A 72,089-nucleotide genomic window follows, 5' to 3' on the forward strand; every position below is an offset into this window, starting at 1 on the left:
CCCGGAGATGAGGTTGGGCTTTCTGTTCCACCTGTACATAGAAACAGTCCATGTCTATCAGTGCAACCACACGCTCCGTAACACGCTCCATCTCCATCACACCGGCCTGGCAAACACAAAGACATGGATCAGCAACAGCACCCCTCACCGTGACACCCCCTCCCCCACCAACTCCACCACCCCCCCTCACAGCCCCCCCTCACCCCCCCTCCCTCACAGCCCCCCCCTCACAGCCCCCCCCTCACAGCCCCCCCTTCACATCCCCCTCCCTCACCCCTCCTTCACATCCCCCTCCCTCACCCCCTCCCCCCCTCCCTCACCCCCCCTCCCTCCCCTCCCTCACCCCCCCTCCCTCCCTCCCCTCCCTCATCCCCCCTTCACATCCCCCTCCCTCACCCCCCCTCCCTCACCCCCCCTTCACATCCCCCTCCCTCACCCCTCCCTCACAGCCCCCCCTCACCCCCCTTCAGAGACCCCTCCCTCACCCCCCTCTCCCCATCCGTTTCCCTCCCTCAATCCCCAAACCCCCTACCTCCCGCCACCAACTCCCCCCCCCCACCTCCTCCCCCATGCACCCTCCCTCCCCCCCCCCCCCCCCACACCTCCCCCCCCCCCCCCACCACACTTCCCCCCCCCCACACCTCCCCCCCATGCACCCCCCTCCTCCCCCCCCCCCACACCTCCCCCCCCCCCCCCACACCTCCCCCCCCCCCCCCCCACACCCCCCCCCCCCCACACCTCCCCCCCCCCCCCCCCACACCTCCCCCCCCCCCCCACACCTCCCCCCCCCACACCTCCTCCCCCCCACACCTCCCCCCACACCTCCCCCCCATGCACCCCCCTCCTCCCCCCCCCCCCCCCACACCTCCCCCCCCCCCCCCCACACCTCCCCCCCCCCCCCCCCACACCTCCCCCCCCCCCCCCCCCACACCTCCCCCCCCCCCCCCCCCCCACCACACCTCCCCCCCCCCCCCCCCCCCACACCTCCCCCCCCCCCCCACACCTCCCCCCCCCCCCCACACCTCCCCCCCCCCCCACACCTCCCCCCCCCCCCCACACCTCCCCCCCCCCCCCACACCTCCCCCCCCCCCCCCCACACCTCCCCCCCCCCCCCACACCTCCCCCCCCCCCCCCCCCCCCACACCTCCCCCCCCCCCCACACCTCCCCCCCCCCCCCCCCCCCACACCTCCCCCCCCCCCCCCCCCCACACCTCCCCCCCCCCCCACCTCCCCCCCCCCCCCCCCCCCCCCCACACCTCCCCCCCCCCCCCCCCCCCCCCACACCTCCCCCCCCCCCCCCCCCCACACCTCCCCCCCCCCCCCCCACCTCCCCCCCCTCCTCCCCCCCACACCTCCCCCCCACACCTCCCCCCCATGCACCCCCCTCCTCCCCCCCCCCCCACACCTCCCCCCCCCCCCCCTCCCCCCCCCCCACACCTCCTCCCCCATGCACCCTCCCTCCTCCCCTCACTCTGGTCCTGGGGGTGATTTTTGGCGCTGCCATTTTCGAGCTGCGGCGTTCCGTCTGACGTCATTACAATTACAAGATACCCGCTTCGCCCATTGGCCGAGGAGAGAGAGAACCCTCCCCCCGCACCGCCCCAGTGTCTGGGAGGAGTAACTGCAATCTCGCCCTGCAGCGACACCAAGTGTCTGGGAGGAGTAACTGCAATCTCGCCCTGCAGCGACACCAAGTGTCTGGGAGGAGTAACTGCAATCTCTCCCTTCAGCAACACCCAGTGTCTGGGAAGAATAACTGAAATCTCTCCCTGCACTGCTCCCCTTGTCGGGGAGGAGTAACTGCAATCTCGCCCTGCACCGCCCCCAGTGTCTGGGAGGAGTAACTGCAATCTCTCCCTGCAGCGACACCAAGTGTCTGGGAGGAGTAACTGCAATCTCGCCCTGCAGCGACACCCAGTGTCTGGGAGAAGTAACTGCAATCTCTCCCTGCACCGCCCCCAGTGTCTGGGAGGAGTAACTGCAATCTCTGCTTGCACCGCCCCCAGTGTCTGGGAGGAGTAACTGCAATCTCTGCTTGCACCGCCCCCAAAGTCTGGGACGAATAACTACAATCTCTCCCTGCACCGCCCACAGTGTCTGGGAGGAGTAACTGGAATCTCTCCCTGCACCGCCCCCAGTGTCTGGGAGGAGTAACTGCAATCTCTCACTGTAGTGACACCAGTATCTGGGAGAAGTAACTGGAATCTCTCCCTGCAGTGGGGCGGCACGGTAGCACAGTGGTTAGCACTGCTGCTTCACAGCTCCAGGGACCTGGGTTCGATTCCCGGCTCGGATCACTGTCTGTGTGGAGTTTGCACATTCTCCACGTGTCTGCATGGGTTTCCTCCGGGTGCTCCGGTTTCCTCCCACACTCCAAAGATGTGCGGGCTAGGTTGATTGGCCATTCTAAATTGCCCCTTAGTGTCCCGGGATGCATAGGTTAGAGGGGTTAGTGGGTAAATATATAGGGATATGTGGATAGGACCTGGGTGGGATTGTGGTCGGTGCAGACTTGATGGGCCGAATGGCCTCTTTCTGCACTGTAGGATTCTATGACAGTAAGAAGTCTCACAACACCAGGTTAAAGTCCAACAGGTTTATTTGGTAGCAAATACCATAAGCTTTCGGAGCACAGCTCCTTCGTCAGATGGAGTGGAAATCTGCTCTCAAACAGTGTAAACAGACACAGAAATCAAGTTACAGAATACTAATTAGAATGCAAATCTCTACAGCCAGCCAGGTCTTAAAGATACAGACAATGTGGGTGGGGGGAGCATTCAACACAGGTTAAAGAGATGTGTATTGTCTCCAGACAGAACAGCTAGTGAAATTCTGCAAGTCCAGGAGGCAAGCTGTGGGGGTTACTGATAATGTGACATAAATCCAAGATCCCGGTTGAGACCGTCCTCATGTGTGCGGAACTTGGCTATCAGTTTCTGCTCAGCGACTCTGCGCTGTCGTGTGTCGTGAAGGCCGCCTTGGAGAACGCTTACCTGAAGATCCAAGGCTGAATGCCCGTGACTGCTGAAGTGCCCCCCCACAGGAAGAGAACAGTCTTGCCTGGTGATTGTCGAGCGGTGTTCATTCATCCGTTGTCGTAGCGTCTGCAGGGTTTCCCCAATGTACCATGCCTCGGGACATCACAGAGTCACTGAGCAGAAACTGATAGCCAAGTTCCGCACACATGAGGACGGCCTAAACCGGGATCTTGGGTTTATGACACATTATCAGTAACCCCCACAGCTTGCCTCCTGGACTTGTAGAATCTCACTAGCTGTTCTGTCTGGAGACAATACACATCTCTTTAACCTGTGTTGAATGCTCCCTCCACCCACATTGTCTGTACATTTAAGACCTGGCTGGCTGTAGAGATTTGCATTCTAATCAGTATTCTGTAACTTGATTTCTGTGTCTGTTTGCACTGTTTGAGAACAGATTTCCACTCCATCTGACGAAGGAGCAGTGCTCCGAAAGCTTATGGTATTTGCTACCAGATAAACCTGTTGGATTTTAACCTGGTGTTGTTAAACTTCTTACTGTGTTTACCCCAGTCCAACACCGGCATCTCCACATCGGATTCTATGACTCCAGTATCTGAGTGGAGTAACTGCAATCTCTCCGCAGTGCAACAAAGCTTTGGGAGGAGTAACTGCAATTTCTCCCTGCAGCGACCCCCAGCATCTGGGAGGAGTAACTGCAGTCTCTCTCTCTCTCTCTCTGCAGCACCCCCAGTGTCTAGGAGGAGTAACTGCAATCTCTCCCTGCAGCACCCCACAGTGTCTGGGAGGAGTCATATTGACTGATTCCTTGGCTAAAGGAGTTGTTTAATGAGTAAAGTTTGGACAGGCTAAGCCTGGAGTTTAGGGGAATGAGGGGTAATCCTGAGGGGAATGAGGGGTAATCCTGAGGGGACTTGATCAGGTGGCTGCTGAGAAGACCCTTGCAAGGAATTTGAGAAATTTGGGCACAGTTTAAAAGTCCTGATCCTGCATTTGGAACTGAGAAGAGGAGAAATTATTTTCTCAGAGTTATTAGTCTCTGGTATTCTCTCCCACAGAGAACAGTGCGGCTGCGTCATAAAATAGATCTGATTTGATTTGATTTGATTTATTATTGTCACATGTATTAAAATAGTGAAAAGTATTGTTTCTTGCACGCTATACAGACAAAGCATACCATTCATAGGGAAGGAAATGAGAGGGGGCAGAATGTAGTGTTACAGTCATAGCTAGGGTGTAGAGAAAGATCAACTTACTGCGAGATGGGTCCTTTCAAAAGTCTGACTGAGTTAGATTTTTAATTAACACAACGTAGAGTTATTTGGCAGACAGGAAAATGGAGTTCAGATCAGAAATGATCTTGTTGAATGATGGAGCCATGAGGGGCTGAATAGTTTCTAATTACAGTGCTTTTCAGTTGTGCTATCAAATACCTTCTGCAAATCTGAGTATTCCAGATCTACCGGTTCCCTTTCACCCTTCTTACACCCTCAGAAACCTCAAGTTAATTAGTCAAACACGATTTCCCTTTTGTAAAACCACATTGGCTTTGTCTCAACATATTATCATTTTTTAAGTGTATATTTAAGATTTCCTTCATGATAATTTGGAGCATTTTCCCAATGACTGATGACAGGCTAACTAACATTTTTATTAATGACCTGGATGAGGGCGTGGAAGGATGGGTTAGTAAATTTGCGGATGACACTAAAGTCGGTGGAGTTGTAGACAGTGCGGAGGGAAGTGGCAGGTTACAGAGGGACATAGATAAGCTGCAGAGCTGGGCTGAGAGGTGGCAAATGGAGTTTAATGCAGAAAAGTGTGAGGTGATTCACTTTGGAAGGAGTAACAGGAATACAGAGTACTGAGCTAATGGTAAGATACTTGGTAGTGTGTGGATGAACAGAGGGATCTCGGTGTCCATGTGCATAGATCCCTGAAAGTTGGCACCCAGGTTGATAGGGTTGTTAAGAAGGCGTACGGTGTGTTAGCTTTTATTGGTAGAGGGATTGAGTTTCGGAGCCAGGAGGTCATGCTGCAACTGTACAAAACTCTGGTGCGGCCGCATTTGGAGTATTGCGTACAGTTCTGGTCGCCGTATTATAGGAAAGATGTGGAAGTGTTGGAAAGGGTGCAGAGGAGATTTACCAGGATGTTGCCTGGTATGGTGGGAAAATCGTATGAGGAAAGGCTGAGGGGCTTGAGGTTGTTTTCGTTAGAGTGAAGAAGGATAAGAGGTGACTTAATAGAGGCATACAAGATGATCAGAGGATTAGATAGGGTGGATAGTGAGAGCCTTTTTTCTCGGATGGTGTTGGCTAGCACGAGGGGACATAGCTTTAAATTGAGGGGTGAGAGATATAGGACAGATGTTGGAGGTAGGTTCTTTACTCAGAGAGTAGTAAGGGCGTGGAATGCCCTGCCTGCAGCAGTGGTGGACTCGTCAACGTTGAGAGCGTTCAAGTTCTCATAAACATATGGATGATATTGGAATAGTGTAGGTTAGAGGGGCTTTAGATTGGTTTCACTGGTCGGCGCAACATCGAGGGCCGAAGGGCCTGTACTGTGCTGTAATGTTCTATGTTCTAACCCGTAGTTTTCTCTTTTCTCTACCCCTCCTTTCTTGATTAGTTAACTTCCACTGGGAGTATTTCAGAATCATAGGAATTTTGGAAAATCATAATTTGCCGATCCACACTTGCTGTAGGCACCTCCTTTAGGATCCTGGGATTTGTCAGATTTTAGTCCCCTAAGTTTCTCCAACATTTTATCTCCACTGATATTAAGATTTTAATTTCCCCACTGTTATCAGCCCATCATGTAGCCTCTGTTTCTGATCGCTAACCTCGGTGCTCCACTGTAAACACTGCCACAAATATCTGCCATTTTCTGACTTCCCATGATAATGTATCCTGTCTCTGCCTCAAAGGGGCTAATGTTCACTTTAGCTACTCTCTTCCTATTTACATACCGGCAGAAGCTCTTACGTCTGTTCTACATTCCTGGCTTGTTTATTTTCATAATTGATTTTTTTTGTCCTTTTTACTAACTTTTCTGGTGGTTCCTTGCTGGTGTCTAAAACACGCCATTCCTCTGGCTTGCTTCTATTATTTTCATGTTTTAAGCATCTCCTTTGAATCAATAACTTCTTTACTAAGTCACAGATGGGTCATTCAGGCTGAATTTTGTCTTTTAATGGAATGTAATTTTGTTGTACATCTTGAGTTTTGATTTCATTTGATTTATTATTGTCACATGTATTAACATACAGTGAAAAGTATTGTTTCTTGCGCGCTATACAGACAAAGCATACCGTTCATAGAGAAGGAAAGGAGAGAGTGCAGAATGTAGTGTTACAGTCATAGCTAGGGTGTAGAGAAAAATCAACTTAATGCGAGGTAAGTCCATTTAAAAGTCTGACAGCAGCAGGGAAGAAGCTGTTCTTGAGTCGGTTGGTACGTGATCTCAGACTTTTGTATCTTTTTCCCGAAGGAAGAAGGTGGAAGAGAGAATGTCCGGGGTGCGTGGGGTCCTTAATTATGCTGGTTGCTTTGCCGAGGCAGCGGGAAGTGTAGACAGAGTCAATGGATGGGAGGCTGGTTTGCGTGATGGATTGGGCTACATTCACAACCTTTTGTAGTTTCTTGTGGTCTTGGGCAGAGCAGGAGCCCCATACCAAGCTGTGATACAACCAGAAAGAATGCTTTCTATGGTGCATCTGTAAAAGTTAATGAGAGTTGTAGCTGACATGCCAAATTTCCTTAGTCTTCTGAGAAAGTAGAGGCGTTGGTGGGGCTTTCTTAACTATAGTGTCGGCATGGGGGGGACCAGGACAGGTTGTTGGTGATCTGGACACCTAAAAACTTGAAGCTCTCGACCCTTTCTACTTCATCCCTGTTCACGTAGACAGGATGTGGAGATGCCGGCGTTGGACTGGGGTAAACACAGTAAGAAGTTTAACAACACCAGGTTAAAGTCCAACAGGTTTATTTGGTAGCAAAAGCCACACAAGCTTTCGGAGCCCCAAGCCCCTTCTTCAGGTGAGTGGGAATTCTGTTCACAAACAGAGCTTATAAAGACACAGACTCAATTTACATGAATAATGGTTGGAATGTGAATACTTACAACTAATCAAGTCTTTAAGAAACAAAACAATGTGAGTGGAGAGAGCATCAAGACAGGCTAAAAAGATGTGTATTGTCTCCAGACAAGACAGCCAGTGAAACTCTGCAGGTCCACGCAACTGTGGGAGTTACAAATAGTGTGACATGAACCCAATATCCCGGTTGAGGCCGTCCTCGTGTGTGCGGAACTTGGCTATCAGTTTCTGCTCAGCGACTCTGCGCTGTCGTGTGTTGCGAAGGCCGCCTTGGAGAACGCTTACCCGAATATCAGAGGCCGAATGCCCGTGACCGCTGAAGTGCTCCACAACAGGAAGAGAACAGTCTTGCCTGGTGATTGTCGAGCGGTGTTCATTCATCCGTTGTTGCAGCGTCTGCATAGTTTCCCCAATGTACCATGCCTCGGGACATCCTTTCTTGCAGCGTATCAGGTAGACAACGTTGGCCGAATTGCAAGAGTAGGTACCGTGTACCTGGTAGATGGTGTTCTCACGTGAGATGATGGCATCCGTGTCGATGATCCGGCACGTCTTGCAGAGGTTGCTGTGGCAGGGTTGTGTGGTGTCGTGGTCACTGTTCTCCTGAAGGCTGGGTAGTTTGCTGCGGACAATGGTCTGTTTGAGGTTATGCGGTTGTTTGAAGGCAAGAAGTGGGGGTGTGGGGATGGCCTTGGCGAGATGTTCGTCTTCATCAATGACATGTTGAAGGCTCCGGAGGAGATGGCGTAGCTTCTCCGCTCCGGGGAAGTACTGGACGACGAAGGGTACTCTGTCCACCGTGTCCCGTGTTTGTCTTCTGAGGAGGTCGGTGCGGTTTTTCGCTGTGGCGCGTCGGAACTGTCGATCAATGAGTCGAGCGCCACATCCTGTTCTTGTGAGGGCATCTTTCAGCGTCTGGAGGTGTCTGTTGCGATCCTCCTCATCCGAGCAGATCCTGTGTATTCGGAGGGCTTGTCCGTAGGGGATGGCTTCTTTAACGTGTTTAGGGTGGAAGCTGGAGAAGTGGAGCATCGTGAGGTTATCCGTGGGCTTGCGGTACAGTGAGGTGCTGAGGTGACAGTCCTTAATGGAGATGCGTGTGTCCAAGAATGCAACCGATTCCGGAGAGTAGTCTATGGTGAGTCTGATGGTGGGATGGAACTTGTTGATGTCATCATAGAGTTGTTTCAGTGATTGTTCACCATGAGTCCAAAGGAAGAAAATGTCATCGCTGTATCTAGTGTATAGCATCGGTTGAAGGTCCCGTGCAGTGAAGAAGTCTTGTTCGAACCTGTGCATGAAGATGTTGGCATATTGAGGTGCGAATTTGGTCCCCATGGCTGTTCCGTGTGTCTGGATGAAGAACTGATTGTTGAAGGTGAAGATATTGTGGTCCAGGATGAAGCGGATGAGATGTAAAATTGCATCTGGAAACTGGCAGTTGTTGGCGCTGAGTACTGAGGCAGTTGCAGCAATGCCATCATCGTGGGGGATGCTGGTGTAGAGTGCCGAGACATCCATTGTGATGAGGAGTGCTCCTGGTTCAACTGCTCCATGTGTGCTGAGTTTCTGTAGGAAGTCCGTCGTGTCGCGACAAAAGCTGGGGGTTCTTTGTACAATGGGTTTCAGGATGCCCTCGACATAGCCGGAGAGGTTCTCACACAGGGTCCCATTGCCCGATACGATGGGACGGCCGGGTGTGTTTGCCTTGTGTATCTTCGGGAGGCAGTAGAGATCTCCAACGCGGGGAGTACGTGGGATGAGAGCACGGAGTGTGCTCTGAAGGTCCGGGTCAAAGGTCTTGATCAGAGTGTTGAGTTGACGGGTGTGTTCTTTGGTCGGATCTGCAGGTAACTGTCTGTAGTGTTCCTCGTTGTTGAGTTGTCGGTACACTTCTTTGCAGTAATCCGTTCTGTTCAGTATGACGATGGCCCCTCCTGGAGCACTTCAGTGGTCACGGGCATTCGGCCTCTGATATTCGGGTAAGCGTTCTCCAAGGCGGCCTTCGCAACACACGACAGCGCAGAGTCGCTGAGCAGAAACTGATAGCCAAGTTCCGCACACACGAGGACGGCCTCAACCGGGATATTGGGTTCATGTCACACTATTTGTAACTCCCACAGTTGCGTGGACCTGCAGAGTTTCACTGGCTGTCTTGTCTGGAGACAATACACATCTTTTTAGCCTGTCTTGATGCTCTCTCCACTCACATTGTTTTGTTTCTTAAAGACTTGATTAGTTGTAAGTATTCGCATTCCAACCATTATTCATGTAAATTGAGTCTGTGTCTTTATAAGTTCTGTTTGTGAACAGAATTCCCACTCACCTGAAGAAGGGGCTTGGGGCTCCGAAAGCTTGTGTGGCTTTTGCTACCAAGTAAACCTGTTGGACTTTAACCTGGTGTTGTTAAACTTCTTACCATGTAGACAGGAGCATGTTCTTCTTTATGCTTCCTGAAGTCGATGACAATCTCCCTCGTTTTGTTGACATTGAGGGAGAGATTATTGTTGCCGCACCAGTTCACCAGATTCTCTATCTCATTCCTGTACTCTGTCTCATCATTTAGAAAGGAATAAACTCATTAACGATAGTCAACATGGTTTTGTGAGAGGGAGGTCATGCCTCACGAACCTGGTGGTGTTTTTTGAAGAAGTGACCAGAATGGTTGACGAAGGAAGGGCCGTGGATGTTATCTATATGGACTTTAGTAAAGCGTTTGACAAAGTCCCTCATGGTAGGCTAGTGAAAAAGGTTGGAGCCCATGGGATAAAGGGGGAGGTGGCTAGATGGGTGGAGAACTGGCTTGGTCATAGAAGACAGAGGGTGGTAGTGGAAGGGTCTTTTTCCGGCTGGACTTGCAGACAGTGAGGAACATTGTCAGAGGCTACAGAAGGATATAGATAGGCTGGAAATTTGGGCAAGGAAATGGCAGATGGAGTTCAATCCTGATAAATGCGAAGTGATGCATTTTGGTGGGAATAATGTAGGGAGGAGCTACACGATAAATGGAAGAACCATAAAGGGTGTAGAGACGCAGAGGGACCTGGGTGTGCAAGTCCACAGATCTTTGAAGGTGACGTCACAGGTGGAGAAGGTGGTGAAGAAGGCATATGGCATGCTTGCCTTTATAGGACGGGGCATAGAGTATAAAAGTTGGGGTCTGATGTTGCAGATGTATAGAACGTTGGTTCGGCCGCATTTGGAATACTGCGTCCAGTTCTGGTCGCCACACTACCAGAAGGACGTGGAGGCTTTGGAGAGAGTGCAGAGGAGGTTTACCAGGATGTTGCCTGGTATGGAGGGGCTTGGTTATGAGGAGAGATTGGGGAAACTGGGGTTGTTCTCCCTGGAAAGACGGAGGATGAGGGGAGACTTAATAGAGGTGTATAAAATTATGAAAGGCATGGATAGGGTGAATGGTGGGAAGCTTTTCCCCGGGTCGGTGGTGACGTTCACGAGGGGTCATAGGTTCAAGGTGAAGGGGGGGAGGTTTAACACAGATATCAGAAGGACATATTTCACACAGAGGGTCGTGGGGGCCTGGAATGTGTTGCCGAGCAAGGTGGTGGAGGCGGACACACTGGGAACGTTTAAGACTTATCTAGACAGCTATATGAACGGAGTGGGAATGGAGGGATACAAAAGAGTGGTCTAGTTTGGACCAGGGAGCGGCGCGGGCTAATTGTTCCTTGTTTCTCGTTTCAAGGCTTCATTCTATGATCATCTTGCTGGTGCCAGTACAGAGCGAGACTGCGGATAGTTGGGAACCTGTCTCGGGGGCAGGGAATTCATATGGTGTTCGTGGAAGTGGAAATGACTAGGGTTGGGAAGCATTTTCCGATCAGGGCCATTGTGATCTCCTGGACTCGTTTCGATCGCCTCAGGGGGTCGGAGAGGAATTTCCCAGATTTTTTTTTCTCCCCATATTGGCCCTGGGGTTTTTCACTCTGGGTTTTCGCCTCTCCCTGGAGATCACATGGTCTGGAATGGGGGGGGTAGGGGTGAGTTAATAGGTTGTAATGAACAAAGCATCGTAGCTGTGAGGGACAGCTCGGTGGATAGGATATTGGTATGTAGATAGGCTGGAAAATTGGGCGGGGATCCTGGATTCAGGATTCAATCCTGGACCGGGGAGCGGCGCGGACTTGGAGGGCCGAAGGGCCTGTTCCTGTGCTGTATTGTTCTTTGTTCTTTGTTCGAGATCCGACCCACTACGGTGGTGTCATCAGCAAACTTGAAAATGGAATTGGAGGGGAATTAGGCCGCACAGTCATAGGTGTATAAGGAGTATAGCAGGGGGCTGAGAACACAGCCTTGTGGGGCACCGGTGTTGAGGATGATCGTGGAGGAGGTGTTGTTGACTATCATTACTGATTGCTTCTTTAAGTTGTTTCGTTATGCATTTTCCACAGTTTACTTACCTGCATCAGTTTTATTTCATTGACCCTAGCGACATTAGCCCGCTCTTCCTACACCAATAGTCATTGTTTAAGTTTAAGGTTCTTCTTTGTGATTGGAGTATGTCATTTTCAAACTTTGGACAAGATTTTCCATGCCCCCCTGCCAGAGGCAGCCTGCCATTGGCCTATGGTGGGATTTTCCAGTCCCACTGCTGTCAACAGAGTTTCCTGTTGCTCGCACTCTCTGCTGCCAAGGAACCCACAATGATGGCATGCTGTCAGCTGGAATGGAAGATCCAGGAATGGCTGGAAAATCCCACCGTTAAAATGGAATTCAATTGTATTATGATCAAGATTTCCCAGCAAATCCTTTACTATAAGATTACCATGTTATTGTCAAATCATGAAAAGTTTAACTGTTAGTTTTTTCCAAGATTCGTTTTGTCGATTATTAATGATATTAGGTTTCCACAAGAAAGTACATGAGCTGGAAAATTGGGAGTGACACAAGGAGGCAGCTGTTTGGATTCAATAACTTTATTCTTGGCAGTTGAGTCACAGACTGGTTTAAGATCTCTCCTTACTGGGACAGGGTCCTCTTTCGCAGTACTCTCTTCCTTCTCTCCCGTGTTCCTGTGTTGCTCACACCCTCTCTCCCCAAAACCCTCGTGCTGTCATTCCCACCAGGCCACTCCTTCAACTGAAACCTCAACAATGGTCGCATGTATGTGAGAGTGAGAGAGAGAGTGAGAGAGAGAGAGAGAGAGAGAGAGAATGTGAGAGTGTGTGAATGTGGCCTGTGTAAAGGAGAGCAGAGAGTTCAGAGAGATGGGTGACACTCTGAGCTCCTCAATGCACACATACAGAAGAGATCAAACACTCTTCTCCTCGGAGTCAGGAGATTGTGACTGGTGCACTGAGTGTGGAAGCTGACACACACGGATACAAACTCCTCTGTAAATGTGAGTTTGTATACTCACACTTCCAAACATAACTGTAAATTTACACACCCACCTCGGTGCTTGTGAGTGTGCGCAAACCTATCAATGTGAACATGGAAATCTGGACATGAGTCTGCAAATGCATGTGGCTCAGTTTAAGACGGTGTAAACTCCCACTGTGAATCTGCAAGGACTGTCACTGAGAGGGGGCAGGGAGGGGATTGAAGACATGGACCCATCCCACCACCTCAGTGACAGGCTCAACTAACACACACACACACACACACAGCCAGGGGGTAAACTGGGCTGAAAAGACGCAGAGTGGGGGCAAATTCAGCAAAGGCTGGGACATCACAGAATAACTTGATAAACTGCTGGGAATCCAGCCAGACTGATGCACAGTAGAAATCCGGCCATGTGGAATATGGAAGCTGATACCTTCTCCAAGGGGCCAGGCAGACACCTCCAATCTGCTCCTCCGTGCCCACCCTCTCACAGAGAATTAGCCTAGCAAGGAAGGAAAACATTATCAGTCAGGGTGCTAGGAGGGTTAAAGACTGTGGGAGAATCCTAATCACCCAGAGATCAAAGCCCATCGAAGGAGCCATGTTCCAAACACATCCATCCTGATAACGTTAGCAATGCAGGTTCCTTCCAGAGTAAACTGACACGAGGGTCACGGTGCAGCTAATGCTCACTGAAGCCCCATCAGAGCGGGCTTTTCCCCAGATGGGAATGGTTCCTGGATCCAGGACAAAAGACCAAATCCGTGTTTGTTCAGAACTATCACACAACAATCAAACCCGTACCCCAGAGTCAGTGTGTGTGGAACCCGTACCCCAGTGAGAGTCAGTGTGTGTGGGACCCGTACCCCAGTGAGAGTCAGTGTGTGTGGGACCCATACCCTAGTGAGAGTCAGTTTGTGTGGGACCCGTACCCCAGTGAGAGTCAGTGTGTGTGGAACCCGTACCCCAGTGAGAGTCAGTGTGTGTGGAACCCGTACCCCAGTGAGAGTCAGTGTGTGTGGGACCCATACCCTAGTGAGAGTCAGTTTGTGTGGGACCCGTACCCCAGTGAGAGTCAGTGTGTGTGGAACCCGTACCCCAGTGAGAGTCAGTGTGTGTGGAACCGGTACCCCAGTGAGAGTCAGTGTGTGTGGGACCCGTACCCCAGTGAGAGTCAGTGTGTGTGGGACCCGTTCCCCAGTGAGAGTCAGTGTGTGTGGGGCCCGTATCCCAGTGAGAGTCAGTGTGTGAGGAACCCGTACCCCAGTGAGAGTCAGTGTGTGTGGGACCTGTACCCCAGTGAGAGTCAGTGTGTGTGAAACCCGTACCCCAGTGAGAGTCAGTGTGTGTGGGACCCGTACCCCAGTGAGAGTCAGTGTGTGTGGAACTGTACCCCAGTGAGAGTCAGTGTGTGTGGGGCCCGTACCCCAGTGAGAGTCAGTGTGTGTGGGACCCGTACCCCAGTGAGAGTCAGTGTGTGTGGGACCCGTACCCCAGTGAGAGTCAGTGTGTGTGGGACCCGTACCCCAGAGTCAGAGTGTGTGGGACCCGTACCCCAGTGAGAGTCAGTGTGTGTGGGACCCGTACCCCAGTGAGAGTCAGTGTGTGTGGGACCCGTACCCCAGTGAGAGTCAGTGTGTGTGGAACTGTACCCCAGTGAGAGTCAGTGTGTGTGGGACCCGTACCCGAGTGAGAGTCAGTGTGTGTGGGGCCCGTACCCCAGAGTCAGAGTGTGTGGGACCCGTACCCCAGTGAGAGTCAGTGTGTGTGGAACCCGTACCCCAGAGTCAGTGTGTGTGGAACCCGTACTCCAGTGAAAGTCAGTGTGTGTGGGACCCGTACCCCAGTGAGAGTCAGTGTGTGTGGAACCCGTACCCAGTGAGAGTCAGTGTGTGTGGAACCCGTACCCCAGTGAGAGTCAGTGTGTGTGGAACCCGTACCCCAGTGAGAGTCAGTGTGTGTGGAACCCGTACCCCAGTGAGAGTCAGTGTGTGTGGGACCCGTACCCCAGTGAGTGTCAGTGTGTGTGGAACCCGTACCCAGTGAGAGTCAGTGTGTGTGGAACCCATGCCCCAATGAGAGTCAGTGTGTGAGGAACCCGTACCCCAGTGAGAGTCAGTGTGTGTGGAACCCGTACCCCAGTGAGAGTCAGTGTGTGTGGAACCCGTACCCCAGTGAGAGTCAGTGTGTGTGGGACCCGTACCCCAGTGAGAGTCAGTGTGTGTGGGACCCGTACCCCAGTGAGAGTCAGTGTGTGTGGGACCCGTACCCCAGTGAGAGTCAGTGTGTGTGGGACCCGTACCCCAGTGAGAGTCAGTGTGTGTGGGACCCGTACCCCAGTGAGAGTCAGTGTGTGTGAAACCCGTACCCCAGTGAGAGTCAGTGTGTGTGGGACCCGTACCCCAGTGAGAGTCAGTGTGTGTGGGACCCGTACCCCAGTGAGAGTCAGAGTGTGTGGGACCCGTACCCCAGTGAGAGTCAGTGTGTGTGGGACCCGTACCCCAGTGAGAGTCAGTGTGTGTGGGACCCGTACCCCAGTGAGAGTCAGTGTGTGTGAAACCCATACCCCAGTGAGAGTCAGTGTGTGTGGGACCCGTACCCCAGTGAGAGTCAGTGTGTGTGAAACCCGTACCCCAGTGAGAGTCTGTGTGTGTGAAACCCGTACCCCAGTGAGAGTCAGTGTGTGTGGAACCCGTACCCCAGTGAGAGTCAGTGTGTGTGAAACCCGTACCCCAGTGAGAGTCAGTGTGTGTGGGACCCGTACCCCAGTGAGAGTCAGTGTGTGTGAAACCCGTACCCCAGTGAGAGTCAGTGTGTGTGGAACCCGTACCCCAGTGAGAGTCAGTGTGTGTGGAACCCGTACCCCAGTGAGAGTCAGTGTGTGTGGGACCCGTACCCCAGTGAACATAGAACATAGAACATTACAGCGCAGAACAGGCCCTTCGGCCCACGATGTTGCACCGACCAGTTAAAAAAAAACTGTGACCCTCCAACCTAAACCAATTTCTTTTCGTCCATGAACCTATCTACGGATCTCTTAAACGCCCCCAAACTAGGCGCATTTACTACTGATGCTGGCAGGGCATTCCAATCCCTCACCACCCTCTGGGTAAAGAACCTACCCCTGACATCGGTTCTATAACTACCCCCCCTCAATTTAAAGCCATGCCCCCTCGTGCTGGATTTCTCCATCAGAGGAAAAAGGCTATCACTATCCACCCTATCTAAACCTCTAATCATCTTATATGTTTCAATAAGATCCCCTCTTAGCCGCCGCCTTTCCAGCGAAAACAATCCCAAATCCCTCAGCCTCTCCTCATAGGATCTCCCCTCCATACCAGGCAACATCCTGGTAAACCTCCTCTGCACCCTCTCCAAAGCCTCCACATCCTTCCTGTAATGTGGGGACCAGAACTGCACACAGTACTCCAAGTGCGGCCGCACCAGAGTTGTGTACAGTTGCAACATAACGCTACGACTCCTAAATTCAATCCCCCTACCAATAAACGCCAAGACACCATATGCCTTCTTAACAACCTTATCTACTTGATTCCCAACTTTCAGGGATCTATGCACACATACACCTAGATCCCTCTGCTCCTCCACACTATTCAAAGTCCTCCCGTTAGCCCTATACTCAACACATCTGTTATTCCTACCAAAGTGAATTACCTCACACTTCTCCGCATTAAACTCCATCCGCCACCTCTCGGCCCAACTTTGCAACCTGTCTAAGTCTTCCTGCAAACTACGACACCCTTCCTCACTGTCTACCACACCACCGACTTTGGTGTCATCAGCAAATTTGCTAATCCACCCAACTATACCCTCATCCAGATCATTAATAAATATTACAAACAGCAGTGGCCCCAAAACAGATCCCTGAGGTACACCACTTGTAACCGCACTCCATGATGAATATTTACTATCAACCACCACCCTCTGTTTCCTATCCGCTAGCCAATTCCTGATCCAATTTCCTAGATCACCCCCAATCCCATACATCTGCATTTTCTGCAGAAGCCTACCATGGTGAACCTTATCAAACGCCTTACTAAAATCCATATATACCACGTCCACTGCCTTGCCCCCATCCACCTCCTTGGTCACTTTCTCAAAAAACTCAATAAGGTTAGTAAGGCACGACCTACCTGCCACAAAACCATGCTGACTATCACCTATCAATTCATTACTCTCCAAATAACTATAAATCCTATCCCTTATAATTTTTTCCAACATCTTGCCGACAACAGAAGTGAGACTCACCGGTCTATAATTCCCGGGGAAGTCTCTGTTCCCCTTCTTAAACAATGGGACAACATTCGCTAACCTCCAATCTTCTGGTACTATACCAGAGGCCAACGACGACCTGAAGATCAGAGCCAGAGGCTCTGCAATCACTTCTCTTGCCTCCCAGAGAATCCTTGGATAAATCCCATCCGGACCAGGGGATTTATCTATTTTCAGACCCTCCAGAATATCCTGCACATCCTCCTTATCAACTGTAATACTGTCTATTCTACTCCCTTGCAACCCAGTGTCCTCCTCAGCTATATTCATGTCCCCTTGCGTGAACACCGAAGAGAAATATTGGTTCAATGCTTCACCAATCTCCTCCGGTTCCACACATAACTTCCCTCTGCCATCTATAACTGGCCCTAAACTTGCCCTAACCAACCTTCTGTTCTTGACATACCTATAGAACGCCTTAGGATTCTCTTTAACCCTATCCGCCAAAGTCTTCTCATGTCCCCTTTTAGTGAGAGTCAGGGTGTGTGGGACCCGTACCCCAGTGAGAGTCAGTGTGTGTGGAACCCGTACCCCAGTGAGAGTCAGTGTGTGTGGAACCCGTACTCCAGTGAAAGTCAGTGTGTGTGGGACCCGTACCCCAGTGAGAGTCAGTGTGTGTGAAACCCGTACCCCAGTGAGAGTCAGTGTGTGTGAAACCCGTACCCCAGTGAGAGTCAGTGTGTGTGGAACCCGTACCCCTGTGAGAGTCAGTGTGTGTGGAACCCGTACCCCTGTGAGAGTCAGTGTGTGTGGAACCCGTACCCCTGTGAGAGTCAGTGTGTGTGGGACCCGTACCCCTGTGAGAGTCAGTGTGTGTGGGACCCGTACCCCAGTGAGAGTCAGTGTGTGTGGAACCCGTACCCCAGTGAGAGTCAGTGTGTGTGGAACCCGTATCCCAGTGAGAGTCAGTGTGTGTGAAACCCGTACCCCAGTGAGAGTCAGTGTGTGTGGGACCCGTACCCCAGTGAGAGTCAGTGTGTGTGGAACCCGTACCCCAGTGGGAGTCAGTGTGTGTGGAACCCGTACCACAGTGAGAGTCAGTGTGTGTGGAGCCTGTACCCCAGTGAGAGTCAGTGTGTGTGGAACCCGGACCCCAGTGAGAGTCAGTGTGTGTGGAACCCGTACCCCAGTGAGAGTCAGTGTGTGTGGAACCCGTATCCCAGTGAGAGTCAGTGTGTGTGGGGCCTATATCCCAGTGAGAGTCAGTGTGTATGGAGCCCGTACCCCAGTGAGAGTCAGTGTGTGTGGGGCCTATATCCCAGTGGGAGTCAGTGTGTGTGGAGCCTGTACCCCAGTGAGAGTCAGTGTGTGTGGGACCCGTACCCCAGTGAGAGTCATAGAACATAGAACATAGAAAGCCACAGCACAAACAGGCCCTTCGGCCCACAAGTTGCGCTGATCATATCCCTACCTCTAGGCCTATCTATAGCCCTAAATCCCATTAAATCCCATGTACTCATCCAGAAGTCTCTTAAAAGACCCCAACGAGTTTGCCTCCACCACCACCGACGTCAGCCGATTCCACTCACCCACCACCCTCTGAGTGAAAAACTTACCCCTGACATCTCCTCTGTACCTACCCCCCAGCACCTTAAACCTGTGTCCTCTCGTAGCAACCATTTCAGCCCTTGGAAATAGCCTCTGAGAGTCTACCCTATCCAGACCTCTCAACATCTTGTAAACCTCTATCAGGTCACCTCTCATCCTTCGTCTCTCCAGGGAGAAGAGACCAAGCTCCCTCAACCTATCCTCATAAGGCATGCCCCCCAATCCAGGCAACATCCTTGTAAATCTCCTCTGCACCCTTTCAATGGCTTCAACATCTTTCCTGTAATGAGGTGACCAGAACTGCGCGCAGTACTCCAAGTGGGGTCTAACCAGGGTCCTATAAAGCTGCAGCATTATCTCCCGACTCCTAAACTCAATCCCTCGATTAATGAAGGCTAGTACGCCGTACGCCTTCTTGACCGCATCCTCCACCTGCGAGGCCGATTTAAGAGTCCTATGGACCCGGACCCCAAGGTCCTTCTGATCCTCTACACTGCTAAGAATGGTACCCTTCATATTATACTGCTGCTTCATCCCATTGGATCTGCCAAAATGGATCACCACACACTTATCCGGGTTGAAGTCCATCTGCCACTTCTCCGCCCAGTCTTGCATTCTATCTATGTCTCGCTGCAACTTCTGACATCCCTCCAAACTATCCACAACACCACCTACCTTGGTGTCGTCAGCAAACTTACCAACCCATCCCTCTACTTCCTCATCCAGGTCATTTATGAAAATGACAAACAGCAAGGGTCCCAGAACAGATCCCTGGGGCACTCCACTGGTCACTGACCTCCATGCAGAGAAAGACCCCTCCACAGCCACTCTCTGCCTTCTGCAGGCAAGCCAGTTCTGGATCCACAAGGCAACAGCCCCTTGGATCCCATGCCCTCTCACTTTCTCAAGAAGTCTTGCATGGGGGACTTTATCGAACGCCTTGCTGAAGTCCATATAGACCACATCCACCGCTCTTCCTTCGTCAATGTGTTTGGTCACATTTTCAAAGAACTCAACCAGGCTCGTAAGGCACGACCTGCCCTTGACAAAGCCGTGCTGACTACTTTTGATCATACTAAACTTCTCTAGATGATCATAAATCCTGTCTCTCAGGATCCTCTCCATCAACTTACCAACCACTGAGGTTAGACTCACCGGTCGGTAATTTCCCGGGCTGTCCCTGTTCCCTTTCTTGAATATAGGGACCACATCTGCAATCCTCCAATCCTCCGGAACCTCTCCCGTCTCCATCGACGATGCAAAGATCATCGCCAAAGGCTCCGCAATCTCCTCCCTCGCCTCCCACAGTAACCTGGGGTACATCCCATCCGGTCCCGACGACTTACCAACCTTGATGCCATTCAATAGTTCCAACACATCCTCTTTCTTTATGTCCACATGCTCGATCCTTTCTGTCCACCGCAAACCAGCAGTACAACCACCCAGATCCCTTTCCACCGTGAATACCGAGGTAAAGTATTCATTAAGCACCTCCGCCATTTCTAACGGTTCCGCACAAACTTTTCCCCCTTCACCTTTTAAGGGTCCTATGCCTTCACATCTCATCCTTTTACTCTTGACATATTTGTAGAAAGCCTTGGGATTCTCCTTAATCTTACCCGCCAAGGTCTTCTCATGACCCCTTCTCGCTCTCCTAATTTCCTTCTTAAGCTCCTTCCTACATCCCGTATACTCCTCTAAATCCTTAACACCTCCTAGCTCTCTGAACCTTCTGTACGCCTCTCTTTTCTTATTCACCAGGTTCATCACAACCTTCGTGCACCATGGTTCCCATACCCTACCAACACCCCCCTGTCTCATCGGAACGTTGTCATGCAGAGCTCCAGACAAACATTCCTTGAAAATCCTCCACTTTCCTTCGGTACTTTTCCCCAAGAATGCCTCCTTCCAATTTACCCGTCTAATTTCCTCGCTGATGACACTGTATTTCCCTTTACTCCAGAGAAACACTTTCCTAGCCTGCCTGATCCTATCTCTTTCCAATGCTATCGTGAAGGAGATAGTCAGTGTGTGTGTGACCCGTACCCCAGTGAGAGTCAGTGTGTGTGGAACCCGTACCCCAGAGAGAGTCAGTGTGTGTGGAGCCCGTACCCCAGTGAGAGTCAGTGTGTGTGGGACCCGTACCCCAGTGAGTGTCAGTGTGTGTGGGACCCGTACCCCAGTGAGAGTCAGTGTGTGTGGGACCCGTACCCCAGTGAGAGTCAGTGTGTGTGTGACCCTTACCCCAGTGAGAGTCAGTGTGTGTGGAACCCGTATCCCAGTGAGGGTCAGTGTGTGTGGAACCCGTACCCCAGAGAGAGTCAGTGTGTGTGGAGCCCGTACCCCAGTGAGAGTCAGTGTGTGTGGGACCCGTACCCCAGTGAGAGTCAGTGTGTGTGGGACCCGTACCTCAGTGAGAGTCAGTGTGTGTGGGACCCGTACCCCAGTGAGAGTCAGTGTGTGTGGGACCCGTACCCCAGTGAGAGTCAGTGTGTGTGGGACCCGTACCCCAGTGAGAGTCAGTGTGTGTGGGACCCGTACCCCAGTGAGAGTCAGTGTGTGTGGGACCCGTACCCCAGTGAGGGTCAGTGTGTGTGGGACCCGTACCCCAGTGAGAGTCAGTGTGTGTGGGACCCGTACCCCAGTGAGAGTCAGTGTGTGTGGGACCCGTACCCCAGTGAGAGTCAGTGTGTGTGGGACCCGTACCCCAGTGAGAGTCAGTGTGTGTGGGACCCGTACCCCAGTGAGAGTCAGTGTGTGTGGGACCCGTACCCCAGTGAGAGTCAGTGTGTGTGGGACCCGTACCCCAGTGAGAGTCAGTGTGTGTGGGACCCGTACCCCAGTGAGAGTCAGTGTGTGTGGGTCCCGTACCCCAGTGAGAGTCAGTGTGTGTGGGACCCGTACCCCAGTGAGAGTCAGTGTGTGTGGGACCCGTACCCCAGTGAGAGTCAGTGTGTGTGGGACCCGTACCCCAGTGAGAGTCAGTGTGTGTGTGACCCGTACCCCAGTGAGAGTCAGTGTGTGTGGGACCCGTACCCCAGTGAGAGTCAGTGTGTGTGGGACCCGTACCACAGTGAGAGTCAGTGTGTGTGAAACCCGTACCCCAGTGAGAATCAGTGTGTGTGAAACCCGTACCCCAGTGAGAGTCAGTGTGTGTGTGGAACCCGTACCCCAGTGAGGGTCAGTGTGTGTGGGACCCGTACCCCAGTGAGAGTCAGTGTGTGTGGGACCCGTACCCCAGTGAGAGTCAGTGTGTGTGGGACCCGTACCCCAGTGAGAGTCAGTGTGTGTGGAACCCGTACCCCAGTGAGAGTCTGTGTGTGTGGGACCCGTACCCCAGTGAGAGTCTGTGTGTGTGGGACCCGTACCCCAGTGAGAGTCAGTGCGTGTGGGACCCGTACCCCAGTGAGAGTCAGTGTGTGTGGGACCCGTACCCCAGTGAGAGTCAGTGTGTGTGGGACCCGTACCCCAGTGAGAGTCAGTGTGTGTGGGACCCGTACCCCAGTGAGAGTCAGTGTGTGTGGGACCCGTACCCCAGTGAGAGTCAGTGTGTGTGGGACCCGTACCCCAGTGAGAGTCAGTGTGTGTGTGACCCGTACCCCAGTGAGAGTCAGTGTGTGTGGGACCCGTACCCCAGTGAGAGTCAGTGTGAGTGGGACCCGTACCCCAGTGAGAGTCAGTGTGTGTGAAACCCGTACCCCAGTGAGAGTCAGTGTGTGTGGGACCCGTACCCCAGTGAGGGTCAGTGTGTGTGGGACCCGTACCCCAGTGAGAGTCAGTGTGTGTGGGACCCGTACCCCAGTGAGAGTCAGTGTGTGTGGGACCCGTACCCCAGTGAGAGTCAGTGTGTGTGGGACCCGTACCCCAGTGAGAGTCAGTGTGTGTGGGACCCGTACCCCAGTGAGAGTCAGTGTGTGTGGGACCCGTACCCCAGTGAGAGTCAGTGTGTGTGGGACCCGTACCCCAGTGAGAGTCAGTGTGTGTGGGACCCGTACCCCAGTGAGAGTCAGTGTGTGTGGGACCCGTACCCCAGTGAGAGTCAGTGTGTGTGGGACCCGTACCCCAGTGAGAGTCAGTGTGAGTGGGACCCGTACCCCAGTGAGAGTCAGTGTGTGTGGGACCCGTACCCCAGTGAGAGTCAGTGTGTGTGGGACCCGTACCCCAGTGAGGGTCAGTGTGTGTGGAACCCGTACCCCAGTGAGGGTCAGTGTGTGTGGGACCCGTACCCCAGTGAGGGTCAGTGTGTGTGGGACCCGTACCCCAGTGAGAGTCAGTGTGTGTGGAACCCGTACCCCAGTGAGTGTCAGTGTGTGTGGGACCCGTACCCCAGTGAGAGTCAGTGTGTGTGGGACCCGTACCCCAGTGAGAGTCAGTGTGTGTGTGACCCGTACCCCAGTGAGAGTCAGTGTGTGTGGAACCCGTATCCCAGTGAGGGTCAGTGTGTGTGGAACCCGTACCCCAGAGAGAGTCAGTGTGTGTGGAGCCCGTACCCCAGTGAGAGTCAGTGTGTGTGGGACCCGTACCCCAGTGAGAGTCAGTGTGTGTGGCACCCGTACCCCAGTGAGAGTCAGTGTGTGTGGGACCCGTACCCCAGTGAGAGTCAGTGTGTGTGGGACCCGTACCCCAGTGAGAGTCAGTGTGTGTGGGACCCGTACCCCAGTGAGAGTCAGTGTGTGTGGGACCCGTACCCCAGTGAGAGTCAGTGTGTGTGGGACCCGTACCCCAGTGAGGGTCAGTGTGTGTGGGACCCGTACCCCAGTGAGAGTCAGTGTGTGTGGGACCCGTACCCCAGTGAGAGTCAGTGTGTGTGGGACCCGTACCCCAGTGAGAGTCAGTGTGTGTGGGACCCGTACCCCAGTGAGAGTCAGTGTGTGTGGGACCCGTACCCCAGTGAGAGTCAGTGTGTGTGGGACCCGTACCCCAGTGAGAGTCAGTGTGTGTGGGACCCGTACCCCAGTGAGAGTCAGTGTGTGTGGGACCCGTACCCCAGTGAGAGTCAGTGTGTGTGGGTCCCGTACCCCAGTGAGAGTCAGTGTGTGTGGGACCCGTACCCCAGTGAGAGTCAGTGTGTGTGGGACCCGTACCCCAGTGAGAGTCAGTGTGTGTGGGACCCGTACCCCAGTGAGAGTCAGTGTGTGTGTGACCCGTACCCCAGTGAGAGTCAGTGTGTGTGGGACCCGTACCCCAGTGAGAGTCAGTGTGTGTGGGACCCGTACCACAGTGAGAGTCAGTGTGTGTGAAACCCGTACCCCAGTGAGAGTCAGTGTGTGTGAAACCCGTACCCCAGTGAGAGTCAGTGTGTGTGTGGAACCCGTACCCCAGTGAGGGTCAGTGTGTGTGGGACCCGTACCCCAGTGAGAGTCAGTGTGTGTGGGACCCGTACCCCAGTGAGAGTCAGTGTGTGTGGGACCCGTACCCCAGTGAGAGTCAGTGTGTGTGGAACCCGTACCCCAGTGAGAGTCTGTGTGTGTGGGACCCGTACCCCAGTGAGAGTCTGTGTGTGTGGGACCCGTACCCCAGTGAGAGTCAGTGCGTGTGGGACCCGTACCCCAGTGAGAGTCAGTGTGTGTGGGACCCGTACCCCAGTGAGAGTCAGTGTGTGTGGGACCCGTACCCCAGTGAGAGTCAGTGTGTGTGGGACCCGTACCCCAGTGAGAGTCAGTGTGTGTGGGACCCGTACCCCAGTGAGAGTCAGTGTGTGTGGGACCCGTACCCCAGTGAGAGTCAGTGTGTGTGTGACCCGTACCCCAGTGAGAGTCAGTGTGTGTGGGACCCGTACCCCAGTGAGAGTCAGTGTGAGTGGGACCCGTACCCCAGTGAGAGTCAGTGTGTGTGAAACCCGTACCCCAGTGAGAGTCAGTGTGTGTGGGACCCGTACCCCAGTGAGGGTCAGTGTGTGTGGGACCCGTACCCCAGTGAGAGTCAGTGTGTGTGGGACCCGTACCCCAGTGAGAGTCAGTGTGTGTGGGACCCGTACCCCAGTGAGAGTCAGTGTGTGTGGGACCCGTACCCCAGTGAGAGTCAGTGTGTGTGGGACCCGTACCCCAGTGAGAGTCAGTGTGTGTGGGACCCGTACCCCAGTGAGAGTCAGTGTGTGTGGGACCCGTACCCCAGTGAGAGTCAGTGTGTGTGGGACCCGTACCCCAGTGAGAGTCAGTGTGTGTGGGACCCGTACCCCAGTGAGAGTCAGTGTGAGTGGGACCCGTACCCCAGTGAGAGTCAGTGTGTGTGGGACCCGTACCCCAGTGAGAGTCAGTGTGTGTGGGACCCGTACCCCAGTGAGGGTCAGTGTGTGTGGAACCCGTACCCCAGTGAGGGTCAGTGTGTGTGGGACCCGTACCCCAGTGAGGGTCAGTGTGTGTGGGACCCGTACCCCAGTGAGAGTCAGTGTGTGTGGAACCCGTACCCCAGTGAGAGTCAGTGTGTGTGGGACCCGTACCCCAGTGAGAGTCAGTGTGTGTGGAACCCGTACCCCAGTGAGAGTCAGTGTGTGTGGGACCCGTACCCCAGTGAGAGTCAGTGTGTGTGGGACCCGTACCCCAGTGAGAGTCAGTGTGTGGGACCCGTACCCCAGTGAGAGTCAGTGTGTGTGGGACCCGTACCCCAGTGAGAGTCAGTGTGTGTGGAACCCGTACCCCAGTGAGAGTCAGTGTGTGTGAAACCCGTACCCCAGTGAGAGTCAGTGTGTGTGGGACCCGTACCCCAGTGAGAGTCAGTGTGTGTGGAACCCGTACCCCAGTGAGAGTCAGTGTGTGTGGGACCCGTACCCCAGTGAGAGTCAGTGTGTGTGGGACCCGTACCCCAGTGAGAGTCAGTGTGTGTGGAACCCGTACCCCAGTGAGAGTCTGTGTGTGTGGGACCCGTACCCCAGTGAGAGTCTGTGTGTGTGGGACCCGTACCCCAGTGAGAGTCAGTGTGTGTGGGACCCGTACCCCAGTGAGAGTCAGTGTGTGTGGGACCCGTACCCCAGTGAGAGTCAGTGTGTGTGGGACCCGTACCCCAGTGAGAGTCAGTGTGTGTGGGACCCGTACCCCAGTGAGAGTCAGTGTGTGTGGGACCCGTACCCCAGTGAGAGTCAGTGTGTGTGGGACCCGTACCCCAGTGAGAGTCAGTGTGTGTGGGACCCGTACCCCAGTGAGAGTCAGTGTGTGTGGGACCCGTACCCCAGTGAGAGTCAGTGTGAGTGGGACCCGTACCCCAGTGAGAGTCAGTGTGTGTGGGACCCGTACCCCAGTGAGAGTCAGTGTGTGTGGGACCCGTACCCCAGTGAGGGTCAGTGTGTGTGGAACCCGTACCCCAGTGAGGGTCAGTGTGTGTGGGACCCGTACCCCAGTGAGGGTCAGTGTGTGTGGGACCCGTACCCCAGTGAGAGTCAGTGTGTGTGGAACCCGTACCCCAGTGAGAGTCAGTGTGTGTGGGACCCGTACCCCAGTGAGAGTCAGTGTGTGTGGAACCCGTACCCCAGTGAGAGTCAGTGTGTGTGGGACCCGTACCCCAGTGAGAGTCAGTGTGTGTGGGACCCGTACCCCAGTGAGAGTCAGTGTGTGGGACCCGTACCCCAGTGAGAGTCAGTGTGTGTGGGACCCGTACCCCAGTGAGAGTCAGTGTGTGTGAAACCCGTACCCCAGTGAGAGTCAGTGTGTGTGGGACCCGTACCCCAGTGAGAGTCAGTGTGTGTGGAACCCATACCCCAGTGAGAGTCAGTGTGTGTGGAACCCGTACCCCAGTGAGAGTCAGGGTGTGTGGGACCCGTACCCCAGTGAGAGTCAGTGTGTGTGTGACCCGTACCCCAGTGAGAGTCAGTGTGTGTGGAACCCATACCCCAGTGAGAGTCAGTGTGTGTGGGACCCGTACCCCAGTGAGAGTCAGTGTGTGTGGGACCCGTTCCCCAGTGAGAGTCAGTGTGTGTGGGACCCGTACCCCAGTGAGAGTCAGTGTGTGTGGAACCCGTATCCTAGTGAGAGTCAGTGTGTGTGGAACCCGTACCCCAGTGAGAGTCAGTGTGTGTGGAACCCGTACCCCAGTGAGAGTCAGTGTGTGTGGGACCCGTACCCCAGTGAGAGTCAGTGTGTGTGGGACCCGTTCCCCAGTGAGAGTCAGTGTGTGTGGGACCCGTACCCCAGTGAGAGTCAGTGTGTGTGGAACCCGTATCCCAGTGAGAGTCTGTGTGTGTGGAACCCGTACCCCAGTGAGAGTCAGTGTGTGTGGAACCCGTACCCCAGTGAGAGTCAGTGTGTGTGGGACCCGTACCCCAGTGAGGGTCAGTGTGTGTGGGACCCGTACCCCAGTGAGAGTCAGTGTGTGTGGGACCCGTACCCCAGTGAGAGTCAGTGTGTGTGGGACCCGTACCCCAGTGAGGGTCAGTGTGTGTGGGACCCGTACCCCAGTGAGAGTCAGTGTGTGTGGGACCCGTACCCCAGTGAGAGTCAGTGTGTGTGGGACCCGTACCCCAGTGAGAGTCAGTGTGTGTGAAACCCGTACCCCAGTGAGAGTCAGTGTGTGTGGAACCCGTACCCCAGTGAGAGTCAGTGTGTGTGGGACCCGTACCCCAGTGAGAGTCAGTGTGTGTGGGACCCGTACCCCAGTGAGAGTCAGTGTGTGTGGGACCCGTACCCCAGTGAGGGTCAGTGTGTGGGGGACCCATACCCCAGTGAGAGTCAGTGTGTGTGGGACCCGTACCCCAGTGAGAGTCAGTGTGTGTGGGACCCGTACCCCAGTGAGAGTCAGTGTGTGTGGGACCCGTACCCCAGTGAGGGTCAGTGTGTGGGGGACCCGTACTCCAGTGAGAGTCAGTGTGTGTGGGACCCGTACCCCAGTGAGAGTCAGTGTGTGTGGGACCCGTACCCCAGTGAGAGTCAGTGTGTGGGGGACCCGTACCCCAGTGAGAGTCAGTGTGTGTGGGACCCGTACCCCAGTGAGAGTCAGTGTGTGTGGAACCCGTACCCCAGTGAGAGTCAGTGTGTGTGGGACCCGTACCCCAGTGAGAGTCAGTGTGTGTGGGACCCGTACCCCAATGAGAGTCAGTGTGTGGGGGACCCGTACCCCAGTGAGAGTCAGAGTGGTGCCATTGTTTTCTCGACCAGTAACTATAGTAACCGTTTATGTGGCTTTGGCAACTTTGGTTCTCTTCATCCTCTTTCTCCTCATCAAGTTGACTTTTGGAGTCTTTAGGCCCACTAATAAGAGGAGAAGTCGTGGCCGCGACTTTGTCAGCCAGCTTCTGAGAAACGTGCCTCTTGGGAACCTGTTTGGAGGAAATGAAATGCAGTGAGATTCGATGGCGAGGGTTGGTGACATGGGCAGCCATTTCAGAGTGAATGGAATTGGCCTCATTCCTCACACCTTCTGCCTCGATTTACTCCTGTCTCCATCAAGACACCGCTCACTACAGATCTTTCTGCCTACTCCTTTCCCACTGCACACTGAATTCACCAGAGACCTCAGCGAGAGTGGAAACTGGCAGCAAACCCGTTCTACCGCAGAGAACTCCGAATATCAGAGCAAACTCTTAAGAAATGCAAGATTGTATTTGTCAGAGTTTCAATGATAAAATCACATCGGTAATGTTGAGAAATAGCGAAGGAGAACATGGAAATGGCAGATATGTTTGTGTGTGTGATATTTAAAACATCTTCCACAGAATGTGAATGTTGCTAGCAAGGTTAGCATTCCAACTGGCTCTGGAACGGAGTGCCCCGCTCAGCCATTTCATAATCTGTGACTCTGGAGTCACATGTAGGCCAGTTAGAACATAGAACAGTACAGCACAGAACAGGCCCTTCGGCCCACCATGTTATGCCGAGCTTTATCTGAAACCAAGATCATGCTATCCCACTCCCTATCATCCTGGTGTGCTCCATGTGCCTATCCAATAACCGCTTAAATGTTCCTAAAGTGTCTGACTCCACTATCACTGCAGGCAGTCCATTCCACACCCCAACCACTCTCTGCGTAAAGAACCTACCTCTGATATCCTTCCTGTATCTCCCACCACGAACCCTATAGTTATGCCCCTTTGTAATAGCTCCATCCACCCGAGATGGCAGATTTCCTTCCCTAAAGGACATTAGTGAACCAGATGGGTTTTTCCGACAATCGACAATGGTTTCATGGTCATCAGTAGATTCTTAATTCCAGATTTTTAAAAATTGAATTCAAATTCTACCGTCTGCTGTGGCGGGATTCGAACCCAGGTCCCCGGATGATTAGCTGAGTTTCAGGATTAACTAACTCGCGATAATACCACTCGGCCATCGCCTTCCCAGGGTATTGGTGAGACCACGCCCAGAGCAGTGTGCACAGTTCTGGACACCGAGTGACAAAAGTTCACGAGACTGTTCCCTGGGGTGAAGAGGGTTGTCCGATGATGACCGGCTGAGCAAATTGGATCTCGATTCTCTGGACTTTAGAAGAATGAGCGATGATCTCAGTGAAAGCTACAGGATTCTGAGGGGATTTGATGGGGTAGACGCTGAGAGATTGTTTCTGCTGGGGGGAATCTAAAACACGGGGGCACAGTCTCAGGATAAGGGGCCAATCATTACGGACTGAGATGGGGAGAAATCTCTTCACTCAGAGGATTGTGAAACTTCGGAATTCTCCATCCCAGAGGGCAGTGGATGCTCCATCATGGAATAGATTCACATCTGGGACAGGATCGTGGGATAGGATAGCAAAGTAAAGTTGAGGTAGAAGGTCAGCCATGACCTACTGAGTACTAGACCAGGCTCGAGGGGCTGAATGGCCACCCCTGCCCCTGTTTATGTTCTTATGCAACATCACCGAGTGATATCACTCAATGACATTGCTATTTTCCTCATTCCCACCCCCACCCCCACTCCCTCCCCTCCCCCCTCCCTCCCCCACTCCCTCTCCTCCCCCACTCTTCCACCTCACTCCTCCCCTCCCTCAATCCTCCACCCCTCCCTCTACCTTCCCCTCCCTCATTCCTCCCTCCGTCACTCCCCCTCCTCCATTCCCTCTATCCTCTCCTCCCTATCTTTTCCTTTCTTAAAGGTTACTGAGAGAGACAAGAGATGAAATTGCTGGGCCTCTAACAGAAATCTTTGTTTCTTCATTGGACACAGGTGAGGTCCCAGAGGATCGGAGGATAGCAAATGTGGTCCCGTTATTTAAGAAGGGTAGCAAGGATAACCTGGGTAATTATTGGACAGTGAGCTTGACGTCCGTGGTAAGGAAATTGTTGGAGAAGATTCTTAGAGATAGGATATATGTGCATTTAGAACTGAATAATCTCATTCGCGATAGACAGCATGGTTTTGTATGAGGGAGGTCATGCCTCACAAATTTGGTTGAGGTTTTTGAGGAGGTGACAAAGGGATTGACGAGGGAAGGGCCGTGGATGTCGTCTACATGGATTTTAGTAAAGCGTTTGACAAGGTCCCTCATGGCAGGCTGGTGCAAAAGGTTAAATCTCACGGGATCAAAGGTGAACTATCTAGATGGGTACAGAACTGGCTTGGCCATAGAAGACAGAGGGTAGCAGTGGAGGGGTCTTTTTCTGATTGGAGGTCTGTGACTAGTGGTGTTCCGCAGGGCTCTGTACTGGGACCTCTGCTGTTTGTGATATATACAAATGATTTGGAAGAAGATGTAGCTGGTGTGATCAGTAAGTTTGCGGACGACACAAAGATTGCTGGAGTTGAGAATAGTGATGAACATTGTCAGAGAATACAGCAGGATATTGAAGATTGGCTGTCTAACAGAAAACAGAGAGTAGGTATAAATGGGTGCTTTTCTGGTTGGCAATCCGTGACTAGTGGCGTGCCGCAGGGATCGGTGCTGGGGCCTCAACTATTTACCATATACATAGACGATCTGGAGGAGGGGACCGAGTGTAGGGTAACAAAGTTTGCGGATGATACAAAGATGAGTGGGAAAGCAAATTGCGTGGAGGACACAGAGAGTCTGCAGAGAGATTTGGATAGGCTAAGTGAGTGGGCAAGGATCTGGCAGATGGAGTATAACGTTGACAAGTGTGAGGTTATCCACTTTGGAAGGAATAATAGGAAAAGGGACAATTATTTAAATGGTGAAAAATTACAACATGCTACTGTGCAGAGGGACCTGGGGGTCCTTGTGCATGAATCACAAAAACTCAGTTTGCAGGTGCAGCAGGTGATCAAGAAGGCGAATGGAATGTTGGCCTTTATCGCGAGAGGGATGGAGTATAAAAGCAGGGAGGTCATGCTGCAACTGTACAGGGTACTGGTGAGGCCGCACCTCGAGTACTGTGTACAATTTTGGTCCCCTTATTTAAGAAAGGATATATTAGCTTTGGAGGGGGTACAGAGAAGGTTCACCAGGTTGATTCCGGAGATGAGGGGGTTAGCTTATGAGGAGAGATTGAGTAGACTGGGCCTGTACTCGTTGGAGTTCAGAAGGTTGAGGGGAGATCTTATAGAGACATATAAGACAATGAAGGGGCTCGACAGGGGAGAAGCAGCGAGATTGTTTCCACTTACAATGGAAACAAGAACTAGGGGGCATAGCCTCAAAATACAGGGGAGTCAATTTAGAACAGAGTTGAGGAGGAACTTCTTCTCCCAGAGGGTAGGGAATCTTTGGAATTCTCTGCCCAATGAAGCAGTAGAGGCTACCTCGTTAAATGTGTTTAAGTCACAGTAGATAGATTTTTAACCATTAAGGGAATTAAGGGTTATGGGGAGCGGGCGGGTAAGTGGAACTGAACCCACTATCAGATCAGCCATGATCTTATTGAATGGCGGAGCAGGCTTGAGGGGCCAGATGGCCTACTCCTGCTCCTATTTCTTATGTTCTTATATAGATAGGCTGGAAAATTGGGTGGAGAAATGGCAGATGGAATTTAATCCAGATAAATGCGAAGTGATGCATTTCGGTAGATCTAATGCAGGGGGGAGCTATACAATAAATGGCAGAACCATCAGGAGTATAGACACACAGAGGGACCTGGGTGTACAAGTCCACAGATCCTTAAAGGTGGCAACACAGGTGGAAAAGGTGGTCAAGAAGGCATATGGCATGCTTACCTTTATTGGATGGGGCACAGAGTATAAAAGTTGGCAGTTATATAGAACGTTGGTTAGGCCACATTTGGAATACTGCGTCCAGTTCTGGTCGCCGCACTACCAGAAGGACGTGGAGGCGTTAGAGAGAGTGCAGAGGAGGTTTACCAGGATGTTGCCTGGTATGGAGGGTATTAGCTATGAGGAGAGATTGAGTAAACTAGGGTTGTTCTCCCTGGAAAGATGGAGGTTGAGGGGCGACCTAATAGAAGTTTATAAAATTATGAAGGGGATAGATAGGGTGAACAGTTGGAAGCTTTTTCCCAGGTCAGAAATGACAAACACAAGGGGTCACAAGTTCAAGGTGAGGGGGGCAAGGTTCAACACAGATATGTGGGGGGCGTATTTTACACAGAGGGTGGTGGGGGCCTGGAATGCACTACCAAGCAAGGTGGTTGAGGCAGACACGCTAGGATCATTTAAGACTTATCCAGATAGCCACATGAACAGACTGGGAATAGAGGGATACAAACGGATGGTCTAGTTAGGAACACATGATCGGTGCAGGCTTGGAGGGCCGAAGGGCCTGTTCCTGTGCTGTATTGTTCTTTGTTCTATCCTTCCCCTCCCTCCTCATCATTATTTATCCTCAACTTCCCTCATCTCCTCCTCACTGCTCCCTCAGTTTCTCCCAGAGACCTCTATCGAAAAGGCTCTTTCTCCTCCTTTATCCTCCCTCTTACCCCTAACCCCGACCTACAACTCTTCATCCTCAACGTCCCTCATCCTCTTCCACTCCCCTTCTCTCCAATGTCCTCCCCTTACCCTCACACAACTCCTTTCCTCCCTCTCCCTCCATCTTCCCATTCCAGTATTAGAGCCAATCCTCTTTCTCTCTCTCTCTGTCTCTCTCTCTCTCTTTCCATCTATGTCTCTGTCTCTCTCTCTGTGTCTCTGCCTCCTCTGTACCTCTCTCTTCCCCTTCTCTCTCTCTCCCCCTCTGTCTCTCTCTCTCTCCCCCCATCCCCCTCTCTGTCTCTCCCTCTCCCCCTCTCTCTCTCTCTCTGACTCTGTAGTGTAGGTTAGATGGGCTTTAGATTGGTTTCACTGGTCGGTGCAACATCGAGGGCCGAAGGGCCTGTACTGCGCTGTAATGTTCTATGTTCTATATCCCTCTCTCTCTGACTGTCTCTCTCTCCCCTCTCTGTCTCTCTCTCTCTCTGTCTCTCTCTCTCTCTCTTTCTCTCTCTCTATCTGTCTCTCTCTCTATCTGTCTCTCTCTCTATCTGTCTCTCTCTCTAGTCAAACTGAACATTCCAGATGCTGAAAACAAACTAAATAAAAGGCCAGTTTACCAGCTGCCTGGAATAACAAACCAGTGATTAACTGGTGAGTTCTGGTGTTAACTAGTGCTGGGATGGCCTTCTCTGTGCTGGTTGTTGCTGGGTTTAATATGGAGAGTCAGACAGACCCCATCTCTCCCACACCTCCCTCCATCATCTCACTGATCCAACACACACTCCATTCATCCCTTGTTATTTGGACATGAAATGTGGGTGTCCTTGGCAAGAGGAGGTGGTGTTGAGCTGCCTTCTGGAATGCAATGAAGATGCGTTGCCCAAGGAAGCTTGGTGAATTGCTGCAGTGCATCTTGTAGATAGTAAGAACATAAGAACATAAGAAATAGGAGCAGGAGTAGGCCATCTAGCCCCTCGAGCCTGCCCCGCCATTCAATAAGATCATGGCTGATCTGACGTGGATCAGTACCACTTACCCGCCTGATCCCCATAACCCTTAATTCCCTTACCAATCAGGAATCCATCCATCCGCGCTTTAAACATATTCAGCGAGGTAGCCTCCACCACCTCAGTGGGCAGAGAATTCCAGAGATTCACCACCCTCTGGGAGAAGAAGTTCCTCCTCAACTCTGTCTTAAACCGACCCCCCTTTATTTTGAGGCTGTGTCCTCTAGTTTTAACTTCCTTACTAAGTGGAAAGAATCTCTCCGCCTCCACCCTATCCAGCCCCCGCATTATCTTATAAGTCTCCATAAGATCCCCCCTCATCCTTCTAAACTCCAACGAGTACAAACCCAATCTCCTCAGCCTCTCCTCATAATCCAAACCCCTCATCTCCGGTATCAACCTGGTGAACCTTCTCTGCACTCCCTCCAATGCCAATATATGGTACACATGCTGTGACTGAGCGTCGGTGGAGGAGGGAGTGAATGTTTGTGGATGAGGTGCCAATCAAGCGGCTGCTTTGTTCTGGATGGTGTCGAGCTTCTTGTGTTGGAGCCGCACCATCCAGGCAAGTGGGGAGTATTCCATCACACTCCTGACTTGTGTCCTTGTAGATGGTGGACAGGCTTTGGGGAGTCAGGAGGTGAGTTACTCACCGCAGGATTCCCAGCCTCTGACCTGCTCTTGTAGCCACTGTGTTTCTGTGGCTGGTCCAGTTCAGTTTCAGATCAGGGTGTTAAGTGGGGTATTCAGCAATAGTAACACCATTGACTGGGAGATAGGTTCTTTCCCTCAGGTCCAGTGGGGATGGTCTAGTGGGGATGGTCTAGTGGGGATGGTCCGGTGGGGATGGTCCGGTGGGGATGGTCCGGTGGGGATGGTCCGGTGGGGATGGTCCGGTGGGGATGGTCCGGTGGGGATGGTCCAGTGGGGATGGGGGGGGGGGGGGGAGGGGATGGTCCCTGGGGTGGTGGGGGGGGCTCTGGGGGGAGGCGACGATCCGGGGGGGGACGGTCCGCTGGGGATGGTCCGAGTGGGATGGTCCAGGGGGGTGGGGATGGTCTGGTGGGGGGAGGGGATGGTCCGTGGGGGTGGGGGGGTGGGAGGGGATGGTCCCTGGGGGTGGGGGGGGGGGGGGGGGGGGGCTCTGGGGGGAGGTGACGATCCGGGAGGGGGGGAATGGTCTGCTGGGGATGGTTCGAGTGGGATGGTCCGGGGGGTGGGGGGGGGGTTGGGGGGTGGGGGGCCGGTGGAGGGGTGGATGGTCTGCCAGGGATGGTCTGGAGGAGATGGTCCGGGGGGGAGGCGGGTGGATGGTCTGCCGGAGATGGTCAGCTGAGGATGGTCTGGAGGAGATGGTCTGCTGGGGATGGTCTGGAGGAGATGGTCTTCTGGGGATGGTCTGCTGGGGATGGTCTGGAGGAGATGGTCTGCTGGGGATGGTCTGGAGGAGATGGTCTGCTGGGGATGGTCTGGAGGAGATGGTCTGGAGGAGATGGTCTGGAGGAGATGGTCTGCTGGGGATGGTCTGGAGGAGATGGTCTGCTGGGGATGGTCTGGAGGAGATGGTCTGGAGGAGATGGTCTGGAGGAGATGGTCTGGAGGAGATGGTCTGGAGGAGATGGTCTGGAGGAGATGGTCTGGAGGAGATGGTCTGGAGGAGATGGTCTGGAGGAGATGGTCTGGAGGAGATGGTCTGGAGGAGATGGTCTGGAGGAGATGGTCTGGAGGAGATGGTCTGGAGGAGATGGTCTGGAGGAGATGGTCTGGAGGAGATGGTCTGGAGGAGATGGTCTGGAGGAGATGGTCTGGAGGAGATGGTCTGGAGGAGATGGTCTGGAGGAGATGGTCTGGAGGAGATGGTCTGGAGGAGATGGTCTGGAGGAGATGGTCTGGAGGAGATGGTCTGGAGGAGATGGTCTGGAGGAGATGGTCTGGAGGAGATGGTCTGGAGGGGATGGTCTGGAGGGGATGGTCTGCTGGGGATGGTCTGCTGGGGATGGTCTGCTGGGGATGGTCTGCTGGGGATGGTCTGCTGGGGATGGTCTGCTGGGGATGGTCTGCTGGGGATGGTCTGCTGGGGATGGTCTGCTGGGGATGGTCTGCTGGGGATGGTCTGCTGGGGATGGTCTGCTGGGGATGGTCTGCTGGGGATGGTCTGCTGGGGATGGTCTGCTGGGGATGGTCTGCTGGGGATGGTCTGCTGGGGATGGTCTGGAGGAGATGGTCTGGAGGAGATGGTCTGCTGGGGATGGTCTGCTGGGGATGGTCTGGAGGAGATGGTCTGCTGGGGATGGTCTGCTGGGGATGGTCTGGAGGAGATGGTCTGCTGGGGATGGTCTGGAGGAGATGGTCTGCTGGGGATGGTCTGGAGGAGATGGTCTGCTGGGGATGGTCTGGAGGAGATGGTCTGCTGGAGATGGTCTGGAGGAGATGGTCTGGAGGAGATGGTCTGGAGGAGATGGTCTGGAGGAGATGGTCTGGAGGAGATGGTCTGGAGGAGATGGTCTGGAGGAGATGGTCTGGAGGAGATGGTCTGGAGGAGATGGTCTGGAGGAGATGGTCTGGAGGAGATGGTCTGGAGGAGATGGTCTGGAGGAGATGGTCTGGAGGAGATGGTCTGGAGGAGATGGTCTGGAGGAGATGGTCTGGAGGAGATGGTCTGGAGGAGATGGTCTGGAGGAGATGGTCTGGAGGAGATGGTCTGGAGGAGATGGTCTGGAGGAGATGGTCTGGAGGAGATGGTCTGGAGGAGATGGTCTGGAGGAGATGGTCTGGAGGAGATGGTCTGGAGGAGATGGTCTGGAGGAGATGGTCTGGAGGAGATGGTCTGGAGGAGATGGTCTGGAGGAGATGGTCTGGAGGAGATGGTCTGGAGGAGATGGTCTGGAGGAGATGGTCTGGAGGAGATGGTCTGGAGGAGATGGTCTGGAGGAGATGGTCTGGAGGAGATGGTCTGGAGGAGATGGTCTGGAGGAGATGGTCTGGAGGAGATGGTCTGGAGGAGATGGTCTGGAGGAGATGGTCTGGAGGAGATGGTCTGGAGGAGATGGTCTGGAGGAGATGGTCTGGAGGAGATGGTCTGGAGGAGATGGTCTGGAGGAGATGGTCTGGAGGAGATGGTCTGGAGGAGATGGTCTGGAGGAGATGGTCTGGAGGAGATGGTCTGGAGGAGATGGTCTGGAGGAGATGGTCTGGAGGAGATGGTCTGCTGGGGATGGTCTGCTGGGGATGGTCTGCTGGGGATGGTCTGCTGGGGATGGTCTGCTGGGGATGGTCTGCTGGGGATGGTCTGCTGGGGATGGTCTGCTGGGGATGGTCTGCTGGGGATGGTCTGCTGGGGATGGTCTGCTGGGGATGGTCTGCTGGGGATGGTCTGGAGGAGATGGTCTGCTGGGGATGGTCTGCTGGGGATGGTCTGGAGGAGATGGTCTGCTGGGGATGGTCTGGAGGAGATGGTCTGCTGGGGATGGTCTGGAGGAGATGGTCTGCTGGGGATGGTCTGGAGGAGATGGTCTGCTGGGGATGGTCTGGAGGAGATGGTCTGCTGGGGATGGTCTGGAGGAGATGGTCTGCTGGGGATGGTCTGGAGGAGATGGTCTGCTGTGACTGTTCCTTGCCACTTCACTGATGATCAAGAGCAAACTGATGGGCAATGATTGGCTGAGATGCTGGGGACCTCCGGAGGAGGCGGAGATGGAGCATCCACTCGGCACTTCTGGCTGAAGATCGCTGTGAATACTTCAGCCTCATCTTTTTCTCTGATGTGCTGGGCTCCTCCATCACTGAGGATGGGGATATTTGTGGAGTTTCCTCCTCCAGTGAGCTGTTTAATTGTCCACCACCTTTCTCGACTGGATGTGGCAGGACTGCAGAGCTTAGATCTGATCCGTTGGTTGTGGGATCGCTCAGCTCTGCCTGTCACTTGTTTAGCCTGCAAGTATTCCTGTGTTGTAGCTTCACCAGGTTGACACCTCATTTTTAGGTGTGCCTGGTGCTGCTCCTGGCATGTCCTCCTGCACTCTCCATTGAACCAGGGTTGATCCCCGGGCTTGATGGTATTGGTTGAGTGGGGGATATACCAGGCCGTGAGGTTGCAGGTTGCGGTTGAGTACATTCTGTTGTTGCTGATGGCCTGGTAAATCTTCGCTGTACTCCCTCTATAGCAAGGACATCCTTCCTCAGATAAGGAGACCAAAACTGCACATAATACTCCAGGTGTGGCCTCACCAACGCCCTGTACAATTGCAGCAAAACATCCCTATCCCTATGAAGGCCAACATACTGTTTGCCTTCTTTACTGCCTGCTGCACCTGCGTGCTTACTCTCAGCGACTGATGCACGAGGACCCCAAGGTCTCGCTGAGTATCCACCTCTCTCAATTTACACCCATTCCAGTAATAATCTGTCTTCCTATTATTGCTCCCAAAGTGGATAACCTCACATTTATCCACATTATCCTGCATCTGCCATGCAGATGTCCATTCACTTAGCCCATAAATGTGAGGTCATCCATTTTGGTTGGAATAACAGCAAAATGGACTATTATTTAAATGGTAAAAAATTGCAGCATGCTGCTGTGCAGAGGGACCTGGGTGTCCTTGTGCAGGAATCTCAAGGAGTTGGTTTGCAGGTGCAGCAGGTAATTAAGAAGGCAAATGGAATTTTGTCCTTCATTGCTAGAGGGATGGAGTTTAAAAACAGTGAGGTTATGTTGCAGCTGTATAAGGTGCTGGTGAGGCCACACCTGGAGTACTGTGTACAGTTTTGGTCTAGAAGCAGGGATAGAAGCAGGGAAGTAGTTTCCACTGGCAGGTGAAACTAGAACTAGGGGGCATGGCCTCAAAATAAGGGGAAGCAGATTTAGGACTGAGTTGAGGAGGAACTTCTTCACACAAAGGGTTGTGAATCTGTGGAATTCCCTGCCCAGTGAAGCAGTTGAGGCTCCCTCATTGAATGTTTTTAAGGCAAGGACAGGTAATGTTTTGAACAGTAAAGGAATTAAGGGTTATGGGGAGCGGGCGGGTAAGTGGAGCTGAGTCCACAACCAGATCAGCCATGATCTTATTGAATGGTGGAGCAGGCTCGAGGGGCCAGATGACCTACTCCTGCTCCTAGTTCTTATGTTCTGTCCAAATCACGCTAAAGCATCTCTGCACCCTCCTCACAGCTCACCCTCCACCCAACTTTGTATCATCTGAAAAATTTGGAGATAATACATTCAGTTCCCTCTTCCAAATCATTAATATATAATGTGAACAGTTGGGGTCCTGGCACAAATCCCTGCCGAACCCGACTAGTCACTGACTGCCAATCAGAAAAAGACCCATTTATGCCAACTCTTTGTTTCCTATCTGCTAAGCAGCTTTCTATCCATCTCAAGACATTCCCTGCAATCCCATGTGCTTTAACTTTACACAGTAGTTGTGGTGAACCACTGTAGTATTGTCTGTTTGTGTGATATGCCTGGACACGCCCCTGCTGCCTCAATCCGGGACTCCGCCCTTCTCTGGGTATAAAGGCGACTGCTCTCCGCCCCTTTTGCCTCAGTTCGGATTAGCTATCGGTTCGGGTGTGCTCCAGTTCTTTCGTTAATAAAAGCCTGTTATTTCGCAACAACGAGTCTTTGCGTAATCAATGGTGCATCAGTAGTCTGTTATGTGAGGCCTTGTCGAAAGCCTTCTGAAAGTCTAAATAAACCACATCCACTGGTTCTCCTCGGTCAACTCTACTAGTTACATCCTCAAAGAATTCCAATAGATTCGTCAAGCATGATTTCCCTGTTGTAAATCCATGCTGACTTTGTCTGATTATCCCACTGCCTTCCAAATGCTGAGTTATGAAACCCTTGATAATGGAGCAACTTCCCCAGTGCCGACGTTAGGCTCACTGGTCTATAGTTCCCTGTTTTCTCTCTACCTCCCTTTTTGAACAGTGGACTTACATTAACTACCCTCCAATCTGTAGGAACCAGTCTAAAGAATTGTGGAAAATAACCACCAATGGATCTACTATTTCCAGCGCCACTTCCTGAAGTACTCTGGGATGAAGATTATCAGGACCTGGAGATTTATCCACCTTTAATCCCATCAATTTCCCCAAAACTATTTCTCTACTAATGCTGATTTCCTTCAGCTCCTCACTCAACTTGTTTCTCTCAGCACTTGTACATTATTCATGTCTTCCTTTGTGAAGACTGAAGCAAAGAACAAATTTAATTCCGCGGCCATTTCTTTATTCCCCGTTATGAATTCTCCCGTTTGGGACTGTAAGGGGCCGACATTCGTTTTTGTCAATCTTTTTCTCTTTAGATATAGAAACCGTTACAGTCAGTTATTATGTTCCCCGCTAGCTTACTTTCAATCTCTATTTTTCCTTCTTAATCAATCCCTTGGTCTTCCTTTGCTGAATTTTAAACTGCTCCAAATCCTCAGGCCTATTGTAAGTATGTTTTTCCTCTTGTTGTGGTGAGGGAACGAGCCTGATCAGTAGTGCTGCTACCGAGCCACTCTTGGTGATGGACAGTGAAGTCCCACCCAGAGCGCATTCTGCACCCTCGCCACCCTCAATGCTTCCTCCATGTGGTGATCAACATGGTGGAGTACCGATTCATCAGCTGAGGGGGGACGGTACGTGGTAACCAGCAGGACGTTTCCTTGTCCATGTTTGATCTGGTGCCATGAGACTTCATGGGGTCCGGAGTCGATGTTGAGGACTCCCAGGGTAACTCCCTCCCGACTGTATATCACTGGGCTGCTGCCACCTCTGCTGGGTCTGTCCTGCCGGTGGGACAGGACATTCCCAGGAATAGTGATGGTGGTGTCTGGGACATTATCTGGAAGGTTTGATTCTGTGAGAATGACTGTGTCAGGCTGTTGCTTGGCTAGTCTATGAGACAGCTCTCCCAGTTTCCACACAAGCCCCCAGATGTTAGCGAGGAGAATGTCGCAGACTCAACAGAGACTTTGTTGTTTCCGGTGTCGAGATCGATGCCAGGTGTTCTGTCCAGTTTGTAGCATTTTGGTACAACAGAGTGGTTTGCTCGGCCATTCCAGAGAGTAATTAAAAATCAACCACATTGCTGTGACTCTGGAGCCACATGTAGGCCAGACCAGGTAAGGACGGCAGATTTCCTTCCCTAAAGGACATTAATGAACCAGATGGGTTTTTCCGACAATCGACAATGGTTTCATGGTCATCGTTACTAAGGTGAGCTTTTATCCCACATTGATTTGTTTGGAACAAAGAACAGTACAGCACAGGAACAGGCTCTTCGGCCCGCCAAGCCTTCGCCGATCAAGATGCACGAACTAAACTAAAACCGTCTGCATTTACAGAGTCCGTATCCTTCCATTCCCATCCTATTCATGTATTCATCTAGTTGCCCCTTAAATGCCGCTATCGTACCCGCTCCCACCCCCTCCCCGGGCAGCGCCTTCCAGACATTCACCACCCTCAGATTTAATTGAATTTAAATTCTCATGAGTTGCTGTGGTGAGATTTGAACTCTGGAATCATGATTCCAGTCAGGTGACCAGTGTATAACCATTCCATTGCCCCAACCTCGCCCATTCGAGTCAGTCCATTAATCCCCAGCATGTTAGCGTTTGAGAATTGAGTCAGGAATTTCAAACTGAAGAGTTTCTGTCCAGTGATGGAGCGACAACTTCGCTTTTTGTCAAACTGCGTTGCTCTCATTTTTACATAGAGTTATTTTGTTATTATGACACAATGTAGGGCCATTCGGACCATCGGGGCTATGCTATCTCTCTGTCATGCAATCCCCGTCCCTCTGCAAGTTTCGTTCCCTCAAACAGCCATCCCAATTTGCTTTTGAAATTATCGATTGTCTCCACACCAGCAGCCAATTAAATACCAACTCGCCTGGTAAAAACTTTCCTTATAATCCTTCCCCCCTCCCCTCCCCTCATCCTCCTCCCCCTTCCACCCCTTCCCTCTCCTTCCTCTCCCCCTTCATTCCCTCCCCTCCCTCCCCCCCCTCCCCCCCCATCCCCTCCCCCTCCATCCCCCTCCCCTCCCCCTCCTCTCCCCTCCATCCCCTCCCCTTCCTCTCCCCTCCATCCCCTCCCCATCTTCCTCTCTCCACCACCCTCCCCTCACCACCCCCTCTCCCCCTCCTCTCCCCTACATCCCTTCATCCTCCTCTCTCAATCCCCCTCCTCTCGCCACCCCCTCTCCCCCTTCCCTCCTCTTTCCAGCCCCTCCCCTCTCCACTCCACCCTCCTCTCCCCTCCACCCCCTCCCTCTGCTTATCCATGCCCCTTGACTCCACATTCTTCATACCCATTCTGCTCCTCCTCCAGCACCTGAATGCCCAACCCCGCAGTCTGATTCCCCTCTCGCCTATCCTCTCCCCACTCTTCCTTCCCGATGTTAACCCCTCATCTTTAACTCACCCTCTCCCTCTGCCCCTTCTCCCAGCTCCCCACTTCAGGGGACAAGGAACTGAACTGGGGAAACTCACACACAAACACAAAGCTGCAATTTCGTAAAGCATTTCAGAAACGCATCAAAACCAGCTTCAAGCTGCAGAAAGTTTCCTTACCAATTCAGGCCGCACATTTGTGAGTCATGGAACATCCGAAATAGGCAACAGAGCGATGGATACTGCTCTCTCACTGGAAGCTTCAACAAGGTGAAGCAGAGCTGAGCCAGCACATTGCGCCTCTGACATCAGCTCATCCTGCAAGCAGAGTCCAATCAAATGCAACTCACCAATGCTGCCACTGCAGGCCACCGATATGACCCTGTCACCTATTGACAAGAGGTAAACAGAGAGGCCATGAACCCATCAACAGCCTTTAACCTTTCAGTCGCCAATGTGCAGTGCACAGGCCCACACAACACAGCAGCTCACATCATACCAGCTAATCGACGGATAACAGAACCCCGGGAGTGAGTTACAGACTGGAATCTAATCGAGGGGTTCGGGGTGGTTTATATATAGAATAACAGATACCCAGGAGTGAGTTACAGACTGGAATCTAATCGAGGGGTTCGGGATGGTTTATATATAGAATAACAGATGCCCGGGAGTGAGTTATGGACTGGAATGTAATCGAGGGGTTCAGATGGTTTATATAAAGAATAACAGATACCCGGGAGTGAGTTATGGACTGGAATCTAATCGAGGGGTTCGGGATGGTTTATATAAAGAATAACAGATACCCGGGGGTGAGTTACAGACTGGAATCTAATCGAGGGGTTCGGGGTGGTTTATATTTAGAATAACAGATACCCGGGAGTGAGTTACAGACTGGAATCTAATCGAGGGGTTCGGGGTGGTTTATACATAGAATAACAGATACACGGGAGTGAGTTACAGACTGGAATCTAATCGAGGGGTTCGGGGTGGTTTATATTTAGAATAACAGATACACGGGAGTGAGTTGCAGACTGGAATCTAATCGAGGGGTTCGGGGTGGTTTATATAAAGAATAACAGATACCCGGAAGTGAGTTATGGACTGGAATCTAATCGAGGGGTTCGGGGTGGTTTATATATAGAATAACAGATACCCGGAGTGAGTTACAGACTGGAATCTAATCGAGGGGTTCGGGATGGTTTATATAAAGAATAACAGATACCCGGGAGTGAGTTATGGACTGGAATCTAATCGAGGGGTTCAGATGGTTTATCTAAAGAATAACAGATACCCGGGAGTGAGTTATGGACTGGAATCTAATTGAGGGGTTCGGGATGGTTTATATATAGAATAACAGATACCCGGGAGTGAGTTACAGACTGGAATCTAATCGAGGGGTTCGGGGTGGTTTATATATAGAATAACAGATACCCGGGAGTGAGTTACAGACTGGAATCTAATCGAGTGGTTCGGGGTGGTTTATATATAGAATAACCAATACCCGGGAGTGAGTTACAGGCTGGAATCTAATCGAGGGGTTCAGGGTGGTTTATATATAGAATAACAGATACCCGGGAGTGAGTTATGGACTGGAATCTAATCGAGGGATTCAGTGTGGTTTATATAAAGAATAACAGATACCCGGGGGTGAGTTACAGACTGGAATCTAATCGAGGGATCGGGGTGGTTTATATTTAGAATAACAGATACCCGGGAGTGAGTTACAGACTGGAATCTAATCGAGGGGTTCGGGGTGGTTTTTCTTTTAAGAATAACAGATACCCGGGAGTGAGTTATGGACTGGAATCTAATCGAGGTGTTCGGGGTGGTTTATATATAGAACAACAGATACCCGGGAGTGAGTTATGGACTGGAATCTAATCGAGGGGTTCAGATGGTTTATATAAAGAATAACAGATACCCGGGAGTGAGTTATGGACTGGAATCTAATCGAGGGGTTCGGGATGGTTTATATAAAGAATAACAGATACCCGGGGGTGAGTTACAGACTGGAATCTAATCGAGGGATCGGGGTGGTTTATGTATAGAACAACAGATACCCGGGAGTGAGTTACAGGCTGGAATCTAATCGAGGGGTTCGGGATGGTTTATATATAGAATAACAGATACCCGGGAGTGAGTTATGGACTGGAATCTAATCGAGGGGTTCGGGATGGTTTATATAAAGAATAACAGATACCCGGGGGTGAGTTACAGACTGGAATCTAATCGAGGGATCGGGGTGGTTTATGTATAGAATAACAGATACCCGGGAGTGAGTTACAGACTGGAATCTAATTGAGGGGTTCGGGGTGGTTTATATTTAGAATAACAGATACCCGGGAGTGAGTTACAGACTGGAATCTAATCGAGGGGTTCGGGGTGGTTTATATATAGAATAACAGATACCCGGGAGTTACAGACTGGAATCTAACTGAGGGGTTCGGGGCGGTTTGTATATAGAATAACAGATACCCGGGAGTGAGTTACAGACTGGAATCTAATCGAGGGGTTTGGGGTGGTTTATACATAGAATAACAGATACCCGGGAGTGTGTTACAGGCTGGAATCTAATCGAGGGTTTCGGGGTGGTTTATATATAGAATAACAGATACCCGGGAGTGAGTTACAGACTGGAATCTAATCGAGGGGTTCGGGGTGGTTTATATATAGAATAACAGATACCCGGGAGTGAGTTACAGACTGGAATCTAATCGAGTGGTTCGGGGTGGTTTATATATAGAATAACCAATACCCGGGAGTGAGTTACAGGCTGGAATCTCATCGAGGGGTTCAGGGTGGTTTATATATAGAATAACAGATACCCGGGAGTGAGTTATGGACAGGAATCTAATCGAGGGATTCAGTGTGGTTTATATATAGAATAACAGATACCCGGGAGTGAGGTACAGGCTGGAATCTAATCGAGGGGTTCAGATGGTTTATATATAGAATAACAGATGCCCGGGAGTGAGTTATGGACTGGAATCTAATCGAGGGGTTCGGGATGGTTTATATAAAGAATAACAGATACCCGGGGGTGAGTTACAGACTGGAATCTAATCGAGGGATCGGGGTGGTTTATATTTAGAATAACAGATACCCGGGAGTGAGTTACAGACTGGAATCTAATCGAGGGGTTCGGGGTGGTTTATACTTAGAATAACAGATACCCGGGAGTGAGTTATGGACTGGAATCTAATCGAGGGGTTCGGGGTGGTTTATATATAGAATAACAGATACCCGGGAGTGAGTTGCAGACTGGAATCTAATCGAGGGGTTCGGGATGGTTTATATATAGAACAACAGATACCCGGGAGTGAGTTATGGACTGGAATCTAATCGAGGGGTTCAGATGGTTTATATAAAGAATAACAGATACCCGGGAGTGAGTTATGGACTGGAATCTAATCGAGGGGTTCGGGATGGTTTATATAAAGAATAACAGATACCCGGGGGTGAGTTACAGACTGGAATCTAATCGAGGGATCGGGGTGGTTTATGTATAGAATAACAGATACCCGGGAGTGAGTTACAGACTGGAATCTAATCGAGGGGTTCGGGGTGGTTTATATTTAGAATAACAGATACCCGGGAGTGAGTTACAGACTGGAATCTAATCGAGGGGTTCGGGGTGGTTTATATATAGAATAACAGATACCCGGGAGTTACAGACTGGAATCTAACTGAGGGGTTCGGGGTGGTTTATACATAGAATAACAGATACCCGGGAGTGTGTTACTGGCTGCAATCTAATCGAGGGTTTCGGGGTGGTTTATATATAGAATAACAGATACCCGGGAGTGAGTTACAGACTGGAATCTAATCGAGGGGTTCGGGGTGGTTTATATATAGAATAACAGATACCCGGGAGTGAGTTACAGACTGGAATCTAATCGAGGGGTTCGGGGTGGTTTATGTATAGAATAACAGATAACCGGGAGTGAGTTACAGATTGGAATCTAATTGGGTGTTCAGGGTGGTTTATATAAAGAATAACAGATACCCAGGAGTGAGTTACAGACTGGAATCTAATCGAGGGGTTCGGGGTGGTTTATATTTAGAATAACAGATACCCGGGAGTGAGTTACAGACTGGAATCTAATCGAGGGGTTCGGGGTGGTTTATATATAGAATAACAGATACCCGGGAGTGAGTTACAGACTGGAATCTAATCGAGGGATCGGGGTGGTTTATGTATAGAATAACAGATAACCGGGAGTGAGTTACAGATTGGAATCTAATTGGGTGTTCAGGGTGGTTTATATAAAGAATAACAGATACCCAGGAGTGAGTTACAGACTGGAATCTAATCGAGGGGTTCGGGGTGGTTTATATTTAGAATAACAGATACCCGGGAGTGAGTTACAGACTGGAATCTAATCGAGGGGTTCGGGGTGGTTTATATATAGAATAACAGACACCCGGGAGTGAGTTACAGACTGGAATCTAATCGAGTGGTTCGGGGATGGTTTATATATAGAATAACCAATACCCGGGAGTGAGTTACAGGCTGGAATCTAATCGAGGGGTTCAGGGTGGTTTATATATAGAATAACAGATACCCGGGAGTGAGTTATGGACTGGAATCTAATCGAGGGATTCAGTGTGGTTTATATATAGAATAACAGATACCCGGGAGTGAGGTACAGGCTGGAATCTAATCGAGGGGTTCAGATGGTTTATATAAAGAATAACAGATACCCGGGAGTGAGTTACAGACTGGAATCTAATCGAGGGGTTCGGGGTGGTTTATATATAGAATAACAGATACCCGGGAGTGAGTTACAGACTGGAGTCTAATTGGGTGTTCAGGGTGGTTTATATAAAGAATAACAGATACCCGGGAGTGAGTTACAGACTGGAATCTAATCGAGGGGTTCGGGGTGGTTTATATATAGAATAACAGATACCCGGGAGTGAGTTACAGACTGGAATCTAACTGAGGGGTTCGGGGCGGTTTATATATAGAATAACAGATACCTGGGAGTGAGTTACAGACTGGAATCTAATCGAGGGTTCGGGGTGGTTTATGTATAGAATAACAGATACCCGGGAGTGAGTTACAGACTGGAATCTAATCGAGGGGTTCGGGGGGTTTATGTATAGAATAACAGATACCCGGGAGTGAGTTACAGACTGGAATCTAATCGAGGGTTTCGGGGTGGTTTATATATAGAATAACAGATACCCGGGAGTGAGTTACAGACTGGAATCTAATCGAGGGGTTCGGGGTGGTTTATATATAGAATAACAGATACCCGGGAGTGAGTTATGGACTGGAATCTAATCGAGGGATTCAGTGTGGTTTATATATAGAATAACAGATACCCGGGAGTGAGGTACAGGCTGGAATCTAATCGAGGGGTTCAGATGGTTTATATATAGAATAACAGATGCCCGGGAGTGAGTTATGGACTGGAATCTAATCGAGGGGTTCGGGATGGTTTATATAAAGAATAACAGATATCCGGGGGTGAGTTACAGATTGGAATCTAATTGGGTGTTCAGGGTGGTTTATATAAAGAATAACAGATACCCAGGAGTGAGTTACAGACTGGAATCTAATCGAGGGGTTCGGGGTGGTTTATATTTAGAATAACAGATACCCGGGAGTGAGTTACAGACTGGAATCTAATCGAGGGGTTCGGGGTGGTTTATATATAGAATAACAGACACCCGGGAGTGAGTTACAGACTGGAATCTAATCGAGTGGTTCGGGGATGGTTTATATATAGAATAACCAATACCCGGGAGTGAGTTACAGGCTGGAATCTAATCGAGGGGTTCAGGGTGGTTTATATATAGAATAACAGATACCCGGGAGTGAGTTATGGACTGGAATCTAATCGAGGGATTCAGTGTGGTTTATATATAGAATAACAGATACCCGGGAGTGAGGTACAGGCTGGAATCTAATCGAGGGGTTCAGATGGTTTATATAAAGAATAACAGATACCCGGGAGTGAGTTACAGACTGGAATCTAATCGAGGGGTTCGGGGTGGTTTATATATAGAATAACAGATACCCGGGAGTGAGTTACAGACTGGAATCTAACTGAGGGGTTCGGGGCGGTTTATATATAGAATAACAGATACCTGGGAGTGAGTTACAGACTGGAATCTAATCGAGGGTTCGGGGTGGTTTATGTATAGAATGTAGTAAGAAGTTTAACAACACCAGGTTAAAGTCCAACCTGGTGTTGTTAAACTTCTTACTGTGTTTACCCCAGTCCAACGCCGGCATCTCCACATTATGTATAGAATAACAGATACCCGGGAGTGAGTTACAGACTGGAGACTAATCGAGGGGTTCGGGGTGGTTTATATATAGAATAACAGATACCCGGGAGTGAGATACAGACTGGAATCTAATCGAGGGTTCGGGGTGGTTTATGTATAGAATAACAGATACCCGGGAGTGAGTTACAGACTGGAATCTAATCGAGGGGTTCGCGGTGGTTTATATATAGAATAACAGATACCCGGGAGTGAGTTACAGACTGGAATCTAATCGAGGGGTTCGGGGTGGTTTATATATAGAATAACAGATACCCGGGAGTGAGTTACAGACTGGAATCTAACTGAGGGGTTCGGGGCGGTTTATATATAGAATAACAGATACCAGGGAGTGAGTTACAGACTGGAATCTAATCGAGAGATCGGGGTGGTTTATACATAGAATAACAGATACCCGGGAGTGAGTTACAGACTGGAATCTAATCGAGGGTTTCGGGGTGGTTTATATATAGAATAACAGATACCCGGGAGTGAGTTACAGACTGGAATCTAATCGAGGGGTTCGGGGTGGTTTATATATAGAATAACAGATACCCGGGAGTGAGTTACAGGCTGGAATCTAATCGGGTGTTCAGGGTGGTTTATATATAGAATAACAGATACCCGGGAGTGAGTTACAGACTGGAATCTAATCGAGGGTTTCGGGGTGGTTTATATATAGAATAACAGATACCCGGGAGTGAGTTACAGACTGGAATCTAATCGAGGGGTTCTGAATGGTTTCTATATAGAATAGCAGATACCTGGGAGTGAGTTACTGACTGGAATCTAATCGAGGGTTTCAGGGTGGTTTATATGTGGAATAACGGATACCCGGGAGTGAGGTACAGACTGGAATCTAATCGAGGGGCTTGGGGTGGATTATATATAGAATAACAGATACCTGGGAGTGAGTTACAGACTGGGATCTAATCCAGGGGTTCAGGTTGGATTATATATAGAATAACAGATACCCGGGAGTGAGTTACAGACTGGAATCTAATCGAGGGGTTCGGGGTGGTTTATATTTAGAATAACAGATACCCGGGAGTGAGTTACAGACTGGAATCTAATCGAGGGGTTCGGGGTGGTTTATACATAGAATAACAGATACACGGGAGTGAGTTACAGACTGGAATCTAATCGAGGGGTTCGGGGTGGTTTATATAAAGAATAACAGATACCCGGAAGTGAGTTATGGACTGGAATCTAATCGAGGGGTTCGGGGTGGTTTATATATAGAATAACAGATACCCGGAGTGAGTTACAGACTGGAATCTAATCGAGGGGTTCGGGATGGTTTATATATAGAATAACAGATACCCGGGAGTGAGTTATGGACTGGAATCTAATCGAGGGGTTCAGATGGTTTATATAAAGAATAACAGATACCCGGGAGTGAGTTATGGACTGGAATCTAATCGAGGGGTTCGGGATGGTTTATATAAAGAATAACAGATATCCGGGGGTGAGTTACAGACTGGAATCTAATCGAGGGATCGGGGTGGTTTATGTATAGAATAACAGATACCCGGGAGTGAGTTACAGGCTGGAATCTAATCGAGGGGTTCGGGATGGTTTATATATAGAATAACAGATACCCGGGAGTGAGTTATGGACTGGAATCTAATCGACGGGTTCGGGATGGTTTATATATAGAATAACAGATACCCGGGAGTGAGTTACAGACTGGAATCTAATCGAGGGATCGGGGTGGTTTATGTATAGAATAACAGATAACCGGGAGTGAGTTACAGATTGGAATCTAATTGGGTGTTCAGGGTGGTTTATATAAAGAATAACAGATACCCAGGAGTGAGTTACAGACTGGAATCTAATCGAGGGGTTCGGGGTGGTTTATATTTAGAATAACAGATACCCGGGAGTGAGTTACAGACTGGAATCTAATCGAGGGGTTCGGGGTGGTTGATATATAGAATAACAGATACCCGGGAGTGAGTTACAGACTGGAATCTAATCGAGTGGTTCGGGGTGGTTTATATATAGAATAACCAATACCCGGGAGTGAGTTACAGGCTGGAATCTAATCGAGGGGTTCAGGGTGGTTTATATATAGAATAACAGATACCCGGGAGTGAGTTATGGACTGGAATCTAATCGAGGGATTCAGTGTGGTTTATATATAGAATAACAGATACCCGGGAGTGAGGTACAGGCTGGAATCTAATCGAGGGGTTCAGATGGTTTATATATAGAATAACAGATGCCCGGGAGTGAGTTATGGACTGGAATCTAATCGAGGGGTTCGGGATGGTTTATATAAAGAATAACAGATACCCGGGGGTGAGTTACAGACTGGAATCTAATCGAGGGATCGGGGTGGTTTATATTTAGAATAACAGATACCCGGGAGTGAGTTACAGACTGGAATCTAATGGAGGGGTTCGGGGTGGTTTATACATAGAATAACAGATACACGGGAGTGAGTTACAGACTGGAATCTAATCGAGGGGTTCGGGGTGGTTTATATAAAGAATAACAGATACCCGGGAGTGAGTTATGGACTGGAATCTAATCGAGGGGTTCGGGATGGTTTATATATAGAATAACAGATACCCGGGAGTGAGTTGCAGACTGGAATCTAATCGAGGGGTTCGGGATGGTTTATATATAGAACAACAGATACCCGGGAGTGAGTTATGGACTGGAATCTAATCGAGGGGTTCAGATGGTTTATATAAAGAATAACAGATACCCGGGAGTGAGTTATGGACTGGAATCTAATCGAGGGGTTCGGGATGGTTTATATAAAGAATAACAGATACCCGGGGGTGAGTTACAGACTGGAATCTAATCGAGGGATCGGGGTGGTTTATGTATAGAATAACAGATACCCGGGAGTGAGGTACAGGCTGGAATCTAATCGAGGGGTTCGGGATGGTTTATATATAGAATAATTGATACCCGGGAGTGAGTTATGGACTGGAATCTAATCGAGGGGTTCGGGATGGTTTAAATAAAGAATAACAGATACCCGGGGGTGAGTTACAGACTGGAATCTAATCGAGGGATCGGGGTGGTTTATGTATAGAATAACAGATACCCGGGAGTGAGTTACAGACTGGAATCTAATCGAGGGGTTCGGGGTGGTTTATATTTAGAATAACAGATACCCGGGAGTGAGTTACAGACTGGAATCTAATCGAGGGGTTCGGGGTGGTTTATATATAGAATAACAGATACCCGGGAGTTACAGACTGGAATCTAACTGAGGGGTTCGGGGCGGTTTGTATATAGAATAACAGATACCCGGGAGTGAGTTACAGACTGGAATCTAATCGAGGGGTTCGGGGTGGTTTATACATAGAATAACAGATACCCGGGAGTGTGTTACAGGCTGGAATCTAATCGAGGGTTTCGGGGTGGTTTATATATAGAATAACAGATACCCGGGAGTGAGTTACAGACTGGAATCTAATCGAGGGGTTCGGGGTGGTTTATATATAGAATAACAGATACCCGGGAGTGAGTTACAGACTGGAATCTAATCGAGGGATCGGGGTGGTTTATGTATAGAATAACAGATAACCGGGAGTGAGTTACAGATTGGAATCTAATTGGGTGTTCAGGGTGGTTTATATAAAGAATAACAGATTCCCAGGAGTGAGTTACAGACTGGAATCTAATCGAGGGGTTCGGGGTGGTTTATATTTAGAATAACAGATACCCGGGAGTGAGTTACAGACTGGAATCTAATCGAGGGGTTCGGGGTGGTTTATATATAGAATAACAGATACCCGGGAGTGAGTTACAGACTGGAATCTAATCGAGTGGGTCGGGGTGGTTTATATATAGAATAACCAATACCCGGGAGTGAGTTACAGGCTGGAATCTCATCGAGGGGTTCAGGGTGGTTTATATATAGAATAACAGATACCCGGGAGTGAGTTATGGACTGGAATCTTATCGAGGGATTCAGTGTGGTTTATATATAGAATAACAGATACCCAGGAGTGAGGTACAGGCTGGAATCTAATCGAGGGGTTCAGATGGTTTATATATAGAATAACAGATGCCCGGGAGTGAGTTATGGACTGGAATCTAATCGAGGGGTTCGGGATGGTTTATATAAAGAATAACAGATACCCGGGGGTGAGTTACAGACTGGAATCTAATCGAGGGATCGGGGTGGTTTATATTTAGAATAACAGATACCCGGGAGTGAGTTACAGACTGGAATCTAATCGAGGGGTTCGGGGTGGTTTATACTTAGAATAACAGATACCCGGGAGTGAGTTATGGACTGGAATCTAATCGAGGGGTTCGGGGTGGTTTATATATAGAATAACAGATACCCGGGAGTGAGTTGCAGACTGGAATCTAATCGAGGGGTTCGGGATGGTTTATATATAGAACAACAGATACCCGGGAGTGAGTTATGGACTGGAATCTAATCGAGGGGTTCAGATGGTTGAGATAAAGAATAACAGATACCCGGGAGTGAGTTATGGACTGGAATCTAATCGAGGGGTTCGGGATGGTTTATATAAAGAATAACAGATACCCGGGGGTGAGTTACAGACTGGAATCTTATCGAGGGATCGGGGTGGTTTATGTATAGAATAACAGATACCCGGGAGTGAGTTACCGGCTGGAATCTAATCGAGGGGTTCGGGATGGTTTATATATAGAATAACAGATACCCGGGAGTGAGTTGCAGACTGGAATCTAATCGAGGGGTTCGGGATGGTTTATATATAGAACAACAGATACCCGGGAGTGAGTTATGGACTGGAATCTAATCGAGGGGTTCAGATGGTTTATATAAAGAATAACAGATACCCGGGAGTGAGTTATGGACTGGAATCTAATCGAGGGGTTCGGGATGGTTTATATAAAGAATAACAGATACCCGGGGGTGAGTTACAGACTGGAATCTAATCGAGGGATCGGGGTGGTTTATATTTAGAATAACAGATACCCGGGAGTGAGTTACAGACTGGAATCTAATCGAGGGGTTCGGGGTGGTTTATATATAGAATAACAGATACCCGGGAGTTACAGACTGGAATCTAACTGAGGGGTTCGGGGCGGTTTGTATATAGAATAACAGATACCCGGGAGTTACAGACTGGAATCTAACTGAGGGGTTCGGGGCGGTTTGTATATAGAATAACAGATACCCGGGAGTGAGTTACAGACTGGAATCAAATCGAGGGGTTCGGGGTGGTTTATACATAGAATAACAGATACCCGGGAGTGTGTTACAGGCTGGAATCTCATCGAGGGTTTCGGGGTGGTTTATATATAGAATAACAGATACCCGGGAGTGAGTTACAGACTGGAATCTAATCGAGGGGTTCGGGGTGGTTTATATATAGAATAACAGATACCCGGGAGTGAGTTACAGACTGGAATCTAATCGAGGGATCGGGGTGGTTTATATATAGAATAAGAAGTTTAACAACACCAGGTTAAAGTCCAACAGGTTTATTTGGTAGCAAAAGCCACACAAGCTTTCGAGGCTCTGAGCCCCTTCTTCAGGTGAGTGGGAATTCTGTTCACAAACAGAACTTATAAGACACAGACTCAATTTACATGAATAATGGTTGGAATGCGAATACTTACAACTAATCCAGTCTTTACGAAACAAAACAATGGGAGTGGGGAGAGCATCAAGACAGGCTAAAAAGATGTGTATTGTCTCCAGACAAGACAGCCAGTGAAACTCTGCAGGTCCACGCAACTGTGGGAGTTACAAATAGTGTGACATAAATTCTGATTCTAGGATCGCATGATAAAGACTCAGGAGGAAAAAAGCAGAAATATTTATGTGAAATAGTGTGACATAAACCCAATATCCCGGTTGAGGCCGTCCTTGTGTGTGCGGAACCTGGCTATCAGTTTCTGCTCCGCGACTCTGCGCTGTCGTGTGTCGCGAAGGCCGCCTTGGAGAACGCTTACCCGAATATCAATATGCCAACATCTTCATGCACAGGTTCGAACAAGACTTCTTCACCGCACGGGACCTTCAACCGGTGCTATACACTAGATACATCGATGACATTTTCTTCCTTTGGACTCATGGTGAACAATCACTGAAACAACTCTATGATGACATCAACAAGTTCCATCCCACCATCAGGCTCACCATAGACTACTCTCCGGAATCGGTTGCATTCTTGGACACGCGCATCTCCATTAAGGACGGTCACCTCAGCACCTCACTGTACCGCAAGCCCACGGATAACCTCATGATGCTCCACTTCTCCAGCTTCCACCCTAAACACGTTAAAGAAGCCATCCCCTACGGACAAGCCCTCCGAATACACAGGATCTGCTCGGATGAGGAGGATCGCAACAGACACCTCCAGACGCTGAAAGATGCCCTCATAAGAACAGGATATGGCGCTAGACTCATTGATCTACAGTTCCAACGCGCCACAGCGAAAAACCGCACCGACCTCCTCAGAAGACAAACACGGGACACAGTGGACAGAGTACCCTTCGTTGTCCAGTACTTCCCCGGAGCGGAGAAGCTACGGCATCTCCTCCGGAGCCTTCAACATGTCATTGATGAAGACGAACATCTCGCCAAGGCCATCCCCACACCCCCACTTCTTGCCTTCAAACAAACGCACAACCTCAAACAGACCATTGTCCGCAGCAAACTACCCAGCCTTCAGGAGAACAGTGACCAAGACACCACACAACCCTGCCACAGCAACCTCTGCAAGACGTGCCGGATCATCGACACAGATGCCATCATCTCACGTGAGAACACCATCCACCAGGTACACGGTACATACTCTTGCAACTCGGCCAACGTTGTCTACCTGATACGCTGCAAGAAAGGATGTCCCGAGGCATGGTACATTGGGGAAACTATGCAGACGCTGCGACAACGGATGAATGAACACCGCTCGACAATCACCAGGCAAGACTGTTCTCTTCCTGTTGGGGAGCACTTCAGCGGTCACGGGCATTCGGCCTCTGATATTCGGGTAAGCGTTCTCCAAGGCGGCCTTCGCGACACACGACAGCGCAGAGTCGCGGAGCAGAAACTGATAGCCAGGTTCCGCACACACAAGGACGGCCTCAACCGGGATATTGGGTTTATGTCACACTATTTCACATAAATATTTCTGCTTTTTTCCTCCTGAGTCTTTATCATGCGATCCTAGAATCAGAATTTATGTCACACTATTTGTAACTCCCACAGTTGCGTGGACCTGCAGAGTTTCACTGGCTGTCTTGTCTGGAGACAATACACATCTTTTTAGCCTGTCTTGATGCTCTCCCCACTCCCATTGTTTTGTTTCTTAAAGACTGGATTAGTTGTAAGTATTCGCATTCCAACCATTATTCATGTAAATTGAGTCTGTGTCTTATAAGTTCTGTTTGTGAACAGAATTCCCACTCACCTGAAGAAGGGGCTCAGAGCCTCGAAAGCTTGTGTGGCTTTTGCTACCAAATAAACCTGTTGGACTTTAACCTGGTGTTGTTAAACTTCTTACTGTGTTTACCCCAGTCCAACGCCGGCATCTCCACATCATATATATAGAATAACAGATACCCGGGAGTGAGTTACAGACTGGAATCTAATCGAGGGGTTCGGGGTGGTTTATATATAGAATAACAGATACCCGGGAGTGAGTTACAGACTGGAATCTAATCGAGGGGTTCGGGGTGGTTTATGTATAGAATAACAGATAACCGGGAGTGAGTTACAGATTGGAATCTAATTGGGTGTTCAGGGTGGTTTATATTAAGAATAACAGATACCCAGGAGTGAGTTTCATGACTGGAATCTAATCGAGGGGTTCGGGGTGGTTTATATTTAGAATAACAGATACCCGGGAGTGAGTTACAGACTGGAATCTAATCGAGGGGTTCGGGGTGGTTTATATATAGAATAACAGATACCCGGGAGTGTGTTACAGACTGGAATCTAATCGAGGGATCGGGGTGGTTTATGTATAGAATAACAGATAACCGGGAGTGAGTTACAGATTGGAATCTAATTGGGTGTTCAGGGTGGTTTATATAAAGAATAACAGATACCCAGGAGTGAGTTACAGACTGGAATCTAATCGAGGGGTTCGGGGTGGTTTATATTTAGAATAACAGATACCCGGGAGTGAGTTACAGACTGGAATCTAATCGAGGGGTTCGGGGTGGTTTATATATAGAATAACAGACACCCGGGAGTGAGTTACAGACTGGAATCTCATCGAGTGGTTCGGGGATGGTTTATATATAGAATAACCAATACCCGGGAGTGAGTTACAGGCTGGAATCTAATCGAGGGGTTCAGGGTGGTTTATATATAGAATAACAGATACCCGGGAGTGAGTTATGGACTGGAATCTAATCGAGGGATTCAGTGTGGTTTATATATAGAATAACAGATACCCGGGAGTGAGGTACAGGCTGGAATCTAATCGAGGGGTTCAGATGGTTTATATATAGAATAACAGATACCCGGGAGTGAGTTACAGACTGGAATCTAATCGAGGGGTTCGGGGTGGTTTATATATAGAATAACAGATACCCAGGAGTGAGTTACAGACTGGAATCTAACTGAGGGGTTCGGGGCGGTTTATATATAGAATAACAGATACCTGGGAGTGAGTTACAGACTGGAATCTAATCGAGGGTTCGGGGTGGTTTATATATAGAATAACAGATACCCGGTAGTGAGTTACAGACTGGAATCTAATCGAGAGATCGGGGTGGTTTATACATAGAATAACAGATACCCGGGAGTGAGTTACAGACTGGAATCTAATCGAGGGTTTCGGGGTGGTTTATATATAGAATAACAGATACCCGGGAGTGAGTTACAGACTGGAATCTAATCGAGGGGTTCGGGGTGGTTTATATATAGAATAACAGATACCCGGGAGTGAGTTACAGGCTGGAATCTAATCGGGTGTTCAGGGTGGTTTATATATAGAATAACAGATACCCGGGAGTGAGTTACAAACTGGAATCTAATCGAGGGTTTCGGGGTGGTTTATATATAGAATAACAGATACCCGGGAGTGAGTTACAGACTGGAATCTAATCGAGGGGTTCTGAATGGTTTCTATATAGAATAGCAGATACCTGGGAGTGAGTTACAGACTGGAATCTAATCGAGGGTTTCAGGGTGGTTTATATGTGGAATAACGGATACCCGGGAGTGAGGTACAGACTGGAATCTAATCGAGGGGCTTGGGGTGGATTATATATAGAATAACAGATACCTGGGAGTGAGTTACAGACTGGGATCTAATCCAGGGGTTCAGGTTGGATTATATATAGAATAACAGATACCCGGGAGTGAGTTACAGACTGGAATCTAATCGAGGGGTTCGGGGTGGTTTATATTTAGAATAACAGATACCCGGGAGTGAGTTATGGACTGGAATCTAATCGAGGGGTTCGGGGTGGTTTATATATAGAATAACAGATACCCGGAGTGAGTTACAGACTGGAATCTAATCGAGGGGTTCGGGATGGTTTATATATAGAATAACAGATACCCGGGAGTGAGCTATGGACTGGAATCTAATCGAGGGGTTCAGATGGTTTATATAAAGAATAACAGATACCCGGGAGTGAGTTATGGACTGGAATCTAATCGAGGGGTTCGGGATGGTTTATATAAAGAATAACAGATATCCGGGGGTGAGTTACAGACTGGAATCTAATCGAGGGATCGGGGTGGTTTATGTATAGAATAACAGATACCCGGGAGTGAGTTACAGGCTGGAATCTAATCGAGGGGTTCGGGATGGTTTATATATAGAATAACAGATACCCGGGAGTGAGTTATGGACTGGAATCTAATCGACGGGTTCGGGATGGTTCATATAAAGAATAACAGATACCCGGGGGTGAGTTACAGACTGGAATCTAATCGAGGGATCGGGGTGGTTTATACATAGAATAACAGATACCCGGGAGTGTGTTACAGGCTGGAATCTAATCGAGGGTTTCGGGGTGGTTTATATATAGAATAACAGATACCCGGGAGTGAGTTACAGACTGGAATCTAATCGAGGGGTTCGGGGTGGTTTATATATAGAATAACAGATACCCGGGAGTGAGTTACAGACTGGAATCTAATCGAGGGATCGGGGTGGTTTATGTATAGAATAACAGATAACCGGGAGTGAGTTACAGATTGGAATCTAATTGGGTGTTCAGGGTGGTTTATATAAAGAATAACAGATACCCAGGAGTGAGTTACAGACTGGAATCTAATCGAGGGGTTCGGGGTGGTTTATATTTAGAATAACAGATGCCCGGGAGTGAGTTACAGACTGGAATCTAATCGAGGGGTTCGGGGTGGTTGATATATAGAATAACAGATACCCGGGAGTGAGTTACAGACTGGAATCTAATCGAGTGGTTCAGGGTGGTTTATATATAGAATAACCAATACCCGGGAGTGAGTTACAGGCTGGAATCTAATCGAGGGGTTCAGGGTGGTTTATATATAGAATAACAGATACCCGGGAGTGAGTTATGGACTGGAATCTAATCGAGGGATTCAGTGTGGTTTATATATAGAATAACAGATACCCGGGAGTGAGGTACAGGCTGGAATCTAATCGAGGGGTTCAGATGGTTTATATATAGAATAACAGATGCCCGGGAGTGAGTTATGGACTGGAATCTAATCGAGGGATCGGGGTGGTTTATATTTAGAATAACAGATACCCGGGAGTGAGTTACAGACTGGAATCTAATGGAGGGGTTCGGGGTGGTTTATACATAGAATAACAGATACACGGGAGTGAGTTACAGACTGGAATCTAATCGAGGGGTTCGGGGTGGTTTATATATAGAATAACAGATACCCGGGAGTGAGTTGCAGACTGGAATCTAATCGAGGGGTTCGGGATGGTTTATATATATAACAACAGATACCCGGGAGTGAGTTATGGACTGGAATCTAATCGAGGGGTTCAGATGGTTTATATAAAGAATAACAGATACCCGGGAGTGAGTTATGGACTGGAATCTAATCGAGGGGTTCGGGATGGTTTATATAAAGAATAACAGATACCCGGGGGTGCGTTACAGACTGGAATCTAATCGAGGGATCGGGGTGGTTTATGTAGAGAATAACAGATACCCGGGAGTGAGGTACAGGCTGGAATCTAATCGAGGGGTTCGGGATGGTTTATATATAGAATAATTGATACCCGGGAGTGAGTTATGGACTGGAATCTAATCGAGGGGTTCGGGATGGTTTATATAAAGAATAACAGATACCCGGGGGTGAGTTACAGACTGGAATCTAATCGAGGGATCGGGGTGGTTTATGTATAGAATAACAGATACCCGGGAGTGAGTTACAGACTGGAATCTAATCGAGGGGTTCGGGGTGGTTTATATTTAGAATAACAGATACCCGGGAGTGAGTTACAGACTGGAATCTAATCGAGGGGTTCGGGGTGGTTTATATATAGAATAACAGATACCCGGGAGTTACAGACTGGAATCTAACTGAGGGGTTCGGGGCGGTTTGTATATAGAATAACAGATACCCGGGAGTGAGTTACAGACTGGAATCTAATCAAGGGGTTCGGGGTGGTTTATACATAGAATAACAGATACCCGGGAGTGTGTTACAGGCTGGAATCTAATCGAGGGTTTCGGGGTGGTTTATATATAGAATAACAGATACCCGGGAGTGAGTTACAGACTGGAATCTAATCGAGGGGTTCGGGGTGGTTTATATATAGAATAACAGATACCCGGGAGTGAGTTACAGACTGGAATCTAATCGAGGGATCGGGGTGGTTTATGTCTCGAATAACAGATAACCGGGAGTGAGTTACAGATTGGAATCTAATTGGGTGTTCAGGGTGGTTTATATAAAGAATAACAGATACCCAGGAGTGAGTTACAGACTGGAATCTAATCGAGGGGTTCGGGGTGGTTTATATTCAGAATAACAGATACCCGGGAGTGAGTTACAGACTGGAATCTAATCGAGGGGTTCGGGGTGGTTGATATATAGAATAACAGATACCCGGGAGTGAGTTACAGACTGGAATCTAATCGAGTGGGTCGGGGTGGTTTATATATAGAATAACCAATACCCGGGAGTGAGTTACAGGCTGGAATCTCATCGAGGGGTTCAGGGTGGTTTATATATAGAATAACAGATACCCGGGAGTGAGTTATGGACTGGAATCTAATCGAGGGATTCAGTGTGGTTTATATATAGAATAACAGATACCCGGGAGTGAGGTACAGGCTGGAATCTAATCGAGGGGTTCAGATGGTTTATATATAGAATAACAGATGCCCGGGAGTGAGTTATGGATTGGAATCTAATCGAGGGGTTCGGGATGGTTTATATAAAGAATAACAGATACCCGGGGGTGAGTTACAGACTGGAATCTAATCGAGGGATCGGGGTGGTTTATATTTAGAATAACAGATACCCGGGAGTGAGTTACAGACTGGAATCTAATCGAGGGGTTCGGGGTGGTTTATACTTAGAATAACAGATACCCGGGAGTGAGTTATGGACTGGAATCTAATCGAGGGGTTCAGATGGTTTATATAAAGAATAACAGATACCCGGGAGTGAGTTATGGACTGGAATCTAATCGAGGGGTTCGGGATGGTTTATATAAAGAATAACAGATACCCGGGAGTGAGTTGCAGACTGGAATCTAATCGAGGGGTTCGGGATGGTTTATATATAGAACAACAGATACCCGGGAGTGAGTTATGGACTGGAATCTAATCGAGGGGTTCAGATGGTTTATATAAAGAATAACAGATACCCGGGAGTGAGTTATGGACTGGAATCTAATCGAGGGGTTCGGGATGGTTTATATAAAGAATAACAGATACCCGGGTGTGAGTTACAGACTGGAATCTTATCGAGGGATCGGGGTGGTTTATGTATAGAATAACAGATACCCGGGAGTGAGTGACCGGCTGGAATCTGATCGAGGGGTTCGGGATGGTTTATATATAGAATAACAGATACCCGGGAGTGAGTTGCAGACTGGAATCTAATCGAGGGGTTCGGGATGGTTTATATATAGAACAACAGAGACCCGGGAGTGAGTTATGGACTGGAATCTAATCGAGGGGTTCAGATGGTTTATATAAAGAATAACAGATACCCGGGAGTGAGTTATGGACTGGAATCTAATCGAGGGGTTCGGGATGGTTTATATAAAGAATAACAGATACCCGGGGGTGAGTTACAGACTGGAATCTAATCGAGGGATCGGGGTGGTTTATGGATAGAATAACAGATACCCGGGAGTGAGTTACAGGCTGGAATCTAATCGAGGGGTTCGGGATGGTTTATATATAGAATAACAGATACCCGGGAGTGAGTTATGGACTGGAATCTAATCGAGGGGTTCGGGATGGTTTATATAAAGAATAACAGATACCCGGGGGTGAGTTACAGACTGGAATCTAATCGAGGGATCGGGGTGGTTTGTATTTAGAATAACAGATACCCGGGAGTGAGTTACAGACTGGAATCTAATCGAGGGGTTCGGGGTGGTTTATATATAGAATAACAGATACCCGGGAGTTACAGACTGGAATCTAACTGAGGGGTTCGGGGCGGTTTGTATATAGAATAACAGATACCCGCGAGTTACAGACTGGAATCTAACTGAGGGGTTCGGGGCGGTTTGTATATAGAATAACAGATACCCGGGAGTGAGTTACAGACTGGAATCTAATCGAGGGGTTCGGGGTGGTTTATACATAGAATAACAGATACCCGGGAGTGTGTTACAGGCTGGAATCTAATCGAGGGTTTCGGGGTGGTTTATATATAGAATAACAGATACCCGGGAGTGAGTTACAGACTGGAATCTAATCGAGGGGTTCGGGGTGGTTTATATATAGAATAACAGATACCCGGGAGTGAGTTACAGACTGGAATCTAATCGAGGGATCGGGGTGGTTTATGTATAGAATAACAGATAACCGGGAGTGAGTTACAGATTGGAATCTAATTGGGTGTTCAGGGTGGTTTATATAAAGAATAACAGATACCCAGGAGTGAGTTACAGACTGGAATCTAATCGAGGGGTTCGGGGTGGTTTATATTTAGAATAACAGATACCCGGGAGTGAGTTACAGACTGGAATCTAATCGAGGGGTTCGGGGTGGTTTATATATAGAATAACAGATACCCGGGAGTGAGTTACAGACTGGAATCTAATCGAGTGGTTCGGGGTGGTTTATATATAGAATAACCAATACCCGGGAGTGAGTTACAGGCTGGAATCTAATCGAGGGGTTCAGGGTGGTTTATATATAGAATAACAGATACCCGGGAGTGAGTTATGGACTGGAATCTAATCGAGGGATTCAGTGTGGTTTATATATAGAATAACAGATACCCGGGAGTGAGGTACAGGCTGGAATCTAATCGAGGGGTTCAGATGGTTTATATATAGAATAACAGATGCCCGGGAGTGAGTTATGGACTGGAATCTAATCGAGGGGTTCGGGATGGTTTATATAAAGAATAACAGATACCCGGGGGTGAGTTACAGACTGGAATCTAATCGAGGGGTTCGGGGTGGTTTATACTTAGAATAACAGATACCCGGGAGTGAGTTATGGACTGGAATCTAATCGAGGGGTTCGGGGTGGTTTATATATAGAATAACAGATACCCGGGAGTGAGTTGCAGACTGGAATCTAATCGAGGGGTTCGGGATGGTTTATATATAGAACAACAGATACCCGGGAGTGAGTTATGGACTGGAATCTAATCGAGGGGTTCAGATGGTTTATATAAAGAATAACAGATACCCGGGAGTGAGTTATGGACTGGAATCTAATCGAGGGGTTCGGGATGGTTTATATAAAGAATAACAGATACCCGGGGGTGAGTTACAGACTGGAATCTTATCGAGGGATCGGGGTGGTTTATGTATAGAATAACAGATACCCGGGAGTGAGTTACAGGCTGGAATCTAATCGAGGGGTTCGGGATGGTTTATATATAGAATAACAGATACCCGGGAGTGAGTTATGGACTGGAATCTAATCGAGGGGTTCGGGATGGTTTATATAAAGAATAACAGATACCCGGGGGTGAGTTACAGACTGGAATCTAATCGAGGGATCGGGGTGGTTTATGTATAGAATAACAGATACCCGGGTGTGAGTTACAGACTGGAATCTAATCGAGGGGTTCGGGGTGGTTTATATTTAGAATAACAGATACCCGGGAGTGAGTTACAGACTGGAATCTAATCGAGGGGTTCGGGGTGGTTTATATATAGAATAACAGATACCCGGGAGTTACAGACTGGAATCTAACTGAGGGGTTCGGGGCGGTTTGTATATAGAATAACAGATACCCGGGAGTGAGTTACAGACTGGAATCTAATCGAGGGGTTCGGGGTGGTTTATACATAGAATAACAGATACCCGGGAGTGTGTTACTGGCTGCAATCTAATCGAGGGTTTCGGGGTGGTTTATATATAGAATAACAGATACCCGGGAGTGAGTTACAGACTGGAATCTAATCGAGGGGTTCGGGGTGGTTTATATATAGAATAACAGATACCCGGGAGTGAGTTACGGGCTGGAATCTAATCGGGTGTTCAGGGTGGTTTATATGTAGAATAACAGATACCCGGGAGTGAGTTACAGACTGGAATCTAATCCAGGGGTTCAGGGAAGATTCTATATAGAATAACAGATACCCGGAAGTGAGTAACAGCCTGGAATCTAATCGAGGGGTTCAGGATGGATTGCATGTAGAATAACAGATACCCGGAAGTGAGTTACAGACTGGAATCTAATCCAGGGGTTCAGGGTGGATTATATATAGAACAACTGATACCCTGGAGTGACTTACAGACTGGAATCTAATCGAGGGGTTCAGGGTGGTTTATATAGAGAATAACAGATACCCGGGAGCGAGTTACAGACTGGAATCTAATCGAGGGGTTCAGGGTAGTTTATATATAGAGTAACAGATACCCAGGAGTGGGTTACAGACTGAAATCTAATCGAGGGGTTTGGGGTGGTTTACATCTAGAATAACAGACACCTGGGAGCGAGTTACAGACTGGAATCTAATCGAGGGGTTTGGGATGGTTTATTTATAGAATAACAGATACCCGGGAGTGAGTTACAGGCCGGAATCTAATCGAGGGTTTCGGGGTGTTTTATATATAGAATAAAAGATACCCGGGAGTGAGTTACAGGCTGGAATCTATTCGAGGGTTTCGGGATGGTTTATATAAAGAATAACAGATACCCGGGAGTGAGTTACAGACTGGAATCTAATCGAGGGGTTCAGGGTAGTTTATATATAGAGTAACAGATACCCAGGAGTGAGTTACAGGCTGGAATCTATTCGAGGGGTTTGGGGTGGTTTACATATAGAATAACAGACACCTGGGAGCGAGTTACAGACTGGAATCTAATCCAGGGGTTTGGGATGGTTTATTTATAGAATAACAGATACCCGGGAGTGAGTTACAGACTGGAATCTAATCGAGGGGTTCGGGGTGGTTTATATAGAGAACAACAGATACCCGGGGGTGAGTTACAGACTGGAATCTAATCGAGGGGCTTGGGGTGGATTATTTATAGAATAACAGATACCTGGGAGTGAGTTACAGACTGGGATCTAATCCAGGGGTTCAGGTTGGATTATATATAGAATAACAGATACCCGGGAGTGAGTTACAGACTGGAATCTAATTGAGGGGTTCGGGGTGGTTTATATATAGAATAACAGATACCCGGGAGTGAGTTACAGACTGGAATCTAATCGAGGGGTTCGGGGTGGTTTATATAGAGAATAACAGATACCCGGGGGTGAGTTACAGACTGGAATCTAATCGAGGGGTTCGGGGTGGTTTATATATACAATAACAGATACCCGGGAGTGAGTTACAGACTGGAATCTAATCGAGGGATTCGGGGTGGTTTATACATAGAATAACAGATACCCGGGAGTGAGTTACAGACTTGAATCTAATCGAGGTGTTCGGGGTGGTTTATATATGGAATAACAGATACCCGGGAGTGAGTTACAGACTGGAATCTAATCGAGGGGTTCGGGATGGTTTATATATAGAATAACAGATACCCGGAAGTGAGTAACAGGCTGGAATCTAATCGAGGGGTTCAGGATGGATTGCATGTAGAATAACAGATACACGGAAGTGAGTTACAGACTGGAATCTAATCCAGGGGTTCAGGGTGGATTATATATAGAACAACTGATACCCTGGAGTGACTTACAGACTGGAATCTAATCGAGGGGTTCAGGTGGATTGTATATAGAATAACAGATACCCGGGAGCGAGTTACAGACTGGAATCTAATCGAGGGGTTCAGGGTAGTTTATATATAGAGTAACAGATACCCAGGAGTGGGTTACAGACTGAAATCTAATCGAGGGGTTTGGGGTGGTTTACATCTAGAATAACAGACACCTGGGAGCGAGTTACAGACTGGAATCTAATCGAGGGGTTTGGGATGGTTTATTTTTGAATAACAGATACCCGGGAGTGAGTTACAGGCCGGAATCTAATCGAGGGTTTCGGGGTGGTTTATATATAGAATAAAAGATACCCGGGAGTGAGTTACAGGCTGGAATCTATTCGAGGGGTTCAGGGTAGTTTATATATAGAGTAACAGATACCCAGGAGTGAGTTACAGGCTGGAATCTATTCGAGGGGTTCGGGGTGGTTTACATTTAGAATAACAGACACCTGGGAGCGAGTTACAGACTGGAATCTAATCGAGGGGTTTGGGATGGTTTATTTATAGAATAACAGATACCCGGGAGTGAGTTACAGACTGGAATCTAATCGAGGGGTTCGGGGTGGTTTATATAGAGAACAACAGATACCCGGGGGTGAGTTACAGACTGGAATCTAATCGAGGGGTTCGGGGTGGTTGATAGAAACTATCATTATCACGAAAGAGGTAGTGTTGGGCATGCTAATGGGGCTAAAGGTAGACAAGTCTCCTGGTCCTGATGGAATGCATCCCAGGGTACTAAAAGAGATGGCGGGAGAAATAGCAAATGCACTAGTGGTAATTTACCAAAATTCGCTGGACTCTGGGGTGGTTCCCGCAGATTGGAAAACAGCAAATGTGACGCCAATGTTTAAAAAAGGAGGGAGACAAAAGGCAGGTAACTATAGGCCGGTTAGCTTAACTTCTGTAGTAGGGAAAATGCTTGAATCTATCATCAAAGAAGAAATAGCGAGACATCTGGATATAAATTGTCCCATTGGTAAGATGCAGCATGGGTTCATGAAGGGCAGGTCATGTTTGACTAATTTGGTGGAATTCTTTGAGAACATTACATGTGCAGTGGACAATGGGGAACCTGTGGATGTGGTGTATCTGGATTTCCAGAAGGCATTTGACAAGGTGCCGCACCAAAGACTGCTACATAAGATAAAGGTGCACGGTGTTACGGGTAATGTATTAGCATGGATAGAGGATTGGTTAACTAACAGGAAGCAAAGAGTGGAGGTAAATGGGTGTTTTCCTGGTTGGCGATCAGTGACTAGTGATGTGCCTCAGGGATCAGTGTTGGGACCGCAATTGTTTACGATTTACATCGATGATTTGGAGTTGGGGACCAAGTGTAGTGTGTCAAAATTCGCAGATGACATTAAGACGGGTGGCAGAGCAAAGTGTGCAGAGGACGCTGAAAGTCTGCAAAGGGATATAGATAGTCTAAGTGAGTGGGTGAGAGTCTGGCAGATGGAGTACAATGTTGGTAAATGTGAGGATCTATTTTGGTAGGAATAACAGGAAAATGGACTATTATTTAAATGGTAAAAAATTGCAGCATGCTGCTGTGCAGAGGGACCTGGGTGTCCTTGTGCAGGAATCTCGAGTTGGTTTGCAGGTGCAGCAGGTAATTAAGAAGGCAAATGGAATTTTGTCCTTCATTGCGAGAGGGATGGAGTTTAAAAACAGCGAGGTTATGTTGCAGCTGTATAAGGTGCTGGTGAGGCCACACCTGGAGTACTGTGTACAGTTTTGGTCTCCTTACTTGAGAAAGGATATACTGGCACTGGAGGGGGTGCAGAGGAGATTCACCAGGTTGATTCCGGAGTTGAGAGGGTTGGCTTATGAGGAGAGACTGGGTAGACTGGGGCTATTCTCATTGGAATTCAGAAGAATGAGGGGAGATCTTATAGAAACATATAAGATTATGAAGGGAATAGATAAGATAGAAGCAGGGAAGTTGTTTCCACTGGCGGTGAAACTAGAACTAGGGGGCATGGCCTCAAAATAAGGGGAAGCAGATTTAGGACTGAGTTGAGGAGGAACTTCTTCACACAAAGAGTAGTACATCTGTGGAATTCCCTGCCCAGTGAAGCAGTTGAGGCGACCTCATTGAATGTTTTTAAGGCAAGGACAGATACATTTTTGAACAGTCAAGGAATTAAGGGTTATGGTGAGCGGGCGGGTAAGTGGAGCTGAGTCCACGAAAAGATCAGCCATGATCTTATTGAATGGCGGGGCAGGCTCGAGGGGCCAGATGGCCTACTCCTGCTCCTAGTTCTTATGTTCTTATTATCTCCACATAATTTTCCTCCAAATCATTTATATATATTACAAAGAACAGAAGCCCCAGCACTGATCCTTGTGGAACACCGCTTGTCACAGACCTCCAGTTAGAAAAGTACCCTTCCACTGCTACTCTCTACTTTCTGTGCCCAAGCCTGTTCTGTATCCATCTTACCAGCTCACCTCGGATCCCATATGACTTCACCGTCTGTATCAGCCTGCCATGAGGAACCTCATCGAAGGCTTTACTAAAGTCCATGTATACAACATCCACTGCCCTGACCTGGTCAATTTTTCTTGTCAGTTCCTCAAAGAACTCAATCAAGTTTGTGAGACACGACCTCCCCTTCACAGAACCATGCTGCCTATCGCTAATAAGCCTATTCTCTTCCAGATGTGAGTACATCCTGTCCCGAAGAATCTTCTCCAATAATTTCCCCACCACTGATGTGAGGCTCACAGGCTGTAATTTCCCGGATTGTCTCTTCTGCTCTTCTTAAACAGAGGAACAATGTTAGCTACTCTCCAATCCTCTGGTACCTTGCCCATGGCTAAAGAGGATACAAAGATTCTGGCCAAGGCCTCAACAACTTCTTCCCTCGCCTCTCTCAGTATTCTGGAATAGACCCTATCTGGCCCTGGGGACTTGTCCACCTTATTGTTTTTCAAAACCTCCCTTTTTATCTCAACCTGTCCGAGAATGTCAACATCATCAGTTCTGCACTCACCATCCACCACATCCTTCTCCTTTGTGAATACTGATGCAAAGTACTCATTAAGGACCTCGCCCACCTCATCTGGCTCCACACATACATTCCCTCCCCTGTCCTTGAGTGGACCTACCCTTTCCTTAGCTACCCTCTTCCTCCTTATATACGCATAAAAAGCCTTGGGATTCTCCTTAATCCTGCCACCCAAGGACATTTCGTGGCCCCTTTTTGCCCTCCTAAGTCCCTGTTTAAGCTCTTTCCTGCTGTCTTTGTTTTCCTCAAGAGCCTTAAGACCATAAGACCATAAGACATAGGAGCGGAAGTAAGGCCATTCGGCCCATCGAGTCCACTCCACCATTCAATCATGGTTGATTTCAACTTCATTTACCCGCTCTGTCCCCATAGCCCTTAATTCCTCGAGAAATCAAGAATTTATCAATTTCCTGAAATTTATGTATGCCTCCTTTTTCACTGAGCTCACAATCTCTCTTGTCATCCAGGGTTCCCCAATCTTGCCACCTTTATCCTTCATTTTTACAGGGACATACTTGTCCTGAATTGCTAACAACTGACTTTTAAAAGACTCCCACATATCGGATGTGGAATTACCCTCAAACAGCCGCCCCCAGTCTACATTCCCTCGCTCCTGCCCAATACTCTCGTAGTTAGCCTTCCCCCAGTTTAGTACTTTCACTCTGGGACTTCTATCCTATTCTACAAGTACCTTGAAACTTATAGAATTATGATCACTGTGTGGAGTTTGCACATTCTCCTCGTGTCTGCGTGGGTTTCCTCCGGGTGCTCCGGTTTCCTCCCACAGTCCAAAGATGTGCGGGTTAGGTTGATTGGCCAGGTTAAAAATTGCCCCTTAGAGTCCTAGGATGCGTAGGTTAGAGGGATTAGCGGGTAAATATGTGGGGGTAGGGCCTGGGTGGGATTGTGGTCAGTGCAGACTTGATGGGCCGAATGGCCTCCTTCTGCACTGTAGGGTTTCTATGATTTCTATGATCACTGTTCCCAAAATGGTCTTCACCTGTCCGACTCGTTTCCCAGAACCAGGTCTAAGATAGCCACTTCCCAAGTTGGACGATCTACATATTGCCTCAAGCAGCTCTCTTGGACACACTGAACAAACTCTGCCCCGTCGAAGCCCCCGGGCACTAAAGGAATCCCAGTCTATGTTGGGGAAGTTAAAATCGCCCATCACAACAACCCTGTTGTTTTTATATCCTACCATAATCTGCTCTTTAAACTTTCGCCGCTCTACATTCGCGCTCTTCGAGGTGTTGTACCCTACACAACATGGACTGTAGCATTTCAATACGTCAGCTCACCACCATCTCAAGGGCAACTAAAGAATTTGCCAGTGACACTGACATTCTGTGAAAGAATACATTTGGAGATGGACATTGTCAGACACTTGTTTCGTGTGAGTGTTACTGCTCTTACCAGCCCAGGTCTTTTGGATTCCAGGTCTGGCTGCTTATTGTCCCGAACTGCTTTGGTATCCGAGGAGTGACAGTGAAAATTATGCAAATGTCACTGACACTGCCAGTGAGCCCCACATCCTTGGAATGGAACAAGCAGTGAGTGAGCCTATCCTGGGCTGGATTTCCTTCAGATGATCAGGCGGAAGTTATTCCTTATTTCACCAGTGGGTGTCAGCATTGCTTGGTGAAGTGGAGTGTGAGTGGAGAGTGTTAGATGAAGCAGTCGGTGTCTGGATGTGGGGTCAGAGTCCCTGGGTTAGCACAATGGTGAGCGGCTGTTTTATGGACTGGAGGAAGATTTATAGAGGAGTTTGTAGTTTAAGGACCTGGGTACAGAACTACCCACAGAACATAGAAAATAGGATGTGGAGTAGGCCATTCAGCCCCTCGATCCTGCTCCACTATTCAATATGACCATGGCTGATTTCATCTCTGACTCAGCTCCACTCTACCTGCTCGTTCTGTAACTCTTCAACTTATTACTCATTAAAACTCTGTCTATCTCCTCCTTAAATTTACTCACTGTCCCGGCATCCACCGCACTCTGGGTAGTGAATTCCACAGACTCACCACCCTTTGAGTGAAGTAATTTCCTGAAATTTCCTGAAATTTATGTATGCCAAAGGCGTTCGATAAGGTCTCTGTGTAAAAAACCTGCTTGGTACACCTCCTTTAAACCTGTGCCCCCCAGTAATTGACTCTTCCACCCTGGGAAAAAGCTTCTGACTATCCACTCTGTCCATGCCCCTCATAATCTTGTAGACTTCTATCAGGTCTCCCCTCAACCTCCGTCGCTCCAGTGAGAACAAACCAAGTTTCTCCAACCTCTCCTCATAGCTAATGCCCTCCATACCAGGCAACATCCTGGTAAATCTTTTCTGTACCCTCTCCAAAGCCTCCACATCCTTCTGGTAGTGTGGCGACCAGAATTGAACACTATATTCCAAGTGCGGCCGAACTAAGGTTCTCTAAAGCTGCAACGTGACTTGCCAATTTTTAAACTCAATACCCTGGGTGCTCCGGTTTCCTCCCACAGTCCAAAGATATGTGGGTTAGGTGCATTGGCTATGCTAAGGGTGGCACGGCGGCACAGTGGGTTAGCACTTCTGCCTCACAGCGCCAGGGACCCGGGTTCAATCCCCGACTTGGTCACTGTCTGTGTGGAGTCTGCATGTTCTCCCCGTGTCTGCGTGGTTTTCCTCCGGATGCTCCGGTTTCCTCCCACACTCCAAAGTTGTGCAGGTTAGGTGGATTAACTATGCTAAATTGCCCCCTAGTGCCCGGAGTTAGCAGGGTAAATGTGTGGGGTTACAGGTGTGGGGCCTGGGTAGGATTGTGGTTGGTGCAGACTCGATGGGCTGAATGGCCTCCTTCTGCACTGTAGGGATTCTATGAAATGAACCCGGCCAGGTGGTCGATGTTTCAGTAGGGGAGCAGATCGGGAACAGTGACCACAATTCAGTAAGCTTTAAGGTACTGATGGATAAAGATAAGTGTCGTCCTCAAGTGAAGGTGCTAAATTGAGGGAAGGCTAATTACAACAATATTAGGCAGGAACTGAAGAATGTAGATTGGGGGCAGATGTTTGAGAGGAAATCAACATCTGGCATGTGGGAGGCTTTCAAGTGTAAGTTGATAGGGATTCAGGACCGACACATTCCTGTAAGGATGAAGGATAAGTATGGCAAGTTTTGGGAACCTTGGATAACGAGAGATATTGTGAGTCTAGTCAAAGAGAAAAAGGAAGCATTTGTCAAAGCTAGGAGGCTGGGAACACACGAAGCAAGTGTGGAATACAAGGAAAGTAGAAAGAAACTTAAGCAAGGAGTAAGGAGGGCTAGAAGGGGTCATGAAAAAGCATTGGCCAGCAGGATTAAGGAAAATCCCAAGGTTTTTTATACATATATAAAGAGCAAGAGGGTAGCCAGGGAGAGGGTTGGCCCACTCAAGGACAGGGGAGGGAATCTATGTGTGGAGCCAGAGGAAATGGGCGAGGTATTAAATGAGTACTTTGCGTCAGTATTCACCAAAGAGAAGGACTTGGTGGATGATGAGTCTGGGAAAGGATGTGTAGATAGTTTGAGTCATGTTGAGATCAAAAAGGAGGTGGTATTCGGGTTCTTCAGAAACATCAAGGTAGACAAGTCCCCAGGGCCTGATGGGATATACCCCAGAATACTGAGAGAGGCAAGGGAGGAAATTGCTGGGGCCTTGAGGGAAATCTTTGTATCCTCACTGGCTACAGGGGAGGTCCCAGAGGATTGGAGAATAGCCAATGTTGTTCCTTTGTTTAAGGAGGGGAGCAAGAATAATGCAGGTAATTACAGGCTGGTGAGTCTTACGTCAGTGGTAGGGAAATTATTGGAGAGGATTCTTCGAGACAGGATTTACTCCCACTTGGAAACAAGTGGATGTATTAGTGAGAGGCAACATGGTTTTGTGAAGGGGAGGTCGTGTCTCACTAACATGATCGAGTTTTTCGAGGAAGTGACAAAGCCTTTCCTCAAAAGACCTTCCCACCATACCAGGCAACATCCTGGTAAATCTCCTCTGCACCCTTTCCAATGCATCCACATCCTTCCTATTATGCGGTGACCAGAACTGTACGCAATACTCCAAGTGCGGCCGCACCAGAGCTTTGTACAGCTGCAACATGACCTCC

The 72,089-nt window shown here is 49.4% G+C and overlaps 1 long non-coding RNA gene across 1 annotated transcript; it reads right to left on the reverse strand.

The window, feature by feature from the left end:
• Window positions 1–12,022: 12,022 nt before the first annotated feature.
• On the reverse strand, window positions 12,023–41,796 carry LOC144486502 (uncharacterized). The gene is made up of 3 exons (XR_013496274.1): window positions 41,598–41,796; window positions 27,379–27,526; window positions 12,023–12,946 (listed from the first exon to the last, which is right to left on the reverse strand). It is a non-coding gene; the product is annotated as an uncharacterized LOC144486502 (long non-coding RNA).
• Window positions 41,797–72,089: the final 30,293 nt, after the last annotated feature.

The sequence above is a fragment of the Mustelus asterias genome, unplaced genomic scaffold (genome assembly GCF_964213995.1).
Source record: "Mustelus asterias unplaced genomic scaffold, sMusAst1.hap1.1 HAP1_SCAFFOLD_373, whole genome shotgun sequence".
NCBI lineage: Eukaryota > Metazoa > Chordata > Chondrichthyes > Carcharhiniformes > Triakidae > Mustelus > Mustelus asterias.